At 36.0% G+C, this 57,959-nt stretch overlaps 2 protein-coding genes across 8 annotated transcripts; both read left to right on the top strand.

Annotated features, from left to right (window-relative positions):
- Window positions 1-15,248: 15,248 nt before the first annotated feature.
- LOC131927228 (uncharacterized) lies at window positions 15,249-34,349 on the top strand. 5 transcript variants are annotated; one of them, XM_059282984.1, is made up of 5 exons: window positions 15,249-15,369; window positions 19,068-19,163; window positions 28,740-28,950; window positions 30,138-30,230; window positions 33,749-34,349. In XM_059282984.1, the coding sequence occupies exons 2-5, from the start codon at window positions 19,093-19,095 to the stop codon at window positions 34,328-34,330; spliced, it is 957 nt and encodes a 318-aa protein (XP_059138967.1). In that variant the 5' UTR covers window positions 15,249-15,369; window positions 19,068-19,092; the 3' UTR covers window positions 34,331-34,349. The 5 variants fall into 5 exon arrangements, with proteins under 5 accessions (XP_059138967.1, XP_059138969.1, XP_059138968.1 ...); XM_059282986.1 differs by having other exon boundaries at window positions 15,254-15,369; window positions 19,080-19,163; XM_059282985.1 differs by having other exon boundaries at window positions 15,261-15,413; window positions 19,080-19,163.
- Window positions 34,350-51,184: 16,835 nt separating this feature from the next.
- Window positions 51,185-57,300, top strand: LOC131927231 (uncharacterized; the record flags this gene model as incomplete). 3 transcript variants are annotated; one of them, XM_059282996.1, is given in 3 exon segments in its annotated part: window positions 51,185-51,514; window positions 51,911-52,059; window positions 57,084-57,300. In XM_059282996.1, coding segments are annotated over 2 exon segments (360 nt in total), but the record flags the coding sequence as incomplete, so codon positions are not given.
- Window positions 57,301-57,959: the final 659 nt, after the last annotated feature.

Raw genomic sequence — 57,959 nt, 5'->3', positions numbered from 1 at the left:
GCGAATGACGCAATCTGCATCATTGTTAACAGGATGCTATTTGGCACGTTGGTGCCTGTTATTTTTAAGGAGCCACGGGTCGTACGCCGCGCCTATGCGGTAGTGTAATTGGGGGGTGGGCGGCTCCTGAGAGCGCCCCTCTACGTCTCTGACACATGGGCGGTCACCAAAGTGTGTTCTACCATATTATTTCGGTGAGTGGTTAATGTACACTCAAGGTTTACATGCGGGAGTGTAGGTAAACCTGTGTCCCGATATTTATGACCCAAGGGCAGGAATTGTTTACATTTAAATAATTCACTTTTAGAAAAAAAGGTCACTTGTCTAAGAATATAGGATTGGTAACGCATGGATGAAACCCTTCTTATATATTTCGTCGGACTTTCTTCTATTCTCGCGGCAACGCACTGGAACGGGTACGCTAGTTTTCATATAAAAAGTTTTAAAATCATAAATAATAACTTTTTCTTACATCACATTAGGCCTATCATTTACAGCATTCATTTCTTAATGTAATTGTAAAAAATCCATTTAAAGTTAACTCATTATAAATAGAATTGTTCCTTAGCTTATTTGATAAGTTCATGTAATGTAAACCAAAGTAGATCCCTTCTGTTGTGATTTGCATACTTCGTGTCCTTTGCTGAGGCATAAAATAGGGCTACTATAAAATATTCCTCAAAAATATTGCCCACAAAGCATCTAAAGATATTGTTTTATCTATCAATATCAACAAAATCACCAATGTCTGGTTAAGAAGATTATAGTATAGGGGCCTAGGCCTAATATTTTTGTTATTTATTTATAAGACTGATCACTGTAAAACTGTGAGTAGTAGTCACTGACTGAGTAGTAGGTAAAACTCCATCTTAGCGTATTTTATTCTCCGCTTGTTGTTTACCTCCAGTTGAGCGTATTTTATTATAATAACCGAAACACACCAAAACATTAGGAAAACACGCATTTAATATTTGTATTGTTTTTGTATTGTTGTTTTTCATAAATGAATAAAAATGAATATTTAAAAAAACACGACTTGATTATTAATATTTGTATTGTATTTTTTTAAAGGCATTTGTCTCATGGTGAAACTGATACACTGTTAATTATTCTGTATGATATTTTTGTATTTATGCTATAAATGTACAAACTTTGTGTTTTTTAATTTGAAAATTTTGCCAAAACTGAAAAAAAATATTTTACTATAGAGTTGTATGTTATTTAAATTCTACCATCCTTCCCAATATTTTGATATAGATCTATGTATCAAGTATGATTTTTTGTATGAGTAAATTTCTGACTTTAAAAAAAAATAATGATGTGGGGTTGTCCATAAATGACGCCACACTCGTAGGGGAGAGGGGGGTCCGCAATTTTGTAACGGTAAGTGACGGAGGGGAGGGGGGGCAGAGGCGTAGCGACCCTTCCCGGGGACAAACTTTTCGATTTGCACCCCCCTCCCCCCTCAAACTTTCGATTTGCACCCTCCCCAACCTTTCAATTTATTCTTCCAACCCATTTTGGCGCCTCATAAGGTCGGCACCCGGGGACATATGTCCCCCCCTCCCTCGCTACGCTACTGGAGGGGGTAGGTAAAAATAGTTTTTAAAAAGCATGACGTCATTTATGGATGATCCCTGTAATAAATTTGTATTACTTACTTAGCTGTTCGTTTTACTATTTAAATCATGCATCACGATTGCATTTTTTTACAATATTAGTTATATTGGTCTATTTCTGTACAGCCTTAAAAATGCGAAATAACGTATGAAATTTAGTGTCTAACGCTATTTTTTCAAATGTTAACGTGAGTTGTCACACTTTCTCTAACACTCCAAGCCATCCCTCACCAAATTCCACCACCCCTCCCCTACTTTCGGCAGCATTATTAGGGGTCATCCATAAATGACGTCACGCTTTTTTGACGATTTTTACCTCCCCCTCCCCTCCGTCACACGTCGTCACAAAAACCCAGACACCCCCCCCTAAAATAACGTCACACCTCAGCCTCTGTCAAAATAGAGTATTTTAATCAACTCCTAATACAATTTATTAAAACCGTTTTCTGAAACGCAAAATAACGTCTTGAATTTGCTTTCTAACATTGCTTTTTTATAATGCAAAAGTGTGACTACGCACCATCTGAACCCCCCCTCCCCCTCATCACATACCGTCACAAAATTACGGACCCCCCCTCTACAGTGTAACGTAATTTATGGACGACCCCTTTTGCCTTTTAATACTTTTATTCTGTTAGTTGAAATTGGAACACTTATTTGTACAAAGTGTGCATCTCTATTTTTGCAACCAACAAACAAAGCATTTCAGTCAGTCTCTTTGTTGTTTTTATTCATTTGTTAAAACAAAAATACAAAACAAATAAATAAGTCGTGTTTTGAATAGGCCTATTCATTTTTATTCATTCATGAAAAACAACAATACTAATACAATACAAATATTAAATTTGTGTTTTCCTAATGTTTTGGTGTGTTTCGGTTATTATAATAAAATACGCTCAACTGGAGGTAAACAAGCAACGGAGAATAAAATACGCTAAAATGGAGTTTTACCGTGTGAGACTACTGTCACCTGTGAGCTTAACAACGTAGAATGTAGATTAATTTATAAGTAAGACTCACCCATTGATATAGTGAAACCTTAGTTTCTTTATCTAGAATCTAGATAGATCTATATCCCGGCTAAATCTATATTTAGGGCTAGACGTCTAGAAAATCTAGATCTAGATCTAGACAGTTGACTAATAAATATTATAAGTCTGTTTTTAGAAGCTTAAAACTTACTTCCGTATCGGAGCGATGAGCCAGATGTTTGCATGCGATCTCGGTTAAACAAATTGGCTAAAAATAAAAGTTTTTCAATATCATGTAGATCTAGATCTATTAATTAATTTAATACTCGGGACTTAGGCTAATTAAACATAATTAGATCTAGAACTCTACATTGAATTAATATGTCGCGTTGTTTAAATCGTCCTTACAAAAGTCGTAAATAAATAGATCGAAAATAATCCAGACTAGTAGTAATACTAGCCTAAATAGATTAGTTATTAAATTAACGTCACTTTTATTTTCTTGTTTTTTTCTCTCATTGTAATCAGTGCCATATTATTTAATACTACCGACTTACTTTATTTTGTAAATTTTGCAAATAGGCCTAATACGGATGGAGTAGGAATGGCTTCGAAGGTCGCCCGTAGCCGATTATTACTCCACCATTATCGCCATGCGTCGTCACATTAAAGCAGTAAACCCGCCCTAAAATAGTTTTAAAAGTTCCGTTCACCCCCTTAGATTAACTACATACAGTGGTGGATTAAGGGGGGTGCTGAAAGGGCTGCAGCCAGGGGCCCCCGAATTTTAGGGGCCCCCAAATTTTAATTTCTCAACTATAGCAAATATTACTTCATCATTGATTTTTTAATAGCTTAGTTAAATTATTTTTTTAATGTCAGAAGTATGAGTTAAAATTCCACCAAGTAATTAACAAGCATCACTTAAATAATAGCTTTATCAGTGAATGTGCCGAGACTAGCGAGATCTATCAGATACTCTCTGATCTTTAATGTTTAATTTTGCCTTATTTAACCAGCAGTCCCTCGACCTGACAGCGTTACCGATAGAAAATGTTTTGAAAACCATTTAAAAACACATAGTGTGTGTGTGTGGTGGGGTGGGAGTGGGGGTATTTGAATGAGGGTCTGTTTGCGTATTGTCATAGTGTAGATAGATACAAATAAGACTAGACTGGCAGAGACTAATAAGGACGGTGTAAACTTGACGGTAGACTATTTGTTTTGAGAGTATGTGTTACATTGGTGTTAAATTTGGGGAAAAACGTCCCAGTTGAATGTAGGGAGGGACTGACATATCGAAGTGGATGGTTAGACACGGACCGATGTAGCAGTATTTTTTTTAAAGTATTGACCTTTTGACCGAGTGGCTTAGAGATAAAAAATGTGAAACATCTCTAGTTCAAGGCACATTCTCACCCGTATTAATTGCACTATAGGAATAGCAAAACAGGCCAAGAGAGGAAAAGCCTATAAATAAAGGCGTTACCGCTGTCGCTCACGGTAATACAAAACCGGATGAGACTCTATTGCAGGGCATGGCATCTACCCCCCCCCCCTCCCCTCCCCTCCACACCCGACATGTACCCCAACCGTCTCCCCGCCCCGAAGTTTCACGCATTAAAACATTTGAGTTGTGAATTCCTTGGAATTTAGCCGTAGTCAATGTTTTCGTCTTGATAAGTAACATTTGTTTTTAGGGGTGAGGCTCCGGTAAAGAAAAACCTTGTTAATATAATACTCGTTAGAAAACAGTTATTTCTTTTCAGCTTTATTAAAATACATCCACATATGCATTTCCACTAAAAAAAATGGTGGAAAAATCTTGGTAACTATGACAACGGCGGCCATTTTGAAAAATTAACCCCGTCGTAGGTTTTCCACCATTCATAAAATATTATATTTTATGCCCAATAAATAATAAATTCATAATCTTCGTCCATATTTTGGGGTACTCAGCTAAAAATGTTAAGTGTATATCTTCAAAATAATTTATTATTAATATATTCAAGTGCATTCAGAGGTTTCCAAATGTACACATTGCTCTTCGAATTTTTCAGTGGAGAGCGCTCATTTTCCAAAATGAAAAAGATTAAAAGCGATCTTAGAAGCACTATGGGACAGCAGAGGCTCTCACTTATAGTTATTAGCATAGAAAATGACATTGAATTATACAGAACCAATAGAAGAGTTTGCTATCAGGAAATGTTCCCTATAAAAGTTACTTGGTCTTTAGTTCTAAGTAAAAAGAAATGTAATAAATGTATGTATTCATAATTTATTTTGCAATAGTAAATAAACAATGGTTACTTTAAATGCTCTCATTTCTCAATGTAATTTAACATTACATTAAATGTAACATTTTTTGTCTATGCTATAACTTCTGTTAACCTTTAGTTTATTTTTTATTCCATTCGACCTTTATTTCTGGGAAGGCCTCTATTTTGTGACATGTCATTATATCAACTACATGTAAATATATATATATATATATATATATATATATATATACTAGCTGCATCCCGTGCTCCGCCACGGTAAATCTTTTTTAAATGTACCAACAGAACAAAACTAAACACAACACAAACGAACGCAAAAAAAAAAAAAAAAAAAAAAAAAAAAAAAAAAAAAAAAAAAAAACGAAAAAACAAACACAACACTCATAACATAAACACAATTTAAATGCAATCATAAAGGCATATTGCTCATAGTCTAGCCCGTAGCGCCAAATCGCGCCATTTCCGGTGATTTGCACCCCCCTCAAACTTTCGATTTTGCACCCCTTCCCCCCCCCCCCCCCCGCCCTAAAACTTTAGATTTCCACCACTACCCCCTTCGCAAATTTTTTCCAACCCACTTTGGCGCCCCCTAAGGTCGGCACTCGGGGACATATGCCCCCCCCCCCCTCGCTATGCCTCTCCTATAAAACCCGAAAGATAGAATAATAATTAGAAAACAGTATAAATAATAGGCAGTATCTATAATATACACAATATTTCACTTTATCCATTCACGCATTTTTTTTTCCAGTACTTTAAATTTTAAAAATTTACAATAGAGTTTCATAACTAAAACCATTGCGCACCTAATGAACGTGATGACGCGTCTATAATAGTGCTGAATAGTTGATTAAAAATTATAAGTAATAAACAGTAGGGCCTACATTCAGTGAATAAAATAAATAAAAGATTGCCTTTTATCAATCCATGCTAATTATAATTTTCTAACAATAATTTCCTCTTACACATCCACATTAATTTGCATTCACATTTTGCTAATTATATTATTGCAACACTAATTCCTTCTATGACGAACGTATATTTGCATTTACATTTTTTATTAGCGTGAGTTTAATGTATTTTTAAATTACCTCCTTTGTCAAAAGTAGAAAAGAGTTAAATTCATTTGATTTTTCTAGCCTACAGTTATTATGTTATTAAAATGTATCCACTTTTTCTAGGAATATTAACGAAAACTATATTTGACATTGATCCTTTTAATATGTTTTAGCAATGTGCGTGTATTTAATATTCTCTTTACGTTATGCAAAATTGTACAAACAGTGGAAATTATAAAATAGCTCTATGCCGCTATATAAACAAACCCTACTCTAATACTTATAATAAGACACTGCGGTGCACTGAAAAGCACTTCATGGCGCGATGTTTACTTTTATGGTTCCAAAAGCTATAGCGATGACGGAAGGAAGGAAGGAAGGAAGGACTGACACACTACTTGCCCGCTTATATTATATATATATATATATATATATATATATATATATATATATATATATATATATATATATATTTGAGGGGGGCCCCGGAAAAAGTTTCAGTCAGGGGCCCCGTTGAAGCTTAATCCGCCCCTGACTACACACACATATATATATATATATATATATATATATATATATATATATATATATATATATATATATATATATATATATATATATATATATATTTAAATTAATTCGTTTCTCGTCGTTTTTCTTCTTAAAATATAGGCTGCAAAATGTTACATTTCGTATTCCCGTCTCTTTCACGTTACTAAATTCTCAACCACTTAGGCTAGCACCCACTTCCTAGTTCTAGGCTCAGAGGCGTAGCTGGGGGGGTGAGGGAGGCCGCCCCGGGCGCCGACCCTAGAGGCGAAGCGAGGGGGGGGGGACATATGTCCCCGGGCGCCGACCTTAGGGGGGCGCCAAATTGAAAGTTCGAGGGGGGGTGCAAATCGAAAGTTTGTGGGGGGGGGGGGGTGCAAATGAAAAGTTCGAGGGGAGGGGAGTGCAAATCGAAAATTTGCTCCCGAGAGGGGCGCCAAATTAAAAGTATGTCCCCGGCGCCGGGAAGGGTCGCTACGCCTCTGGCCGACCCCAGGGGGGCGTCAAAAGGGGTAGAAAAAAGTTTAAAAAGCTCATTTTAAGCTGCAGTTTTGATAAATAAACAGTTGAAGGTTAGAAATTTAACAGCTAAGAGCCTTTGCATACTAATTTACCTGTTTTCTACCTTGATTTTGTAACTGTAAAACATATACCCTGACGCAGAGGCGTATCCAGGTTTTCGTTGTAGGGGGAGCGAAATGAGCAAAATAAGGCGCCGGATTTTTAACACGTTCTATATACGTATATATATATATATATATATATATATATATATATATATATATATATATATATATATATATATATATATATATATATATATATATATATATATATATATATATATATATATATATATATAAAATTACTAGCTGTATGTCATTACTTCGCTATGATGTAAAATAAATTGAAAGTAGCACTCTGAAGAAATAAGAAAAAAACACACAATGTAGGCCGACAAAACAAAAATGTATCAATGTAAACAATATATATATATATATATATATATATATATATATATATATATATATATATATATATATATATATATATATATATCACAACAGTTGGGTGACGCTTACCGTGTAATGTTAAAATAAATAGCATGTAATTGAGTTAGTTCGAAGTGAGTTTTCATACAAGCCCAACGCACTAATTAAGGTTGTCGCAAAATGTAACATATATGTAACATATGTCAATGATGTCAATGAATTTTCATTAAAAAAAAGATGTCTAGTACAGTTTACGAAACTTACGAACTTCGCCGATACTTTTTTGGTGGGTAGTTTGGTAAGTATGTAGGCGGGTAGGTGGGTAAGTGGGTAAGTGGGTAGGTGGGTAGTTAGGTAGGTAGGTAGGTGGGTAATAGGTAGGTAGGTAGGTGCGTCATGATGTGAAAAAATATTAAATACAAAATTGTTATTTTGGTGTGAATGAATGTTGTTACGAGAGATATGACGAATGCATGTTTGATGACGCGGATGAAAGAGAGTGAAGTTTTGCCATAGGAACGGGTTGTTATAGTATGCAAGCTAGGTAGTTCGGACAAGGGAGAATGTGAAAGATACTTCGTGTAATGTCGATAGTTTTATGTTTATACGAGAATAGTAGTTGAATAATTATTGACCAAGAAAATAATAGGCATTGTGTAAAGTGATTATCGCCTGTATCGTGGTGATGGGAATGCAGATGGTAGTGGTACGCTTTAAATGGTAGTAGATCACGTGATCAAACACGACATTCTCACAGCAGCACTAACAGTCATGTATAAATGTGTCATCTAGTCCATATGGTCTTTGTGCTAAATTTCTCTTTTGCACATTTTTCGTTGTGTTTTTTCTGGTTGCGCATTTTTCTGTTTCTGTTTGCGCTTTTTTCCGTTTGCGCTTTTTTCTGTGTGCGCTTTTTTCTGTTTGCGCTTTTTTCCGTTTGCGCTCTTTTCTGTTTGCGCTTTTTTCTGTGTGCGCTTTTTTCTGTTTGCGCTTTTTTCCGTTTGCGCTTTTTTCTGTTTGCGCTTTTTTCCGTTTGCGCTTTTTTCCGTTTGCGCTTTTTTCCGTGTGCGCTTTTTTCTGTTTGCGCTTTTTTCCGTTTGCGCTTTTTTCTCTTTGCGCTTTTTTCCGTTTGCGCTTTTTTCTGTTTGCGCTTTTTTCTGTGTGCGCTTTTTTCTCTTTGCGCTTTTTTCTGTTTGCGCTTCTTTCTCTTTGCGCTTTTTCCGTGTGCGCTTTTTTCTCTTTGAGCTTTTTTCCGTTGGCGCTTTTTTCTGTTTGCGCTTTTTTCTGTGTGCGCTTTTTTCTCTTTGCGCTTTTTTCCGTTTGCGCTTTTTTCTCTTTGCGCTTTTTTCTGTGTGCGCTTTTTTCTCTTTGCCCTTTTTCCGTGTGCGCTTTTTTCTCTTTGCCCTTTTTCCGTGTGCGCTTTTTTCCGTTGCGCTTTTTGTTTTGCGCTTTTTTCCGTTGCGCTTTTTTCCGTTGCGGTTCTTTCCGGCCACCCTTAAAATCACTAAATATATTGTAACATGAACATTATATAATTTGAATCATTTGGTAGATTACATACTTACAAACAAATGCAAAATATGCTACAACATAATTACAATACAAAACAATGATGTCAAAGTCCTCTTAACCTTTACAATCAAAGGTCTAACTTATCTGGGACTTTGATTTTCCTGTTTGACCTTCTCAGTGGCTGTTGATTTGGTGACTCAAGATTCTGACCATCTGAACTCTCTAGCTCCGGAAGTCCAGGATCTAAATCATTCATTCCAGAATTTACATTTTCTGACTCTAGAGTACTTGGTTCACTCATATCAACAGAACTTGGTTGTGGAACAAACTGAGTTGGTGTGAACTGGTCAGATCTGGTGGGATTGACAGATTCACACTTATTATCTGCACAAGTTATTTTTAACTGGTCTGCATGTCTACGGATAATAAGTCCATTATTTGTTTTTACTTTATAAGACACAGGTCCTGTACATTGAACTATTTGACCTGGCATCCATTTTTCCCCTCTCCCATAATTTCTCAGATGCACATTATCATTAACCCCAAATTCTCTCTCTGGATGTTTTGTCATGATTTACTTTTTGTGTAAGTTGATGATGGGAAACAGACCTTTGAACAGTTGGATGTAGTAGGTCAAGGTGAGTTTTAATTTTCCTACCACACAGCAATTCGCATGGTGCAACACCTGTTGTTATATGAGGAGTTGTGCGGTATTTGGCTAAGAACCTGTTTACTCTTTCCCTGAGAGAAAATTTGTTACCGGTACTCATTTTTACCATAGCGGTTTTGAATATGCCTACCGCTCTTTCAGCCAAACAATTCCCAGCAGGGTGATAGGGTGATGTGGTTATATGCTCAATACCATTTGCTACACAAAACAGTTTAAACTCATGAGCAGTGAAACTAGGCCCATTATCTGAAACAATTTGATCAGGTAATCCATGAGTTGAAAATATTTCCTTAAGTTCAATAATGGTATCACTTGCAGTGATTGTGTTCATGATTTTTACTTCTAACCACTTAGAATGTGAATCAATAACAATTAACAACATTTTGTTCATGAAGGGTCCTGCAAAGTCTATATGGATACGTTTCCATGGTTCGATTGGCCAATCCCAGTTTTGCAAGGGTGCTGTAGCTGGTTGATTTGAATGTTGTGCACAGCTTGAACAAAGCTTTACATATTTTTCAATATCAGCATCCATATGTGGCCATCAGAACCACGATCGTGCAAGGTCCTTCATTTTGGAGGAACCAAGATGAGTATCATGTAAAGTTCTTAAAACTTCTTTTTGTAACATGTTGGGGATAATAACCCTTGACCTCCATAGTACACATCCATCTTCTAGACTTAACTCTATTTTTCTTATTTTATATGGCCTTAAATCATCATTCACTGACTCTTCAGGCCAACCATTCTTACAGTACTCATATACTTTTATCAAGCACTCATCTTTTTGTGTTTCTCTCTTAACATCATTCACATTTATATTGGAGTTATCCATGATAGTGAAAAGAACAAATACATCTTCTGGTACATAACTAAGGCTTTGGTTTTTTAAAGGTAAACGACTAAGACTATCTGCACTATTCTCAGATCCAGGTTTGTATTTCAATTCATAATTGTATGCGGCTAGTGTGATAGCCCACCTTTGAACCCTTGGTGAGGCGTGCTCAGGCAGGGGTTTGTTTTCCCCAAACAAGCCCAGCAATGGCTTATGATCTGTAAAGATGGTGAACTCCCTACCAAACAGAAACTTGTGAAATTTCTTAACACCAAAAATGATGCCTAAGCCTTCCCTATCTAACTGAGAATAATTTTTCTCAGCCTGGTTCAAAGATCTACTGGCAAAAGCAATGGGTCTGTCACCATTTTCATCTATGTGGGATAAAACTGCTCCTACATCATCTGGTGAAGCATCACATGTTAAGATAAGTCTTTTCCCTGGATCATAGTGAGTTAGTAAGGTGTCAGAAGACAAAGCTTCTTTTGCTGTATTAAAAGCAGCATCTTGTTGTTTACCCCAGTGCCAAGTTGCATTTTTCTGCAGCAGCTTGTACAGTGGTGATAGTTTACCAGACAGATTCGCTATGAGCTTCGCATAGTAATTTATCAAGCCCAAAAAAGCTCTTAGCTGTTGGGTATTTTCAGGTTTCAGGGTGCTTCTTTATTTTTTAATGGCTTTTGTTTTCTCAGGTTGAGGTCTGAGACCCTGTCTGCTCAAATTATAACCCAGAAAACTAATATCTGTCAGCATGAATTGACATTTATCTTTGTTTATCTTTAAACCTTTTTCACCAACTATTTTCAAGACTTTATCAAGTGTTTTAAGATGTTCAGTGTCATTCAGTTATGTATACATTGTCAAAGTAAACACAAACATTTGGAATGTCCTGAATAATACTGTCCATGACAGCCTGGAAGATTCCAGGGCAAGATGATATACCAAAACATAGTCTTTCATATTGGTAGAGTCCCTTATGTGTGTTTATTGTCGTATAGACTTTTGAATCTGGATGAAGTTCTAGTTGAGTGTAAGCATGACTGAAGTCTAATTCAGTGAATTTGTCTCCTCCTGCCAAATTCAAAGCAATTTCCTCAATGTTAGGAATAGGGTACCTATTTAGCTCTATTTGCTTATTCAGTGTAGCTTTATAGTCTCCACAAATTCTTACAGAACCATCCTTCTTTAACACTGGCACAATGGGCGTTGCCCAATCGGAATAGTCTACCTTCTTTATGATGCCACTAGATTCCAATCTACTTAGCTCATTTTCAATTTTATCCCTCATTGCATAAGGTGGAACTCTAGCTTTGCAGTATCTTGGATTTGTGTCTTTAATGCTTATCTTCACTGTCCTATCATTTAGTAACCCTGAACTACCAAAGACACCTTCATTTTCAGATACAACTTTATCTATTGAAGTAAAACTAGATTCTCTTGCATTGTTCACTGAAAATATACTCCCCCAGTCTAACTTAAGATCAACTAACCAGTTCCTACCTAGTAATGGTGGTCCATTTCCTTCAACCACAAGAAGAGGAAGTTTAACACTTTGACCATTATAGCTTACATGAACCATGCACTCTCCTATCACCGGAACATTGTCACCCGTGTATGTTGTTAGGCACTTGTGACATAGTTCTAGAGGCACTGATCCTCCTGTGACAGCGTCAAAGTCCTTCTTTGTGATGACGGTTAGAGATGCTCCCGTGTCAAGTTGGAAGATGATGCTCTTACCGTTGATACAAACTGGTACATTGATGGGAGCATGACTTGTTGATTTCACAGAGAACAGGTTGAACTCCGGCTGTGGATCAGTTTGAGCATTTTCACTGGTAGAGTGGTTCATTGGTTGGGTTAGGCTGTCTTGGTGAGAGTTAACATAGTGCTGCCTTTGGTTGCGGTACTGTCTTGACTGGCTAGATCTAGCAACAGACGAAGACTTTGCAAAGCAGGCCTTGGCAATGTGACCTTGCCTACTGCACTTATAGCAAGTTGCTGACTTGAACTTGTATCGATGAGATGCATGGGGACCGTTGCATCGATGGCATTTTTGATAATTATTACTAGATTTAGATCTAGGATTTGAACTTGCAGGCTGTTTAGCATAAGTTGAACTGCTCTGATAGGGTTGGTGTTTGTTGACTAACCTGCTGTCTACTGCATGGATCCCTGAAGGCGCTAGAGATCTGGCCGCCTCGGATGACTGCTGGTATGAAGTTGCAAGTTGTATTGCTTTTTCCAATGTTAGATCTGACTCGAGAAGCAACTTTCTTTGAACATCAGGGCTGTTTACACCTGTCACAAACTTTTCACATAGTCTGTCAGACAGCGTGTCCCCGAATTCACAGAATTCACTTAGATGACGTAAAGCAGCAACATATTCTGATATTGATTCGTTTGGTTGACGAGACCTACCGTCAAATCTGGCTCTACACAGGAACTTGGGTGGTGCGGGCGCATGGTGGTCTGTTAGCAGTTTGCTCAGCTCGTTAAAGCTCTTGGTAGCTAGACTAGCTGGTGCGCATAAGTCCTTTAATAACCTAAATTGTTGAGGCCCTAAGACTGTCAACAAAACAGCTCTCTTTTTGGCTTCTATCGTCACGTCGTTAGCTTCAAGGTAAAAGCTTAACCTATCTAGATAATCATGAATGGTTTCTTCATTCGAATTACATTCTTTTATCTGGCCATACAGCGCCATTATCTTGCAAATACTTAGCCAATATGCTCTAGCAAGCTTCTTTTTAAGTAAGCATGTGCTCTTTTTAGTGGATGATTTATCCTCGTCGCCAATGTAATAGATTGTGGTTTTATTATAACACAATAGACGATGAAGCCATGTTTTATGCGCACCTTGTGTTTATTCTCAATCAACAACCGGAAGACACATGACATGCAAGGGACATCACCCAAAAACATTATAAATATAAGACTAATACAAGAAGAGTGAGTTCCCTTGAATTCACAAAGCTCAATATATTACATATATATATATATATATATATATATATATATATATATATATATATATATATATATATATATATATATATATATATATATATATATATATATATATATATAACAACCAAAAACAATAAACGCAGCACAATCTGTTTTGTATGTAATTCTTGTAAAAAAAAATTTACATAATAATTCCTGGGTCATTAATTAAGACAAGCGAAATAGGGGAAATAATCACGCTCTTGATATTAATATGTATATATCTATATATTTAATTATAGGGCCTAAATGTCAAAACAAATCAGTAATTACTTAAGAATGTACTATAATTGTTTAACAGTATTCGTGTTTTCAAATATTTTTTTTGTCTACACTCAAAATTAAATACATCGTCATCATAAATGCTAAAGTGTTAGAGCAGGGGTCTCCAAACTTTTCAGCCCGAGGGCCGCATTAACTATAAAATATCAGTCCGGGGGCCAGAGTTTCTTCTATTAATTTTTTCGAGTTGGCGAATCTCAACCCCCCCCCCCCCCACACACACACATCGATTTATAATTTATATAGAAATATATACAAATTTCTGAAAGAAACACTGTCGGGGGCCGACAACACACTCGAGGTCCAAGTTTGTTCTCAAATTGTTGTTCACGTATTTCATTCTTGAAAATGTTCCGAAATTTGAAAGGTACTTTGATGCAAAAGTTTTAATATTAGAAAAGTCTTCCTTTGGCAAAAACGTATTAAAAAACATTGTAAAAACCAACCCGCCCTTCTTTGAACTTGTCTCAATTCAATGACCTCCAGCTGCAGTTCATCTAGGAAACATGCCACATTTGCTTCAAATGGGTTTTGAAACAGTCTCACTTCTTCTGCCTTTAAATCCAAGTCAGAAAACCACTACTGAAACTGCAACTAGAGGTCCTTGATGATCTCGCATGCAAATGACTCACCTGTTGCTTTAGCCATGAAGACCTTGCACTGCTGAAAGTGCGTCAAGTTTTGGACCGTATTTGTTTAAAAAACAAGACCCGTTTGGATCTGAAGGCCTTTATGTGGGTGTATAGAACAGAAACTAGATTTTACTTTCCTTGTAGTTTTAGTTTTAGAAAATTTAAATGACTAGTTATGACTGCAGCAAAGGTCAATTTCCATACCCATTTATCAGACATTAATGGCTGTAGCTTGCCTTAACTTTCCAGTAAGTCACCTATTTCCTTGATTAACTTAAATACTCTGCTCAGAACTTTAAGCCACAATTTAGCCATCTTATCGTTGAATAATATGGTAAATGCTGCGTTTTTTCCCTCCATCAACATTCAGCTACGGTTAGTCCAGTCCAAGTTATAATCATCATTTTTTAAAACTCATTGAATATATCCTCTTAAGGTAAAAGCGGTATACATGCTATGTAGGAAAGCCAGCTCTTCTTCAAATCGTTTTGAATTTTCTTGGCAAAGTTCCTCAGCCACCTAACAAAAATCTTTTCCGTGGACAAAAAGATCTCCGCGGGCCGGATGAGAGGACCTCGCGGGCCGAATCCGGCCCGCGGGCCGTAGTTTGGAGACCCCTGTGTTAGAGCATAATGAAAGTTTTTAAAATCAGAGTTAGTATAAAAAACGCTTTAAATGTTACAGAATAACATCCGGAATAATAGTTTACATTTAACTAAACTAAAATTTGTAATGTATATTTTTCCTTTACCAATTTAATAACTAACTAGATCTAGATCTAGTTTTATTATCAACCTGTTGTTTTTTGTTATTTTCCGGTGAGTAAATAACCTAAGTTGACACACCCCTTAAAAAATGTGTTCACACACGTTCACGACGTCCTGTCATGCTGGGGCAAAAACGTGCTTTTGCCTTTCATTTTCCATTCTAAGATAATTTTAAAATTCTCTCTTTTCTCGGCCACTGAGTAAGCTAGATATTTAAATGTGGTGTCAAATGTTCTCTTATGGGGTAAGGAACTTAATAGTGTATTTGAAATAACAGAATATTTTATTTTTAAAAATCCATAATTATTAGGCCTAATTAAACCTTAAAGATATAGGCCTAGGCCTACATTAATATACAACAAGACAGTCAGTCATATTTAAATACATTTTCATACGAATAGAAATTAAAGGGAAGCTACTCTAAATAACATTTTCTTAAGATGGAAGCTGTTTTTAATAGCAAATTTGCGATCTCGAACAGGGTTGATACATATTAATTTCAGGATATTTAAATTGATTTAACCATCAATCTCAATGGTGATCTATTAATCCTATTATTCAATTATCTATAATATTTTATTAAAATATACGAAAATAAACTCATATTTAAAGAAATATACATTAATTCACTCTCTCCCCCATGGCCATGCATAGGGAGGGTACTACTAGTAACTAGATCTAGATCTTAGTACTAGTTTTGACCGAATTTATTTACGAAGTAAGATTTTACCCACCTTTTTTCACATTACTATTCTCAGCGGATTTTACGTACCAAAATTCTTTGGTAATCTTTAGGTTTAAGAAAATTTATGTCAAAAGTCTACAGAGCAAAGTTCAGTAGTAATGAATAGATCTAAATCAACACTACACACACTTCAACTTAACATTTAGATTAGATCTAGATTCTAACTACTAGATCTAGATCTAGATCTAGATCCATATCTCTAGATCTAGATCTAGATTTAGGGTAATCTATCGTTTTAGGTACGTAAAATCGCCCGCGACTAGTAATGTGAAAAGCAGGTGACTCCTTAAATTTTAATAATTATTTCACATTTTGAGGAGGATTAATGTTTTGAAAAATACAAAAATGTTTCCTTCTTTCATTTATGTGCCTGATTTTTTTAAAATTGAATTAAAACTTTACAATAATAAATGAAGACTAGCGATGTTTCCAACAGATGCAACCATGCTCATTTACTATAGCAGCCATCTTGTTTATTTTTTTTTTATTGTAAATAGCGCAAGATTCAGGGAAAGCCACTCTAACTTACAGATGGTCGCTTTTTATATAGCAAATCCTGCTCGCAAACACTGCTGTTTAAAGTTAATTTCTTGCCTATATTTACATATTTAGCTATTGATTTAGGTTTATTATTCATTTATCTATAATATTTGACACAAATATATCACAATATACTTCTATTAAAGCCTTGACAATGAGGTAACTTTTTCGTACATTACTAGCCGCGGGCGATTTTACGTACCCAAAACGATAGATTACCAGATTTAGATCTAGATCTAACTAGACTAGTTAGATAACTAGTCTAGTTAGATAACTGTGGGTTTCGGGGGTAATCCATAAATGACATCACGTCTGTCAGCACTTATCATCCCAAAATAACCAGACCCCACATTCAAAAAGACGTTTTTTATATTTTAAAAACTCTACTAAACTCTACTTCACCTGCCCAGTGTCCCACCAAGTCTCAGACATGTTTGATTTAAAAAAAAAAGATTCCGGCCGAGCATGGCTCTGACCACACTATCCCTTCATATGCTGAGAACATAGAAACAGGTGAACTCTACTTCACCTCTGTGCCCCGCGAGGTCCTGATAGTCAACCTTATCATTCACATGTAGATCTAGGCGTTAAGAAAAAAATAATTCAAAACATTGTTGTAAAAAAAAAAACCACCTTTTACTATTACTAAATTTATTGTTCTAAACTTTTATAATTAATGTGTTTAATCTACCAATGAATATATCAATAAATTAATTAACGGCTTTAAATTAGTTTGTAATAAACAGTGTGTTTAAGAAAGAACAATATTTACCACCCAAAACCTATTTTACAGCTCTACACATAATGCAGATTCTCCCCAATAACAGATAAAAAAAAAAAGGAGTTATCAAGCGTCACTATTCAGTCAAAGTTTAGCCATTGTTCTAAAACTTTAAAATTAATGTGGTTAATCTTCCTATGAATAAATCAATAAATTAATTAACTTCTTTAAATAAATGTGTGATTAACAGTCTGTCTGCAATCAAAAATTATTCTCTACCTACATACTATTTTACAGCCCCCCATATAGAGCAGTTTCCTTACAGTACCAAATCAGACAAACAAACAAATATTGAAACATGTAAACAAACTTGAGTTTTAGTAGTATATAGATAGATAACTACACTAGAGACTAGACCTCTGACTACTCAGAGAGTTAGGCCTAACCAGTAGGCAAACGTCTTACATTGACTTACATCAGTGATTCAGTACATCTTATTCTTATCTTTAGGCCTATATCATATCTTAATTATTAAAGTTTAAAGTCCAGAAAGACTTGGTGACTTTAGATCGTACCACTAGTAAGCTTCTTATTGTAATTAAATTAATAAGTACTTAGGCCTAATAGTAATACTAATACTGTCATAGTCTTAGTTCAAAACTAAGTTAAAATAATTAATAAGGCTTAGGGCCTAAATGTAGTACTTACTAAATCTAGTACAGTTAATTAAGTAGCTTACTTCTACTACTTACTACTTTTTTGTGAGATCTAATTGTAACTAACTAGGCCTACTACTTACTTATTTGGTAAACGGAAAAAAAGTCACAGGAAAAAAAACACAGAAAAAAAGTCACAGTTTTTGCTAGGAAAAAAAGTCACAGAAAAAAAGTCACAGTGGAAAAATTTTATCGGAAAAAAAGTCACAGAAATAAAGTCACAGAAAAAAAGTCACAAAAATATTTTTAGAAATATTTTTATTTTTTTTGTTTAGAATTGTAAAATTTTGTATGTTTATTGTTGTGGGTTGTATTTTTTATAGCATAAATTATTTATAGACGTTAAAAGCATTATGGTTTATAACAATTGTAAGTAAAAAATATTCTAATATAATTTACACAACAACCTCAACATTTGTTACGTATTTAGTTAAAAACGCGGTAGAAAATTTAATTATAAAAGAAATTTAGGCAAATTTTGCCGTAGGCTATTCTCTGGTCGGCCTCTCCTCAGTAGGCATTGTCCGAACATATTTTGTGTTGTTGTCGTCATGCGTCAATGACAGCCTTTCAACCTTGTCGGCTTTCTGTTTTGATCCTAAGTTTTGTTATGTAATGAGTGTGATAAATGTGGGCAGTAAAGGTGGTTGAACTAAACATCTAAACATAACTATTGTTGCCATGAGTTGAGGGCAGCAAGTCAGATGAACTTACCATTTCACGGTAATTTAATGTTGGTATTAAAAAAAAAAACAGGATTAAAACCGTGGACTTTCGAGCATTCTATTAAACACTACTAATCTTAGGTTTAACATAATTACAATCTAATTATAATCTTCATACTAAATATTTTTAGATGAATTATAAAAATTACTATGCGTATACAGCCTACACACATTACATTTAATTAATCCTAAGTTAATTTGCACTCTCTGAATATTTAATACATAAAAGTATTAACAAATCCCATGCAAATATATATTTGTGACTTTTTTTCCTGTGACTTTTTTTCCTGTGACTTTTTTTCCTGTGACTTTTTTTCCTGTGACTTTTTTTCTGTGTTTTTTTTTCCTGTGACTTTTTTTCCTACAATCACTTATTTACTAGTAACTAGATAGATAAGTAATTAATTTAGAGACTTTAGATTAGACTTGATTAATTTAATTTAGAGTCTAGATATAATTCCAGATAACTTCTCACCATGGGAGAGAGTTTGGATTCAAAGCCTAAGCCTATAGAAATTGAAACAACTGCTGCTAACCTTGAAGAAAAGTATGTATGTAATTTAGATCTAAATCTAAATAGAATACCCTCATCCATTATTCTAAAGATATTTTATTATTAAAATAATAGGCCTACACACAGTGGTACCTCGATGTACACAATGGCCCCAACATCACATTTCTGAAAGACGAATTGTTAAATGAGCCAAAATTCACTTTGATAAATGAGCAATGTTTGAGGTCAGAGTATTCAATGGTTCCCAAACTTTTTCAAGTGGCGACCCCCCCCCCTTATAAAAAGTAAGTGACCCGCGACCCTCATAGAATTTGAAGGTTTTAAAGGCTCATGACTGAGAACAACTTTGAACATTACGCGTTGTTTTTCTCTATTCCATTTCCAGTGATGTTAGTGAAGCCAAATTCCAGATATTCTTTGAAATATTTATGTTTTGTTTTGCTAAGGTTTAGTCTACCAGTTGGCGATTCCCCAGAAAGAACTTCGATATCCCCCTGCGGTCGCTACCCAGAGTTTAAGAACCCATGTTATACAGTTTATGGAAAAGAAACACAAAAAAAAGTGGCTATTAATTTAGGTGCAATTAAATTTGGTAAAACTTTTGGTAAAAGTTCAGAGATAAAGTGTAGCATTAAAAGTATAACAATGTATGTGAATTAAAGTTTCAGAGAGAGCTTAGCATTAATAGTGAGTAAGTTAATGAAGTAAAGCTCCTCTGCTCTACGCTGTGCCTCCACCAGTATCTTCCATAAGCGCAACTCTGCTGATTCTTTCTTTGTATTTTCCTTTATTATGGTATTAAACAATATTTGTTTAGTATAAATACGCTTTTCTAATTTAAAAAAAAATAATAGGTAACAAAAACAACAGGGATGGCATTTTTGAGGTTGGAACTGATTTATGGGATTTCAGTTATTTTCATTTGAGAAAGTTGTTTTGATATAATATGTTTATGAGCAATTTGACATACGAGCAATGTTACTGAACAAATTAAAATTTTATCTCAAGGGACCGCTGTATTTTAATTTAATGATATAGGATTAATATATAATAGAATCAGTGGCGTAGCTACCGTGAAGCTAGCGTAAGCAAGGCATAGGGGCCCGAGGCACATAGAGACCCTTTACCCTCTTAAAAAAAATTAAAATCTTTTCATTGGAATTTTAAAATTTGTTATATATATATATATATATATATATATATATATATATATATATATATATATATATATATATATATATATATATATATATATATATATATATATATATATATACATCTATATATATACGTATATATATATGTATATTATGTATATATATATATATATATAAATATATATATATATATATATATATATATATATATATATATATATATATATATATATATATATATATATATATATATATATATATATATATATATATATATCTCTCTCTCTCTCTCTCTCTCTCTCTCTATATATATATATATATATATATATATATATATATATATATATATATATATACACATATATATATATGTATACACATATACATCTATATATATACACATATACATCTATATATATATATATACATATAAATATATATATATATATACATCTATATATTTGTAAATATATATATATATATATATATATATATATATATATATATATATATATATATATATATATATATATATATACATATATATATATATATATATACACATACATATACATCTATATATATACATATACATATACATATATATATACATATATATATATATACATATATATATATATATATATATATACATATATATATATATATATATATATATATATATATATATATATATATATATATATATATATATATATATATATATATATATATATATATATATATATATATATATATATATATATATATATTACTGTCGAAGCCCTAAGTGCGGCCAAAGAGCGGATTGGCCGGCTCTCTTGGCCAAAGCCCGAAGAACTTAGCACTAAGATCGTACTTCGTACATTGGCCGGCCAATGCGCACAATGGCCGGGATGTACTGGCCAAAGTCCGAAGCGCTTAAACTTGACAGCGTATTTTGTACATTGGCCGGCCAATGCGCGCACTGGCCAGAATGTCCCGGCCAATGTTCTATCTAGACTAAGTTGTGATCGCGTTTTTATTATTCTGGGTGCGGTTTCATTGTGAGTAACGTATTGTTTAACTCTTGTTTGCATATCATTCTATATTGACTAGGGGCCAAGGCTAAACTTGCTGCAATTGCACAACCGGGGACAAACTTTCAAATTTTGCAATTTGCCCCCCCCCCCTCAAACTTTCGATTTGCACCCCCTCTCAAACTTTTGATTTGCACCCCCCTACCTCAAGTTTTTCTCTATATATTTTGCTATTTTTTGCCTTGGTGTCACCCCCCTAAATGGTGTCACCCGGTGCGGTCCGCACCCCTGCCCCCCCCCCCCCCCCCTCGCTACGCCTCTGCAACCCAGTGCACAACAAAACGCTGCAAGTGTAAAAATAACAAGCTACTATGTAATTCTAAATGCCATAAAAGTTCAACTTGTTGTAACAAATGATAATATTGATTGATTGAGACTATAGTACACACAAATTTTGAATGTTTCTGTCATTTACTTTAATTAATAATCAATAAAAACTTAATTTAGTGATCCTTACGGCATAAAAAAAACCCAAAATCTGCTCATGATCTTCTAATTCGGACTTTGGCCGGTCGTCCCTAGCCAGATGATCTTCTAATTAATACTTTGGCCGGTCTACCATGGCCAGTCCGCGGACAGGCCGGACAAAGGCCGAAATCAAGCAAAGTTTCGAACTTTGACTGGTCTATGGTAGGCGATATTGGCCAATGCGCGCATTGGCCGGCCGACTTCGGGCTTTAATATATATATATATATATATATATATATATATATATATATATATATATATATATATATATATATATATATATATATATATATATATATATATATATATATATATATATATATATGTATATATATATATATATATATGTATATATATATATCGATGGTCTCGGTCGCAAACCGTCTAACTCAAAAAAATTCGATTTTCTTTTTTTTACATAAATCAAAAGCCAATATGATTCCCCATAATGCCTGAAAATATTAGAGAAATCTGTAGAATGATTATTGAGATATAATCATTTGAACAAACCGCCTATTATTTCTAGCGCTAAAAATCTCGGCGCAAAACGAATATCGCTATATTTGTCAGTACACTTTTGATCGGGAACGCAGTCGCACGCCGTATTATCACACAATTTTACAGCACAGCAGTCACAGTACTTATAGGTAAGGACATTTGATTAATTATGTTCAACTATTCTATTACATTTTATCATTTTAAAGAATTATAAACAAATAGTATTTGTTTAATATAGCCTATTTCCAGATTGTCAATAACCAAACTGATTTGTTTACAATTTTTTAGGCTAACACAATACTTTGAAACTAGATCTTCGTTCTAGAATCTAAATATAAATCAAAACAACATTATTCGAATTATATTTCCATTAGAATGTGCAATAAATTTAATTATTGTTAATTCACTACTAGCTATAGATTGAGGGTTTAGATACGTATTAAGAAATGTTTATATGGTAGGTTACAAAATGTTTGGCGTACATGTTCAACGACATGGTTAGTTGTCTTTGGTAAATACCTTTATGATTAATTTTAGAACAGACAAACCTATCACACCAGCCTGTCTCAACATACCAGCCTCTCTCAACAGACCAGCCTCTCTCAGCATACCAGCCTCTCACAACAGACCAGTCTTACCACATAGCAGACCAGCCTCTCTCGACAGACCAGCCTCTCTCAATAGACCAGCCTCTCTTAACAGATCAGCCTCTCTTAACAGACCAGCCTCTCTCAACATACCAGCCTCACTCGACAGACCAGCCTATCTTAAGAGATCAGCCTCTCTCAACAGACCAGCCTCTATCAACAGACCAGCCTCTCTCAACAGACCAGCCTCTCTCAACAGATCAGCCTCTCTCAACAAACCAGCCTCTCTCAACATACCAGTCTTACCACATAACAGACCAGCCTCTCTCAACAGACCAGCCTCTAAACATATCAGCCTCTCTCAACAGACCAGCCTCTCTCAACAGACCAGCCTCTCTCAACATACCAGCCTCTCTCAACAGACCAGCCTCTCTCAACAGACCAGCCTCTCTCAACACACCAGTCTTACCATATAACAGACCAGCCTCTCTCAACATACCAGCCTCTCTCGACCAGCCTCTCTCAACAGACCAGCCTCTCTCAACAGACCAGCCTCTCTCAACATACCAGTCTTACCACATAACAGACCAGCTTTCTCAACAGACCAGCCTCTCAACATATCAGCCTCTCTCAACAGACCAGCCTTTCTCAACATACCAGCCTCTCTCAACAGACCAGCCTCTCTCAACACACAAGTCTTACCACATAACAGACCAGCCTCTCTCAACAGATCAGCCTCTCTTAACAGACCAGCCTCTCTCGACAGATCAGCTTCTCTCAACAGACCAGCCTCTCTCAACAGATCAGACTCTCTCCACAGACCAGCCTCTATTGACATTCCAGCCTCTTTCAACAGATCAGCCTCTCTCAACAGACCAGCATCTCAACATATCAGTCTCTCTCAACAGACCAGCCTCTCAACATATCAGTCTCTCTCAACAGACCAGTCTTACCATACAAGACACCAGCATCTGTCAACTGATAAATCGTAAAGGCACCAGCATCTCTCAACAGATCAGCCTCTCTCAACAGACCAGCATCTCAACATATCAGTCTCTCTCAACAGACCAGCCTCTCAACATACCAGTCTCTCTCAACAGACCAGTCTTACCATACAAGACACCAGCATCTGTCAACTGACCAATCTTAAAGACACCAGCATCTCTCAACAGATCAGCCTTTCACAACAGACCAGTCGTAATATACAAAAGACCAAACTCTCTCTGAAATGATCAATCTTACCATACAGGACACCAGAATATATCAACAAACTTGTCTAACCCTTTACGACACCAGTAACTCTCAACAGACCATTCTTACCATACAAGAGACCAGCCGCTCTCAAAAGACCAGTCAGACCTATCAAGAATTCAAAGCGACAGATATTCGTGCACTGCAGTACAAGCCTGATGCTACTGTCTACTTCAAAGTGAATTAGCAGATAGCTTGCAATTGCTAAGCTAGGGTCGTAAGATTATGATCTCATCTGTAGCCCCTGTCAAGTTGTACAAGAGCAGAAAAAAAAGATAAAAGCTGTCATATTTGAGCACCTAAAAGCAAGTCATAAACACACCTTTTTATGATGATTTCCCTGATTTTAAAAATATGTTGCCATTTTGATGTTTCTTTATGTGACGTTTATTCAAAGAATACATTTTAAAAATAATGACATTTTTTGTGTTACATTTTTGTAAAATAAGTAAACATTAAGTCAGTATTAATGTGATTAGTGTGTTATGTCTCATTCATAATACATCTGACAATACGGTTTCTGTTTTTACTATTATCATTCTACAAACCCAGCACCCTTCAGATTAAGTAAAATAAACTGTGAGAATAGAAAGATGTAATAAATAAAGCATAACCTTTAACAGTTAACAAGTCTAGTGCTAAATACAGACATAATGAATACAGTCGAAAGCGATAAAGCCATACTAAAACATCTCTACTAAAAATTAAACTGACCCCATTATATAAAATCAACTCAAATAATTAAAATATGAGCTCAAAACTATAATCTAAATATTATGAAGTGTTAATTATAACTTAAAAACATAAACATAAGTAAATCACGTTCATTGGACAAAACGAACGAACTCTGCTAAGACCGAAATTCTCGGCTCAAAACAGCTAAGTCTGCGCGCGCACAGATAGACGGTTTGCACCGAGAATTTTAGACCAAGCAAACCGTCTATCTTTTTAAACCTGCTATAATTTTGTAAATATTAACAAAACTCATTTTAAAACGCTACAGTATAGTCGGTAGAGAGTTTCTTCGGAGATATCATTTTAAAAAATTTGTATTAGAGCGATCGAGAAGGAAATAATCAGTTTTTTGTCTCTCCTGTAAAATTTACATTTTCGGAGTTAGACGGTTTGCGACCGAGACCATCGATATATGTATATATATGTATATATGTATATATATATATGTATATATGTATATATGTATATATATATGTATATATGTATATATATATGTATATATGTATATATGTATATATGTATATATGTATGTATATTTATGTATGTATATTTATGTATGTATATATGTATGTATATATGTATGTATATATATATATATATAATATATATATATATATATATATATATATATATATATATATATATATATATATATATATATATATATATATAAGAAAAAGGTTATAAGTCCTTTCTAACTGTACAGGCAGTTTGATTCAGTGGGAGGGGGGGGGGGGGGTCCGTAATTTTAACACTACAGGTATTGCCGCTTTGTCATGCAAGACATTAAGAGAATTAGCCTACTATAAATGAACTAAAACCCTTGACTGGTAAGTTTAAATGCATCGCTAAAAACATCAACTGACTTGGAAATGCCTCCCCACCCCCATACACACACCTGCACCTCCCTGCTAACTGTCTGCCCTCCCTGAAATTCCATTCTACTAAACATCAGTGATAACAAGTGAACCACTTTTAAAAAAAATGACATTAACAACCATCGACAGTGTTTTCACAACAAGCAAAGTCCAACATTTATCAATGTTTTTTATTTAAATTTTTACATTAATGACATTTCATTTTTAAAAATCTAATTTATCTTTAATCAACGTGACAGTACTAACACCATCAGTTTTTTGTTTTCATCCAATCGCCAAGAAACTTCGGAAAGTCTTTGAGAATACTCCAGGCAATGTTTTTATTCTAGACATTTTTCTGAAAAGGTGCATGAAAGAAACTCAGACTTTTGGGAAGGTTTCTGCCATTACATTTTTATTTTATTTCGGAGGGCGATGTCGGCAGTAAGGCGCTGTGGTTTGCTGCCCAGAGTTTCTAGCCGCTGTCTTTGCACCTGAGGTCATTTGATTGGTGTCCGGCGCAGCGGGTCAGCATAATTACTTGATCCAGCGGTAAAACAGCACAGGCTCATTAGCCGGCGCCCCGGCGGTCGTGTACCCCGGTACTCGTTTTAATGAGCGCCATACACTAATGACAACATTTAGGCGTGACACAATGATAAAACAATGTAAAATTTACGTTCAATAAACTGCAAAATTCTAAGGGGTCATGAGGTGACACCATTAGTTAACGCACAGGGTGACACCTTTAGTTAACGCACAGGGTGACACCTTTAGTTAACGCACAGGGTGACACCTGAATTTATGACGCCACTAACCAAACACACTTTTTAAAAATGATTTTTTAAGATCTGTTTTTTTTATGGTTTTAATTTTGCAAAATTTTAATTAGTAATAATTTCTCTGATATCCATTTTAGCTGCCTCTGTATGTACTATACTTTGGATGGCCAAGTTACTGACCCATTGGGCATATATGGATGGCCAAGTTACTGACCCATTGGGCATATATGGATGGCCAAGTTACTGACCCATTGGGCATACATGGATGGCCAAGTTACTGACCCATTGGGCATATATGGATGGCCAAGTTACTGACCCATTGGGCATATATGGATGGCCAAGTTACTGACTCATTGGGCATATATGCAATTTGTTTCATTGCTGCGATGTAGGCCCACATACTAGGGTAACGAAACATTTTGTAAGGGTTTCATCGACGCGTTACCAATTGTGTATTTTTGTCGCGTGACTTTGTTTTCTAAAACTGAGATAGCTGAAATGTAAACAACGCCACTATTTTTTCGGATCTTTGTTGCTGGGGCGTAGGTTGGTCCACATTACCGCTCAGATGCGGTTTAAATGATCGAACGTAGAGGTCCACAGTGTCCCTACTGTGGAATACTCGTCATTTGTGTCATCCGTACGCCGGCGGCGTCAAAAGCCGGCTCTGATACAGTTTAACCGTTGAATCAAGTAGTGCCCCTGACTCTGCAGGACGTGCAATAATCGGATCCTTTGCACTCAGGTAGTCGCTGGGTAACTCGGGGCGCTCAATAGTCACTACTGCTGATCCGTATCCCTAGTGTATGGCGCCCATTTAAACGAATATAGGCGCCGTAGTGCCCGGGGCACATCGCTTTACACGACCGCCGGGGCGTCGGCTGATACGCCTGTGCAATTTGACAGCTGAATCAAGTAGTAACACTAACACGCTATGCAGGCCCCAAATCAAATGGACCCCAGGTGCAAAGATAGCCGTTGGGAAACTCTGGGTGGCAAACTGCACCACCTTACGACCGGGGCACCGCCCTCCGAAATAAAATAAACGTTTAATGGCAGAAACCTTCCCAAAAGTCAGAGTTTCTTTCAGGTACTTTTTCAAAACAATGTTTGGAGAAAAAACCTCTGCCTGGAGTATTCTCAACGACTTCCCAACGTTTCTTGGCGATTTGATGAAAACCAAAAACGGTTAGTGTTGATAGCGCCATCTTGATTAAAGATTAATTGTATCAACAAATGAGATGTCATTAAGGTAAAAATGAGAACATCATTGATAAATGTTGGACTTAGCTTGTTGTGAAAACACTGTCCATGGTTGTTATTTTTTAAAATTGCCTCAATTGTTATCATGGCATTTTAGTAGGATGAAATTTCGAGGAGGGCAGACAGTTGGGAGGGAGGTGCAGGTCTGCGGGAAGGGGTAGAGAATTTCCTCGTCATTTGAGGTTCATAGCGATGCATGTACATATACCGGTGACAGATGCTTATCTCACAAAAAAGTCAAAGTTCAAGATGATTTATAGGCTATTTTTTTCTATAGTGTTATTACTACGGATGGGCCCTGCCCGACGCAACACCGCCCCCCCCCCCCCCAACCACACTCACTGAATGCCACTGCCTGTACAGTAAGAAACGACTGGGGGTCCTTTTATTTCTACAGTAGAAAAGAAACTGGATTTCCATTTTCTTTTTAAACTTATTTATAATTATATGAAACAAATATTAAAATCCCAATCTAAAAGTTTTAATTTTTTTAAAGAAGGAAAAGGGCCCCTATAAGCCTTGTGCCCCTATGCCTTGCTTACGCTAGCTTTACGGTGGCTACGCCACTGGGTGTTTTGTTACTTACAAAAACAACAAATTAACTGTAAACCTGTAACATTTTTTTTACAAAACTACGGGGTAGTAGCAGTAGTAGACTAACATAATAATATAGTATAAATACATAATCAGGACGTATACATTCACGTACAGAATGGATATTATTTAAAACTACCCATCGTAAGTAGCAAGTTATCTCTTCGTATAATAACTTCATAGTTGCCTAATGGCTGATGAAGGGGCCCTCTGATAATTTTTGCATAAGGGCCCGATAGTAAAGTTTACATTAGTTTAATATAGATTCTGCTGTTCTTACATGTTTTCAACTTAAACTAATAAGGCACTTTATTAAAAAAAAAAACGAACTATCCAGATCATCTCATTCTGACAATTTGGACTACTTAATTAATGTAGTCTATGCACCGTTTATTAAAAAACATGTTAAAGTCAAGAATTTGCTGTCGTACATGCCTGAGTATATGAAGGTGATTGGACCACAGATCTATAACTCAAGCAGTGCTGAGATGAGTACAGAAATATTTTTTAATCATCTCAAGGCTGTGAATGATGTTGGCAAATATCAGGTAATGCCTTCTTTTCTTCATGTAAATGTTAAATATCTAAATAATTTTTTTCAACGTATTGGTTGATTTATGATCGAAGTTTTTTTTATGTGACATGGTATGCTGTCTAAAATATATGTTCCATGCGTTCCCTAAATTCCAAACATAACATGGTCATCTCTTTAGACAGTGTCTTGTTCAATTACCTCTAATTTTATAGCCTGTAAGTGTACTGTAGTAGACATTTTTTTTTAAAATCTAGCAACACACCAGTGCACCACATTCACAAGAGCACACCATATTACAAGTAATACAAGAGTGCACTCATTACATCGGTGCTATATATTTCATCAATGCACCTCATTACTGCAATGCATCAGTAAACCACATCAGTACACCTACACTACAAGTAGTGCACCACATTACTGCACAACACAATGTCAGTGCATCTCATGACCACATCAGTACATAATAAAGCCAAATTGTTGCATCTAAGCGTTTGGTTTAGACAAATGAAGGTTTAACAGCTACAATTATCAACCTAAATCAATCACTATTAAACTTTAGTATGGGACCTAACATACGGTTGAAAGGAGAAAGCCCACCAATATTCCATCGTCATCGATTTATTAACCATCATTCTTTTACTTCAATGAACAAGATGAGACGTCTTCTACATTAACTGGCAGAAATGGCAGGGACACTTCACACACCTAGATGATCAGACCAAGACTCCTTACGACCTCAAGACATAGACTACAATGACAAGGCGAAAACTCCTGAACCCTGCATAAGACCAACAGACTAAATTTGACCTGTGTACATTTCAGTCGACCTGATATGCATTCACCGCATCATCAAATGCTACACAAACTTCTCTCATTTTAATCTTTTACTATTACACCCAAAAACACAGGATGACTTTTACTTTCTAAAAAGCATTAGTGCACTGCGCCATATAATCAGTGCTCCACTTCACTGTATTATCACATCACATTTCAACAGTACACCATTCACCACTCCATATCAGCACTTTACACTGGATCGGTGCACCTCACCAGACACTTTACAGCACCTTATTACATTAGTGCACCACATCAATGCTCCACACCACATCAGTGCCCCACTTGACATTAAATTAATGCACTAAGTACAGTTTTGTTAGTGCAAATCCAATAGATTATTTACATATGTTTTGTTCTGTGTAGGCTTTCAAAGATGCCTTACACAGTGCTAATTATGAGGTCATTGTTAAAGTCCTTGAGGGTGAAAAAATTGAAGATGATTCTGAGCATAAAGAGGTAATGTTTATTATAATATTAACAAATTTGGCATACTAAAAAGCATTATCTACCTGTGTTCACATTTCGCCTAAATTGGAGAAAAGATCACATGTATTTATTTATTTCAGTTTACAAAAGCAGCATTTTAAATATAACACTACGGGGGATGGCAACTCGGGATATAGACATGATTTTTAACCAATGTTTAAGTACTAATTAAACTTTCTAAAATAGAATAGAATCTCGTAGAAAAAAAATTGCCCACAAAGTGAATGGTAATCAATATGTGTATAATAGTGCGGAATATTACTAGTATTTTATAAATACATTTTCGTTTTATTGAGAAACGGGAAATAGCGTAAATTAATACTTAAGGTCAACTCAAATTAATCAAAATTTGAAAGAATGCAGAAAATGAGATCTTTTACTTATATGTGTTATTTCGTTTATCTGAAACAATACTCAAGTTATAGGCTTTTGAAAAACTAAAAGTAGAATAAGTCCCACTTCCGGTTATCGGAATTCGCAGAAAAATTGATACAGAACTACAAATTTGATATAATACTTATATATGAAATTTCACCAACCTAGGCGTAACGGTACTCAAGTTATCGTGTTCACAGACATACGGACAGAATTGCAAAACCCAGTTTTTCCGACTCGAATGCGCATAAAACGCCGAAATATTGATAAATATGGATTTATAATTTTAGCCCGATTAAAATAAGTCCCTTAACTTCGTAGGTGATGAAGTACTGTGGTGTAAACCGGTGAAAACGGTCAAAATTTCATGTAATATTGTGCACGATTACAATACTTTTCTATACGCTGTATACGAGAAAGTAAAAGAATCCAGCTTCTAGGATTAATTTTAGAATAAGAAAGTGACCTTCTGAACCCTCTTCCACATCATCACAAAATTTCAAATCCTCCCACCCCCTTCCTCCCCAAGGAGTGTGACGAGTTTATGACTCGTTGGAACGTTTGCCCAGCGTTTCTCATACCAAGCGGCATGCGTTTATACCTGTAGAACCCATTTGGAGTTACAAATGCAGAAATTTCTTTGGCACGATCTGACAAAGGAATTTGCCAGTAACCTAACAATAAGTCGATTTTGGAAATAACCCTTGATTGACCGATTTTATCAATTACATCCTCTATTCTAGGCAATGGGTAAGAGTCATATTTGGTTAGTGCATTGACTTTTCTGAAGTCAGTCACAAATCTGAAAGAGCTATCACGTTTTCGTGACAGTCCTTGCTATGTTTGCAGTAACGAGAGACATCGTTTCGCATTTTCGGCCAAAAAAACTTCTTTGATTTTTGCCATAGTTTTCTTGACCCCAGGATGCGCTGACATCTGGTGTCATGGGCCAATTTCAGAATCTCTAGCCGGTATGGTGGAGGTATCCACAGTTGGTTTTTCATCAACAGTGGTTCGGCAGGCGAGGCAGTTGAAGGAAAGAAGCGTCGGAAGACCAGGTCATTTGCGGTGAAATACTCCCCATCGTCGGCCGAGAGTGATTTCCCGACCACCGATTGGAGTTCTGCGTCTTCATTCTGTGCTTTTACTATGTCATCATGAGATATTCTCAGAGGCAATTCCATGAATGTACCCTCTAGAGGCACCTGTTCCGGTATGGGAACTGGATTTCTCGATGACGATGATTTAAGTGGATCAGGACTTGCATCAGCTAACTGCTTGGTTTGACTCCGTGTTACTACACAAGCCGGATACAGTTCATTTTCTTCGTCAGCTGTTCTGGACTTTCTGGGGGTACCAGCTTACCGAATTTGGCAATAACCTGAGCAACTGATAGCTGTGTAGGTTCCACTTCACACTTCACACTATCACTAACCCTACCGAACTCATATTCCAACCTCTTCAACTGTGTCTCTTTATCTAAGGCAATCTTAGCTTCTAACTCTTTTTCTTGTAAAGCAATTTTAGCCTCTAACTCTCTACCAATAGGTTTGACTTCACGTGACATGACATCTGTTAAAAGATTCTCATCAAACAAACCTTCATTGATGAAGTGAACAATAATCTTATCTTTTAAAACTCGTGACTTTTGTGTAACAGAATACTCTAATTTCAACTACCTAACAACACCAAACAAATCTTTCCTACTTAAACTTTCAACCTCCTCAACTGTAGGTTTCGATAGAAACGACTCCATCTAATCAACTACACAGTATCAATAATCAAAACCAAAAAGAGCTCTCTAAAATCAACACACAACAAGGAGACTGCTACACTCGCCCTACACAGGACACGAGCTGACCTCCTGACCTAGATAACACGACTCTAGCTTTAGGCGGTTTGCAATGGCCTCAAGACGGGGAGATAAATTACCTCTAGATTTACAACTAGTGTCACAACCTGTACAACAAATTAAATCCCGGACGGGCCCCCACTTATTACGAGCGCTACTCTAACAGATGACAACAACTAAAGAGTATCAGACACAAAAACTCAACGTGGACTCGTAAATAAGTTCTAGGGGAAAGACACGAAAAACTCTGTGACTAATAACAACTTTAATCCATAAATAACCTTTTAAAATGAGTACAAGTATACAATGTGATTCTAGTTTTATACAAAAAGAGTATAAATATACAAAATAAACCAAAACCTAACTTACGAGTTAATGAAAAATCACTAGGTTACAAATATCACAGATATGGCACTAGGAAATCAACACAGCTTATAGAAAATTAACTTAAAGCACTGAATGATACTAAAATCACAAATGATAAGGGAAAAAACTGCTTTAAACTATAGAATACAATAAGGCATCACGCACGGTACTCTCTCCCGGGATGTCTGGTAAAAAAACTTCCTCGAGAGACCGTGGTTCGGGTATATATATCTGACCTCAGAATCAGGGGAGGTCACTCTCAAAGTCATAAGACCATTGGTTGGGAAATCGCCGAATTTCGAAATAACCAATTAAAATTATTGGAAAATTTCATCACATAACGTGATGGAAATGTACTGGCGATTGCACCACAGCTCATCCAAGATCGATTACATAAATGAAAAACTAAATTACATAAAAAAATAAGACCTAAGTAGGTCACAATACTTAGTCTTTTATACATTTTGTTTTGTTTAGTATCCCACAAAAAGCTATTTAGTTCAGCATAGTTTACAGTTATTTTTAAAGAAATACTTAAAATGGACTAAAAGGAAATCTGTTGCGCGACTGCTGTTGAGAAGTCATCCCGGTGATAGTTTTCAATCGATAACAGATATATTATGTAATATGAATAATTATAAAAAAGGCAGAATTAGAGGGCTTAAAATGTACTTTTTTAAATAGTACTTAGCTCAGTACTATACGAACCATTTTTATTATAGAAAATGTGAAAGTGAAAGCTACTACTTTTGGGCGACGCGGTCGAAAGCCACATTATTCCCGGCCTTTGACTTACCTACTTAAATGGCATTTGATTGTTCTATAAGTTGTCTAGATTAGAAATTATATTTTAAAAGTTGTGAGTGAAAAGATGTAATTATTCTTCTTCTTTCAGTTGATGCAACTTTTTGAAAGCACCATCATTGATAGCATTGATCCTAGTGCCCTTGCACAACGACTGCTGGAGCGTGATGTCATCGACCCTTCAGAAAGGGAATACATAGAGAACTTACAAACAAAACAGTGCGCAGCAGATGCAGCTTTCTATTTGTTAGACTGTGTTCCCAGGCGAAAAGATGGCTGGTTTAAAATATTTCTAGAAGTTCTAGATCAATTAGAACACAAGGATCTTGTCAAGATTTTGGATGAAAAGTTTTATCAACAGAGCGGCGATTTTCAGCCGGGAGAACTAAGTTTACAAGTGGACACTGAAATGACCAATGAGATGGCCAGCGATACGACCCATGAAACGTGCAATGAAATTACACAGCAGACGAGTGAGATGACCGTTGAAAGGTCCAGATATGAAGCAACAGTTGGTGGAGGATCCGGGTCTGATGAGATTTGCAGCATTAGCATTTTCATGCAACAAGTGTTACGCAGTTTAAACAGTTTACAAGAGCAAGTTAACAGGATTGAAACCAATCTCTGTGATCTACATGTTAAACTTGATAGTTTGAACAAAATTGATCCTTAAATTTTACGGAGATTCTAAACACGTCTTTTTATATGGTTAAAAAAATAAAGAAATTATTCCACCAAATGATTCAGATTTCAGCTCCTTTCGTGTAGTGCACCCAGTGAAACACTCCCCTCGACCCCCTTTTCACCGAGTTATCATTCCTCTACAATGTCCATTTAGTTTCTTGATCTCCCCTCTCACTTTACCATACAAGGTTCACTACCATCATCTTTACATAACAAGAGAATTACTTTTCCCTCATCGCGCAACAAATAATTGCTATTAGAAAATATATTTAAAAAAAACATGCTGAACCTTTGAACCTTTTTGTAAGGATAAGCTTTGTTCAACAAAAAACTTTTGTTTAAATAAGAAACACAAAGTTTTATGTTTACATTGAATTACATACCATACCATACCTTATCTGTAAAACACCATCAGAGATGCAACTGCACATTACAGGCTAAAATAAGCTCATATATGAGATGCAGTTCTGTTCTTTGCTATGGTGCGAAAATTTTAAAATTTTCATGACATAAAAGAAAGGTATAAAACAAAATGATAAAAATGAAGATGGTACTATTGCTTCTCAAAGTTGGAGGATCCTGATGAAAATGATGGAAATATTAATTTTATATTTTTTTTTACGATAGTGTACATGTGTTACTTGTTACAAAACAATACCTAATACAAAGATAAGTTACTCGATGGCACCCACGAGTTTTTTATTGTCACCAGCCACCAATACTTTACACGCACGCACTTACACACACACATATATATATATATATATATATACACAAATATATATATATATATATGACACCCCCCAGGAGATGATCCTGGCTACGCCACTGTAAAATGGTACACCACGACGACTGCTAATGCTTTGTTACTTTGTTCAACCTAACTGGTAATTTAAAACTGTAATATACTATTATCAAAATTGTTCTAAAGACAAGACCAAAAGTAGACCAAATAAGCTTGCATCTTTTATAAACTACACTCTAATAAAGCAGTGGTTTTTAACCTTTTTGATGGTACCGAACTCTACCAGTTTCATATGCGGCTTCACCGAACCCTTCCTAATAGTTGTATCGTCCACACTGACAAAATCTGATCGTGAATCCTATGAGTCGGGAGTGCGCCATGACCTCAGCCAAAGCACTGGGACAGACTTTCCGTACCTCTTGGGTTCGATCGAACACGTATTAGCTATAGATCCTGATTGAATTTTTTTGACAATGCATTTGAATTCCAAATTGGCTTAGAATGTTAAAACGCGTTTTTTTTCTGCTGATACTAATCAGAACGTCATGGGCTGTGACACTGTTAATAAACTGGTTATTACGATTGTAGGAAAAAAAAGTCACAGGAAAAAAAAAACACAGGAAAAAAAAACACAGAAAAAAAGTCACAGGAAAAAAGTCACAAATATATATTTGCATGATACTTGTTTTATGTATATTAAATATTTAGAGAGTGCAAATTAACTTAGGATTAATTAAATGTAATGTGTGTAGGCTGTATACGCATAGTGATTTTTATAATTCATCTAAAATATTTAGTATGAAGATTATAATTAGCAGTGGCGTAGCGAGGTCGGGTGTTACCCGGTGCGGCACTTAATGGTGTCACCCCCCCCCCCCCCAGAGGCATAGAGACCCTTCCCAGGGACAAACTTTCAAATTTTCGATTTGCACCCCCCCTCAAACTTTCGATTTGCACCCCCCCCCTCGAGTTTTTTTTCGATTTGCACCCCCCCTTCAAACTTTCGATTTGCACCCCCCCTCAAGTTTTTCTCTATATATTTTGCTATTTTTTGCCTTGGTGTCACCCCCCTAAATGGTGTCACCCGGTGCGGTCCGCACCCCCCCCCTCGCTACGCCCCTGATAATTAGATTGTAATTATGTTAAACCTAAGATTAGTAGCGTTTGATAGAATGCTCTAAAGTCCACGGTTTTAATCCTGTTTTTTTTTTTTAAATACCAACATTAAATTACCGTGAAATGGTAAGTTCATCTGACTTGCTGCCCTCAACTCATGGCAACAATAGTTATGTTTAGATGTTTAGTTCAACCACCTTTACTGCCCACATTTATCACGCTCATTACATAACAAAACTTAGGATCAAAACAGAAAGCCGACAAGGTTGAAAGGCTGTCATTGACGCATGACGACAACAACACAAAATATGTTCGGACAATGCCTACTGAGGAGAGGCCGACCAGAGAATAGCCTACGGCAAAATTTGCCTAAATTTCTTTTATAATTAAATTTTCTACCGCGTTTTTAACTAAATACGTAACAAATGTTGAGATTGTTGTGTAAATTATATTAGAATATTTTTACTTACAATTGTTATAAACCATAATGCCTTTAACGTCTATAAATAATTTATGCTATAAAAAATACAACCCACAACAATAAACATACAAAATTTTACAATTCTTAACAAATTAATAAAAATATTTCTAAAAAGATTTTTGTGACTTTTTTTTCTGTGACTTTATTTGACCCCCCCTCCCGGACATATCAAGTGCCCCCCCCCCCCCCCCGGATAAAATAATCTGGAAGAAACACTGAGCGAAAATCTGCGAAATCCAAGACTTCGAGCTGTTTTATACGTTGAATTCCAGTTTGCTTCCTCTAGCTTGTTTCGTTATGCAATCAACCAATGAACGAAAATCCAATGCGTACAATAAATGTTTCTGATAAGGGGGTCATCCATAAATGATGTCACGCTTTTTTGACGATTTTTACCTCTCCCCTCCGTCACACATCGTCACAAAAAGCCAGAACCCCCCCCTCTAAAATGGTCACACCTCAGCCTACAACCCCCCCCCTCAAAATTGCAGTTGAATTTTTCTTAAAACATCGATATTTTTCTAAAATATTGTCTGAACCCTGTCAAAATAGAGTATTTTAATCAATTCCTATTGCAATATATTAAAACAGCTTTCTAAAGCGTGAAATAACGTCTAAAAATCTTTTTCTAACACTGCTTTTTTTATAACTGACCCCCCCCCCCACTCCCCCTCATCACACACCGTCACAAAATTACGGACCCCTCCCCCCCCCCCAACGAGTGTGTAGTCATTTATGGACGACCCCTAAGTTGATCTCGTATGTCACTTGTATGACCTTATTCTACGCCTCTGAACTGGGGTCAAGTATACATAAACAAAACCTATCCCGGGCTTAACTAGCCCAAGGGACACAACTAACCAGTAATTCAATGCTGTGAATTATTTCCTCCCCCAATTGAAGCTCATAAGAATTGACTAGATAAATTTATAACACATTAATTAAAAAAAAAATGACTAACAAAAGTATAGCACAGTTGGTCTACCAAGTGGTCCAAAACTATCACAGTTGTGACCCATTGAATGTCTAAATTGACATGGACAGGAAAAGTTAGCCCATGACAAAAAAAAAATGCACACAATTAATGTAATGTAAAAAAATTTACTACTTACCAGAATCAAAGAAACATATAACAGATATAACACAAAAATACTTTCTTTTCAATGCTTCGGATGATATCGTCTCACACTGAGAACTTTTCTCATCCCCAACAGGACTGCTGAGACATGAACAGCTAAAACGTCGGCGGCATAATTTTGGACTACTTAATAAAAAAAAAAAACCAACAGGTTTCTACAGGAAACGAAATGGTACATTAATTTTTTAACAAAATAATAATAATCAACATCATCAGGCACACACCTGCCACTCACATATTATATAGTTTACTTTTAATGCTCCAATATATCAAACTTGAGGGAAGTAAAATATATGGAATCATGGTTTGAAAACTGCATCCCCCCCATAGCAGTTATCAATCTGACAAGTTTGTAAGGAAAATAAAATGTGTTGCATCAGCCCCTGCTTAACTTTAGGGGGCAAAGTCTTTATTGGACTACATTGTCCAATAATCTAATTTTGATTTCCACCAATTTAAAAAAAAAAAAAAAATTTATACATCATCTACCTATTCTGAATAATATATGAGGTTGATTTCAGTTTGTCATTTGTAAATGAATCTCAAAATTACATACTATCAAATTCACCCTATAAGTAAACATGTTTGGCAAAGGTTAATTTACTACTTGTAACTATGTTGTAAAGAGCATAGCGCCGTGGTAATTTCTGAAGTGTAGGCCTACCTAGAAATTAAAATTAGACAAAAAATGTCATAACTTTTCTTTTGACTGGATATAGGCCTACTTGAGCTTTTTATGTTATATGTTGCTTAAACTTAAATTATTTTTCATTTGAAAAAATTATTCATGTTTTACAAATAAATTGTTGTCATGTCTAACCTTTTTGGGAATATTTACTAACATTCAATATGCAAATTTATCAACTATTTTTATTGTTTAACATGACAATTTATTTTTATACAATTAAATTGCCATTTTCATTTTAAGTCATGCATTTTAAAATCATTATTTTAAAAAAATATCATTTAATAGAGCTCTTGTGCCAGTGTTCCTACTTGAGTATAAAAATGGTGCAGTGGCGTAGATCGTCTCATGGAGCCCTCTGTAAAAAAAATTATTGTCATAATACCACTGTAACTTATTTAACTCTATTTCTGAAACACTAGATATGTAGGCCTATAATTTTATATGTATGTTTAGAACAGTCATCTCAAAACTGACGCTATGTTCACTCTGAGTTGGTTATTCCCCCTCCCCCACCTCACCACCTGAACGGGACATGCCGAAATTGATGTCACACCTAGGTATACGCTGGGTAAGATAATTGATCTAAAGTGGCCGGACAGTGGGGAATGAAGTTGGGCCCCCAACCCACCCTGTACACACACGCATATACACACTCGAGGTCCAAGCTTTAAAAAGTTTGTTTTATTATTAGGAAAACCCACACACCCTTTTTTGAAGTTGTCTTTAAGGGGGTAATTTGCTGGGTAACTGGCCACATTTGCTTCAATAGTATTTGCACCCAATGCTACATTTTCGATTGGTGTTGAATGTTTCTTCAGCCACATCAAATAAACATTTTTTTCCGTTGACTAAACAACCACCGCGGGCCGGATGAGAGGACATCGTGGGCCGCATCCGGTCCGCGGTTTGGATAGCCGAACAAGAGGTTTTAACCCTGCAGTAGTTAACTCGTGTCTACTACCCCCCCCCCCTCCTCCCCAGGGACGGATTAAGCTTGAGCGGGGCCTCCGGCTGAAATTTTTCTGGGGGAGGCCCCTATATATATATATATATATATATATATATATATATGTGTGTGTGTGTGTGTGTGTGTGTGTAAGCCCTGCTAGGGGGGGGGATACCTTAAAAATCTATCTATCCCTTCCCTAGGCTTATCTACTACTGTCCGGTCAGTGCATGCCCGGCTGAACCCAGACTGGTTAATAATCTAACCTTAGTCTAAATCAGGGGTCTCCAAACTTTTCAGCCCGAGGGCCGCATTAACTATCAAGTATCAGTTCGGGGGCCAGAGTTTCTTTAAGGCATCTCTTCGGGGTCGTGGCGCCCCCTCCTCCCGAAGAACGTCTACAAATTTCCCTCTCTTGCCGTTTTAGGTTCAGAAAATTTAAATGACTAGTTATGTCTGCAGCAGATGCCAATTTCTATACCCACTCTTCATCAGACATTAATGGCTGTGGCTTGCTTTTACTTTTAAGGAAGTCACCTATTTCCTTTCTTAACTTAAATACTCTGCTCAGAGCTTTCTCGCAAAATTAGCCATCTTACTGATGTGAAATATGGTAAATTGTGCGATTTTGTGTTTGTCTCTGAACTATCTATGGTTAGATATCCTCTTCGGTAACAGTGTCATACATTCTCTGTAGGGAAGCCAGCTCTTGTGTTATGTTCATGTCTTCATCCACATCTCTAATGAACACAAGAAGTTGAGGTGGAACAACTGTCCAGCGACTCATCCATTGCAATTGAAAAATGGCGAAGCTTGCTCACATATTTCGCTATTTGAGTCAGGATGTTTTCACCAATGTCTGCAACACGGCGGGCTATGGTATTTGCACCCAAAGCTACATTTTCAAATTGTTTTGAATTTTCTGGGGAAAGTTCCTCAGTCACCTCTAACAAACATTTATTCAGTGGACAAAAAGATCGTCGCGGGCCGGATGAAATGACCTCGCGGGCCGCATCCGGCCCGCGGGCCGTAGTTTGGAGACCCCTGGTCTAAATGATAAAAACAAAAAACTTTAACAATATAATAACATTTATTTAACAAAAATATGGAACCAAAACTTACATAAAAAACTACAATCTAGATTCAGATCTAGACAAAACAAAACACTCAAGACATACAAAACAGAACTCAACGAAACAAAACAATTTATATATAACAAAACACCCGATTTCGGACTACGACCTAGAAAAGGAAAAAAATGACACATTAATTACCATAAAAAAGGTTATATACAAAGTATTAAACACAGGCTGACTGGATTACATCTCAACAGCCTGCAGGTAGTTCACACAGAACACACTCCAAAAATTACCTGGAATATTACCAGGAAACTGAGCTCTAAACTACTAGCTCAACAGACAGTTACCAGCCTAACAAAAGGCACACGTAATATACAATCTATTAATGTCATGTGCACATCCCTAGGGACTTAGAATAAACCAAACACTCTCCTGGGGATCAACAAAGATCACCACAGGAAGTGTAAGTCCACTATAATGGCTTTAAAATAGTATAAACAGCTACAAGTAACATAACCAAACCCGACAGTCAGGAATGAACCGTAACTGTGAGTCAGGCAACAATAACTCCACTACTTAACCCAACAGCCAGGAGTAAACCATAACTGCGGGTCAAGTATAAATAAGCATTATCCCTGGCTTAACACAATCCCAAGGGATACAACAAAGTAACAAAATAACATAATAATATAATAAAACTCAGAATCTGAGTCCACATGGTCTGACAAAACCACAATGGCGGTAAGAAAACAGCCACAGAAAAAGCTTATGGCCAGCGACCAAAAATAAACAGCAAAATACATAAAAATAAATATGTTTCTAACTAGATGGACGTTCTTCTGACTTGATGGTAAAAGGAACGCCTTCGTCCTTACCTCTTCACTTCAGCACACCCAAAAAGAACAGAACTCCAATCCGGAAATCGACTTTCGCACACCTCACACACTACACTTAAACAAATAGTCCCTAATTCACAGATAACAAACCAAACGCCACGGAAAATGTAACAGAATTATATAAAAAGACACTTAATTTAACCATTGACAACAATATAAACAAAATATATACAAACTAGCTGTAAACAGGGACATAAACAAATAGACAGCGGCGCCATAATACGGGACTACACAACAAAAAACTACGACAATTTACGACATGAAACGAAACGATACATTCGCCTTCTAAGTTACAAATAATAATAATACACTCCAGCCACGCATATATATATATATATATATATATATATATATATATATATATATATATATATATATATATATATATCCATATAAAAAATATGCGTGTGTGCATGTGTGTTTGTATGTTAAATGAAAAGCAATAAGTAAACAAATGCTAATAATATATGTTGGTGTTCTGAGATAGGAAAAAAATCAACTTATGGGGATTAAGCAAAATAAATTATACACGACTAGCGTCTCTCTAAGTATTATCTAAGCGACTGAAGCTTGGATGTCCGCATCCATCATGAAACGAAGAAATAACTAGATCTCTTTGGCACATGCATTTAATTAAATGACTTAAAAAAAAGCTCTTCTACAGAAAACAAACAATATCTCAAACCACTCTACTAGGAACAATCATGAATATTTACAGGATATTTAAATACTAGTGTCACATTGCGTTGACTAACAATAGCTCAATTAGTCTAGCGTCGCTTTTGGCCAACATGTTTTAAGTAAGAGTATGTTTAAAATTGTTTAATGAAAATAAAAATATTAGGCTTAAAGTTAAATTGCGAATAATATTCATTTACAACTTCTATTACTTGAGGAATATAAACCCAGGATACATATGCTACATCCCTGATATTACAACTACATAGCTTTTTAAATCGTGCTTGATTATAATTTATCGTTTAAAAATCGTAACTATACAAACATTTGATTCAGTTAACAAAATTTGGAATCATCTCTCACTACCTTTTTTAACTGTAGAGTTTTAGTGCTTCTTGTCTAGATCCATTAGAAGACACAACGTGATTATAATAATAAATATATCACTTTATATTATTTTAGTATGTTTGATCAGTCCACTATACATTTGCAGATCTGACAAAGTAAGCTAGCTTGTTGTAATATGCTTACTTTTCGTATTTTATAGGCTAAGAAAAATCAATTAGAAACATTTATTATTTTAGGGAGAGCTCACGTTAAATAAACATTGTTTGACATGCAGCGATGACAAACATATATTTTCATGGGAGAAAAAAATCTCGTACTTTCGTATTTAAAAAAAATCTTATGGCCTTGTTCGGTAAATAAAATGAATTTTCATTTTAACACAATTTAAAGACGGTCAGGAATTTTCCCATTGATTGCTAGGGTTAGCCTATAGTGCTGGTTGTCTGTATGTTTGCGAGTGAGACCTAATTCATATTGTAGACCCTATACAGTAATATTTTATATACTTTTTGTTACCACCACGTAACACGATCTAATGAAATAACTTAATATAGGCTACATGAGTTGTAGTGTGAAAGATAGACAAACGTTCAAACCACTTCCATAACTTATTTCCCATTTTTAAATAGTCAAATATGTGTGTTCCTAAGAAACTTTTAATAGATTTACACTTAACAAATTAAAAAGCAATTACTTCTCTTAATTATGTTTTTAAATACATAATTAAGAATGACATAGTATAAAAAGGAAATGTATTAAAACTAATAATATAAATTTAAAAAACATAAAAATAAACATTAGGCGAGAAACCATTACACATATAAAGCTTTTATGATTTATATTCTTTTGACCGACTTGTAGTTTTTGGAAGCATTGGAGAATTTCAGAGAGTCGGGTTTCCTTGGCTTGATAAGATGGACTTGAGATCGCCATTGTCTTGTTGTCTTTGATGTCGCACAAAAGAAACCGAGAGAGGAAAGAAGATGGCCGAAACCAGACAGACAAGACTTTCAAAAAACATTAGCTGGCCTTCGCTCTGTCCTGAGGATAATACGGACACCGCGCAAATCACCAGCTGGCATGTGTCAACACCCGTTTCAAATTAAACTGCAAATGTTCTTCAAATTGGGAGAAAAACCGAAGATGTGTCACAAAAGGAGAGACCTAACCCTGTACCTGTAAGTACACTCTTCCAAAAAATCATGCTTTCGGGGAACGCACCTGGGCGGCATCCCAAAAACACGTTACGTGTGTTGATTAAAGGAAAAAAAGAACGTCGAATCGACGAATTCATATTAGAGGACCTATTTACGTGTGAACTGAACGTAAATCTTTCTTAAATTCTGAATGTCTACTACTTGGGGAAACCAAGCGAATGGTTTATCTCTCTCAAATCAGATGAAATTTACAACTCTCTACATTTGGCAGTGATATGTGAACATTCGGATTATTGTAGCAGCATTTTGCTGCTGCATGTGGACAAAAACGGTCAGATGGGTCACCTAAAATGGGTACCATTACCCTACCATTACCCAGAATATGATCAACAAAATTATGATTGAAATATCAGAACCAGACACAATAGTTTCAACTCTTAAGATCGGGAAGAGTGATAAGTGGGCAGTCGATTTCTGCCCAAACGCTTCTTAAAGGATTTACCCCATTACATTGTTCTTGAGGTCGGTGGGGAAACTTACACCTTGTTATTACAACTTAACGGTAGAAGATCTATATGCCCCCTGTGTGGCACGACCAAACATGGACCGGCCGCCTGCCGAAGTTCGTATGTAAGGGAAAGGGACAATATTTCATTAGACAACGATGGTAACTATTTTGACAATGATCAACTTATAGACAACAGTGAATATGTGTCAGACGACGCCACAGAAATTGAACCAGCCCAAGAACCAGCCCAAGAACAAGCCACAGTCAGAGTCCCAACCACAGAAGTAGAATGGACAACAGTTCCGGGAAGAAAGAACAAGCCTCCACAGAGAAATAAAAAAGAAAATTTACGAAGCAATGAAAATGAACTCATTATAGAAATCAATACTATCCAGAGCCCTACACGGCCAACCCCAACCCCAACACGCCCAGCCCCAAAGGACAGAACCACGACAAAAAGTAAAAGGAAAACATTTACACCCCTCCAATGATCCCAAAACTAGACTAAGGCGGACCAGGTATTAAAAGCAGTGTAAGCAACCTTACAATTATATCCCCCAACATACAAAGTACAAGATACAAAGACAAGTACGTTAGACAATTAATCGACAAACATAAATCTGACTTCATTTTATTACAAGAAACTAACTTTAAAAATATAAATTCACAGCAGAAAAATTCACTCACAACATAGGGTTAACTCAAGCACACCACAGCTACAGTTCATAAATCGCGGGTAGCGGGTCAACAATTTTTAACACATCAAACAAGTTCAACAAAACAGATACGCACACCGATTCTAAAGGCAAATTAGCAATAGTTACAATCGAGGGACAAGGGGGAAAACTAAGCATAGTCAATATACACGGACCATATAGACCTAAAGACAGTAAATTTTATGAAAACCTGGAACAATTATTAACTAACATATACAAACAACATGACATTATTTTCGCCGGGGACTTCAATTTCGTGGAAGACAGATTAGACATTGTAGGACCAAAAGACATAATTCGAAACCGCTTAACCGCAGCCAAACCACACGCCGACTCAATCAACAACATTAAAACATATTTCAATTTAGTCGACACATACAGAGCGCAATATCTACACACCATACAAACCACCCACGGAAGTAACACATCTGGGAATAGATTCCGTTTAGACAGAATTTACGCCCCATCGAACATGAAAATAAACAAAGTAGAACACCTATTCTCAACACTACAGTTTAGCGACCATTCAACTTTAAAAAATGAGCAAACACAAAACAAACCAAAACACATCACATACTGGAAATTCAATAATACACTATTACTAGACGAGCGCTACATCAACACCGTAAAAGACATAATACAATTTTACACGAAGTCATCACCAAAATTTAACAAAATCCAACATTGGGAAGATTTAAAACAAGACATTAATCGGGTATCTATTCAGTATGCATGTAGCATCAATAGCGTAAGGGTCCACATAGAAACTAAACTAGAAAAACAACTAAGTATACTTAAAGGAATCAACAACAACAAAGGACAAATAGACTCAATAGAAACGGAACTTTCTAAAATACAAGAGCACAAATATAGAGGAGCGCAAATTAGAAGTAGAATAGAACAAATAGGCTCGGAAAATCCCACACACCGCACTTTAATTTTAGAACAAAGCTTTCAGAGGGCAAAACAAATCACACATCTCATAGACATCAATAATCAAGAGACGACTGACCCTGAAAAAATTCAATCAATATTTAGAGACTATTATACGCAACTATACAACTTCGATGAGACAAACACAGACGTACAAGACAAATACTTTAAGTTTATTAAACCCTTAAGTTGGACTTGTTGTCTGAATCCTCCACCATATTCTCAATTAAGAACGAAGAAGAAGATTAAACCCTTACATGACAGCGACAACATTAATATCGACACCCCCTTTCAGTAAGTCGACATAACCAAAGCCATACTCAAATTAAATTAAAACAAATCGCCAGGACCGGACGGCCTGACAAACGAATATTTTAAAGCCTTTTCAGCCGACCTAACTCCCCTTCTTTTAGCTACCTTTAGAGAAATGTTTCTGCTCGAACAATGCCACGAAAACTTCAACATATCGTAACATTAATACGCAAACCCAAGACCGATCCTAAACTAACCCTAAACTATAGACCTATTTCTCTCTTAAACACTGATTACAAAATCCTAACCAAAGCTCTAGTCTCCAAAATTGAACCACACTTGCATAAAATTATACATGTAGATCAACAATGCAACATCACAGGTAGAAACATACAAAATCACAATCACTTAATTAGAGACATCATCCACTACACACACGAGAAAAACACACAATCATGCTAACTCAGTTTAGACCAAGAAAAAGCCTTCGACCTAGTAGCTCACAAATACCTTCACAAAATCTTAGAAGCAAACATTTAAGGACAATACTTTACGACATGGATAAAAATAATCTATTTTAATGTACATAGTCACCTACCGATAAACCATAATATTTCCCAACCCTTTAGAATAAATAAATCAGTCAGACTAGGTTGCCCCCTATCTCCTATCCTTTATTACAAGCTTTTATTTAACTCACTTCCTCGTCAGTCTGTCGTCAGTCTAGACGGAAACGCAGGAGTGAAAATTCGGACAGTTCTACTTGACCGACACGATTCACAGTTGGCACGTGGGTCAAGACATGAAGACAATGAAATCTGAAACTAAATTTGACTTAATTGGATGCCTAATTGATTTTTTATGAATTAATTAAAATTTGGACCGAATTATTAGGCATGTCTAGCCAACCACACCACACGCGTCATCAATAGCTGCGCCATCACGACCACGTAATGGCTGCGTTCAAAAACCATTGCGCGCCTACTGAACGTGATATTCAGTAGGCGCGCAATGGTTTTTAGTCATGTAACTCTATTGTAGATAAAACATGTAAAGTACTGAAAAAAAAATTCATAAAAAACGTTTTAATAACAAGCTTTTATGTAATGATGCACTAAAAAGTAGAAAATAAATTATAGACTACTATTTAAATAACTATAAAGAAAAGCGTGGGTGTCTTCCTTAACATTAGTAAAGGTATCCAATAGATACTAAAGTGACCCACGCTTTTCTTTATAGTTATTTAAATAGTAGTCTATAATTTATTTTCTACTTTTTAGTGCATCATTACATAAAAGCTTGTTATTAAAACGTTTTTTATGAATTTTTTTTTATACTTACACTCGAACCACTGTTAAAATGCATTACACGCTAGTACAAAACAAACTCCATGGAGGAATAAACCTGCACTATATACAGACCAAAATCAATCTATTCAGACTAACACAAATTAGCAGAATAATTAGTCAACCAAACTTTCACCCTTTAGCTCACTACTATATAGGCATTCAGCTCAACAAACTTATAAAAATCAATAATACAACTCCACATTACATAGGAGGAAAACACAGTCCTTTTTACACAGAATGCTTACAAATATTAAAAAACAACGAAAAACTTGTTCACGAAAAATCACAAAACATCTACATAAAGTTAGTGCAAAACTCTCAACCCCATTATACAACAGAATTCGATGGTGTAGGAAATACGCTCTAACAGACACAACAGACACCTTCAGGAACCTAAACCTCAAAACCATCACACCCAAACCCAGGGAAATAACATACAGACCCATTTACAATTCAGCACCCCTAGCAAAACAACAGAAACCCTATTTCCCACTATGCAGACAAAACACAGCAGAAACCGAAACACACATCTATTTAGAATGCCCTACCATATAAAACATAAAAAAGACGCTAGAAACCAAAATAACAAAAAACGAGACCTTCAACATCGATATAGTTATAACTCTAAACAAAATTCAAGTCAATAGACCGTCCCTGAGTCCACCCAACTCTGATGGGTACCCAACTCAAGTTAGGGAAAGTAAAGGCGGCTGGGCATAGTGCTGACCACACTATCTCTTCATATGCCGAGGTCACAGAATCAAGTGAACTCTACTTCACTTGCCCCATAGACCGTCAGGTTTGAAAGGGAAACCTTACTTTTTTACTAAACAAAATCCCTAAACAAAGAGACAGGACGGACCTAGAGCAAAAAGCAAGGACGGTAGCTATCTATAGACAGACTAATTGGAACAGTAGAATAAAATCAAAACACGACAATGTACAGTTCACGGGACACATACTAGACTTGATTTATCGTAGACGACTCGACAATGACAGCACTCAAACACATAATACATAATTAGCAACACCCCAACGTAAAGAACATATTACACTGCATTGGTCACCTGGCCCGCCTAATCTAACCGACACCCCCCTTCCCCTTTCATCACACCCTCCCAGCCCCCCGCCCCCCCCCCCCGCCCCTAAACCTGGTGATCCCAATATCATATTGCCCCCATACTGCATCCCCTTCGTCCCCATGACCCCCACCCCTGTGTTGAAATACTATGTTAAATACTGAAGATGATGTATTATCCAAATAGATTTCTAACAACATTAATTTGACTCCAACCCCCACAACCCCCACCTTGTTTCGCATCATTTATCATTTGTCATTGAGTTTCCTATTGTTGCTTATTTGTGTATTGTTTTATTTATACAGCTTACAAACAAACACATCATTTGTCTCTATTTTACTACTATCATATATGTAATGTACTTGATCCACAACGAACAAAATGACCCCAATGACCCCTACTCCTTTTGTATTCATTTTATTATCCCCAAATTAATACTTACAGTTGTTTTGTTAACTTTACTCTTTTGAGTACTCTATGAGAACACTGTTAACCAATTTTTTACCTTTAAAACTCCGCTGTATCCCCACACCCCGTGATAGCTACACGCCAACCCACCCCCAACCTGTCGGTACTAAACATCCAAACAAACATAAACACCGACTTGAACATACCAAACTTTAACTCTCCCGCTAAATCGCTCACACAGCAATCTATTCGCCACCCCCCCTCCCCCCCCACACACACACTATAAATAGTTACACATCAGCAGTTAGATAACACAGCACAGAATTTGACGCTTGGCTTGCCTTAAACACACACAGACACTCTCTCCATGGCTCGTCAGATACTTTACCGCCACCCCCTGTGCCCACATCACCCTCAGAAATGATAACCCCACATCCCTTTTAACTGTTCCAACGACCCCACCACCCACCAAAACATCAGTTTCGAATATTTATTAATTAATTTATTTATCTATTTTTGTAATTCACTATTATACAAATGTAAACGAAATCTGTGTAAAACAACACTGTAAAAAATTAACCATTTTTTCTTGTAAATTACTGTTTTTTTTTTTACAGTAATTTACAATATTTTAAAAAAACGGTAGCATCTCGTGAATATGACTAGTCGAATCCCGTTTACCGTGACTAAAATTAGATAAGCCAGAAACGCCTCGCGTGATTTCAATTATTAACAACAAATAAATATTTTATCTTTAATTTTAAAATATCTGCAAATTATTTTACTGAACATCAAATTAAACAGTATTATTGAAGAGTTAAGAATATTTTATTTACATGAAAACAAAATTAAAAACCCCAAAAGTAAGTAAAAATTCTACGATATATATATATATATATATATATATATATATATATATATATATATATATATATATATATATATATATATATATATATATATATATATATGTATATATATATATATGTATATATATATATATATATACATATATATATATATATATATATATATATATATATATATATATATATATATATATATATATATATATATGTATTTGGGGCCCAAAAATTATTTTTGCAGGGTGGCCCTTTTTTATAGTTCCGCCACTCGTCATTAGCGATCGCTGGTATGCAGAGTTTCTTCCAGGCATTTCTCCCCCCCCCCCGAAGAAAGTCTACCGCCCCCCCCCCCCCCCCCCCCCGAAAATTTCCAGTGCCCCCCCCCCCCCGGAGAAAAAGGTCTTGAAGAAACACTGCTGGTACGGACTATGGTATTTTAAGAGTCGGCTTTATATAAATCAATATGTGGGTAGGAGGTGATGAAAGTTTGTATGTGTACTTAAGTTTGTGCACGTGTTAGATATTTTGTAAAAAAATTTGAAGCTTGTGATGCATAGATCAAATATTTAGTTTTTATAGTGAAAACCAACAACTAAGTAGTTCATTTGAGGTACCTAAAAACCTTAATCAGCTACTGTCTCTGCCGCCCCCCCCCCTTCCAAGAGCGCTCCGTTATACTCTTAACACCTGGTCTGTTGCTTTGGCGTTTTTTACCTTATCATTACGGAGGTGATCAACGTACACTCAATCAAAGTCTTTAAAGAACAAACCCTGGTGCGTCTGTCAAACCCGTGCCCCAACAACTAAGATCTAATAAAATATCTAAATAGCTGTGCGATGGCCTCAGATTACTCAATTAACCTTATTTTTCTCGTCTATCTAGTAAGTAGTATAGAGATATACCCATCTAGTCTGTAGGTAAAGTATAACATCTTTTAAAAAATATTTTAATAGCCTATTTAAATCTATTATTTCAGTTTTTATCATGTTAATCCCATCAGGACACTCAAGGGCCTGAACAACAAACATTTACATCAGAGGCGTAGCGACCCTTCCCGGCGCCCGGGGACAAACTTTCAATTTGGCGCCCCCCTCGGGAGCAAATTTTCAATCTGCACCCCCCTCAAACTTTCCATTTGCACCCCCCCCCCCCTCAAACTTTCGATTTGCAACCCCCCCCCCTCAAACTATTTATAATGCAAAAGTGCAGCTAAAATGACATTTTAATTAGTTTTTACAAACCATTTTGGCGCCCCCTAAGGTCGGCGCCCGGGGACATATGTACCCCCTGCCCCCCATCGCTACGCCTCTGATTTACATGACAAGAAAAATCGGGTCCCTGTAGCGCTGTTTAGTAAATATGCGCATGCGCATCTTCTTCCGGCTAGAATCGGCTCTACAAAACAAGGTCACTCTCCCCTCACCTCACACACATTGAGGGTTGTACAAGGAAAATAATTTTGTGTGCACATTTCAGCTTGATAGTTCAATCCTTCGATTATACCGTCACTTCGACGGGACTTTTTTCTTTTTGCTTCCCTTTGGTAGATCGATATATTGCTTTCTAATGATCGATATTGATTTCTAAGGCTATGATCAGCTGTCAGAATACACGTAGCAGCCTGGTTACCAATGGGTAAACACAGGGTGTGTCAATCAACACACTTGGTGTGTTGATAAACGCAGTTAGTGTGCAAGAATGAAGTTCATACACTCTTCGTTTGAAGTTAAATAACAAGGAATATGTTCACTGGATTATCTTTCATTATATTAAGTATTAAGCACACGAGGCGAGTCCTACCTTTTAATGTGACTATTATTCTAACATAATATTTATCCTTTAACTAAATCGTTTTAAAGTCTACTCCACTAAAAATATGCACGTTGAAGTTGAATATGTTATTGTGATAAGATTTTATGTCAAATTAATCATCAAACGAAAACAAGGTTGTTCATCGTTCGAAAATTAACTTGATTATTTTCTAAATACCTGTATTAAGTGAAAAAGCACTCAGGAACAGTAACCTTAAAATATTTTGTAAGTAACACTGTCACTCATCTGTTCATCAAATATAACTTTGTCATATAAATAAACGAAACAGACGATTAAAATAGCGATGATCTGGCATCGATTGTCTTAAGTATTGGAGCAATAATTAACTAGTGTTGCACGTGTATAATCTTAGAGAGCTATGGACCGCCAGGATGTAGAAGACAAGATGTCAAGAGGAAACAGAGAAGAGCTAAAGAAACCTGGAGCGTCACTTACACCCACTGAAGGCAAACAACATCGCCATGAGAACGAAACTACAAAAGATAAAATAATTCAACCAATGTAATTCTTTTTTTTTTACCGTTTGTTATTTGCTATATTTTTTCATTCATATTTTCAACGTTTTTAAAATCTATTCAATATAAACACGGTGTACAATCATATATATTTTCTAACGACGACTTAACAACTATTTAAACTTGCTATTTCTGGGGGATGTCGGTGCAGAGGCGTGACGATCCAGTTTGTCTGTGTGACTCTTTGTGTGTCCGTCTGTTGTACAGTCATCCGATAGCCTAAACTTTGGAGGATGTTGAGTACACTCCAGGAAAGGTTTCTGCCTTGAATAAAGCAGGATTGAGCTTCCCTATAAATTGTTGTACTATATTCGAATATACTAATATAATAGTAAAGAGAATAACATTTTTGTGTAATCGGGCAATAGAAATATAAAAATTTGTGACGAAACTGCGAAACAAAAAAAAAAAACAAAAAAAAAAACTAAACAAACAGCGCATAGAGGTGATCATTTCTTAAAATATGCTTCATTAGGATACGATAAACAAATTATCAACTTCTGTAGGTTTTTGTGAAATAGGAAATAAAGCGAAGTGCTTCATTATTAAGCACTAATATACCGATTATTTAACATACTTTAATTAAATTACATAGAATCGCATAAAAATAAACTGGGAGTGATCTCCCCTAAACTTTCTCGCATATTCTTATATAACACCACGGGGGATGGCAACTCGGGATCAGGGGCGGATTAAACTTGGGCGGGGCCCCAGGCTTAAAATTGGGCTTATTGGGGGCCCTTGATATATATATATATATATATATATATATATATATATATATATACTAATCAACATACTTATTTTAAAAATCATGAATTATTTTAACTTATAGGAACATTCGACACCGATATTTACAAAACTGCTAATTTAAAAAGCCGTCAATTATGTTCAATGAGCGATTAATTGGATACAAACATGTACCAAGTATGACTAATTTTTAGCAAGATTATATGTTGCTCCCCCCCCCTCCCATCCATCCACTACTACGGCGCACACACACTAACAAAACACATAGAGACGAGATCCATCCTCTAAGTCGGCAGTACTAAATATATGACTGTTTACTGTAGGCCTGTAGAAGTTTCCGACTGTCCCGCGATCTAGCCGGGCACCAGACGGTAGGACGATGTCTCGCGTCTGGTGGGTGGGGGAAGTAAAGCCTGGTCAGAGCTTACGGGTGAATAAGCGACCAACATATAGTGTTTCAAACCAACATCTTCGTGAGACTGATTCAGTCCACTATTTGCCAGTTAGTTTACCTCCCTTGCTAACGGGAGTCAAACTCCTGAGCCGGTAAATTCGTGTCACGATAGTTATTGAACTGTCATTCAAGAATTTATATTGGGCACGAGAAAGCTGGAAATGCAGACTAACATTAAATAAATATAAATATCTATGAGAATATTATAATATCGTTATAGAGCAGACGATAAAGGCTGTTGGCACGTGTTTGCTTGCAGACGCGAAGAGAAAAAAGAGAATTTCAAACCACTCTATGTAGGAAGTTATAAATAACATACAGAGGTTAAACTAGTAAAGTTTTCCTTTCAAACCTGACGGTCTATGGGGTAAGTGAAGTAGAGTTCACTTGTTTTTGTGACCTCGGCACATGAAGAGATAGTGTGGTCAGCACTATGCCCAGCCGCCTTTACTTTCCCTAACGTGAGTTAGTTACGCATCAGAGTTGGGTGGACTCAGGGACGGTCTACGAGGTTAACTAGGCCCAACTAAAAGAGTAAGCACGGTGTAAGCATAAAAAAAATACACCTCCATCCTCTTAGGTGTCATCCATTTATGAGGCCCACAAAAAGTTGGATTTCCACAGGCGTCAATTTAAAGAACGTCATCACTGGCCTGTACACCAGATATTAACGTTCACTAAAAGTAAAGGCCTATAAATGTTTTTAAAAGTTTAAATCATAGAGTGTTCACACCAGATGCATGTCATTTATGTGTCAGAATTCGACAGCTGATTTTGTTTTTAACTCTAAAATTAACCCAATTTATTGTTATAAGCAAACGCTGTCCGGGATGGTATTTATACTAAAGTGTGTGCTCGAGTTTGATATTTTGATAAAAAATTGAGATAAACTTGTGATTCAAATATTAAAACATTGGCTTTTATAGTAAAAAAAAAATTCACTTTAAAGGGAAATTTACTATGAATGAAAAAGGAAATTTGGGGGCCCCTAAAAATTGGGGGCCCCTGGCTGCAGCCCCCTCAGCACCCCCTTAATCCGTCACTGCTCGGGATATAGACATGATTTTTAATCCATTTTTTAATTACTTAAACTTTTAAAAACAGAATAGAATCTCGTAGAAAAAAATATTGCGCGCCAAGTGAACGCCAAATAATCTGTGTATAATAATGCGGTTTTATTATTAGTACTTTATAAATTAACTTGCGGTTTTATTTTTGAGAAATCTGAAATCGCATAAATTATTACTTCTGGTCAACCAAAATTACTCAAAATGTGACAGTAGGGAGAGAATTAAATAATGTACTTATTTTTGAAATTTCGTTCATCTATCTGTAATATTAGCCAAGTGATAGGCTTTTGAAACACCAAAATTAGAATAAGTTCCACTTCCGGTTGCCGGAAATCGCTGAAAAGTTGATACAGAACTATAAATTTGATATAATACTTGTATATGAAATTTCATCTACCTAGTTGTAACTGTACTCAACGCATAGAACGCTGAAATTTTGATAAATATGTATTTATTATTTTTGCCCGTTTAAAATAAGTCCCCTATACTCCGTATATGATAAAGGACTGAGATGTAAAACGATGAAACTGTAAAAATTTTCATGTGAATTTTTTTTGCACGATTACAATACTTCCTCTATACTCTGTATACGAGAAAGTTATAAAGAGGGAATTACTTAAGCTTTCACAAATATTCTTATACGAGATAAATGGCCCGTTGAGGAAGGATACAACGGGCGCTAGGTTGACAGTGCTGTCTCTTTTCTCTAAACTAAAACCAAAACCAAAATCACCACCTAAATTAAATTTAACCGGAAACGAAAAATTTCATTGAAAACGGATTTTAATCCAGAATCGGTGCTTTAATCGGATTTAAGCTTGATCTACACGTAGTTACTGCACATTGATACTAAATATAGTCGAAGACATACCCCTAAACCTTGCACCTAATCTCAATCATGACAAAGACGCATTTAGAGTTTCTTTTAGGCGACTCTAGAGCCTACTTCTATAATTTAGACTCGTTACCTCGTTTCATACTTTTAGCCGATAAACCTCACTCTCACAGACACTGTTTCTTTCAGATATTTTTCCGGAGGTGGGGCACTTGAATTTTTGCAGGGGCGAATAAAATGATCCGGTGCGGGGGAGCCCGACACTTGTAAAAGTATAATATATTTTCTTTATAAACTATATTTCGAGGTTGTTTTTTTTTGGGGGGGGGGGATTAGACGTTCAACCGGGGTTGGGGCACACGGGCATCCAATGGCTTGAATGAACAGGTATCTTTCACCTAACCAACCCCCCTCCGGCATAACCACGCCCCAACCCCACCCCTATACGGTCTCCAAGCGTCCTTTTCACCCGTCTCTTCTTTTGGATACCGTGGCTTGTAGACAAGTCGTGTTTTCACTGTCGAGCTAAGTCAAAAATTGTGTTGCTGTTTGTCTTTATTTGTCTAATCTGTAACCACACTTTTGTGTGCTGACGAAGACCTTGGGTTGAAACGTCCATAGTACTTGTAACTGTCTTTAACTTGTGAGGTAACTAACACTAACTTTTTATTACTAATTGAATTAACCTCACTGCAGCCATCATTTGTATTTATCTTAAAATGTGAAAGATTAGTTTGCCTTTCGGACGTGGCGGAAGACTGGGCTGGTGAAGTAGAGTTCACCCTTTTCTGTAAACTTAGAATATGAAGGGATAATTTGGTCAGACCCATGATCAGCCGAAATCGGTGGCTTTAAAAGACAAAAACTTGTTGGCTAAACTGTGAATTCTTTTCAGATATGAATGATAAAGTTGCCTTTCGGACTTGGCGGGATACGGACCACGCAAAGTAGAGTTCACCTGTTTCTGTGACCTCAGCATATGAAAGAATAGTGTGATAGAACCCATGCTCACCCGAAATCCGTGACAGTGAAGTGGGGGGAGAAGAAAGAAAAAAAAATCGTCTAACGAGAGTTACGTCATTTGCGAAAGACCATCGAAACCCATAGTTATCCAATGATAACGGGTAACCTAGTACTTATATAAAAGCTTGTCTTTAAAAACTATTTGTGCATTTTTATAGCATTTTAATACAATAGAGTCACATGACTAAATCTACTGCGCACCAAATGATAAGAAAATGAATGCATAATAGCGCGGTATACAGTAGGCTACTTTATATAAGAAATTTTAATTAATTCACGAAAAATTAATTAGGTATCCAATCAAGTCAATGTTGGTGCAATGTCATACAGTCTTGACCCACGTGCCAAGTTTGAAACGAATCGGTCAGTTAGAACTGATCGAAGTTCGTTCGGCAGTTTAATTTTTGGCGACAGATAGTAGGAAGGTAAAAAAAAAACCGACGAAACCCGTCAAATTCTAATTAAAATAGTGTGTGCACGTTTAAAATACTCCCATAATACTCTGTATTCAAGAAACTAAACATTAAAATATTAGAGGGGCGTCGGTTGGCGCTCCGAGTATCATTGTGGCTTTCTTAGATTCTTAGCATTACGGCGCGTACTGTAGTTTCAAAGAGCGCCCTACACTTTGGATTCGGTGGGCTACTTCTTCCTTGTACTATTTCTTCCTTGTACTATTTCTCACCACTCTCCCTTATCTGTACATTGACTTAGGAATTTTAAATACATTTTCTTATTTTTAAATTTGATACTGGTTTTAGAAAATGATAGTTCTTTTAGCAAATAAATATTTCAACTAGTACATGTTTAAATTCAATTAAACCATTGCAAATCCAATAAACGATTGCACCTGATTAATTTTTTTATGTATTTGTTAGAAAAGTTGGAGCTGCCACTGTGGTCAGGGCAGGAGATTTTATTGGACGTCTCGGTACGCTAATTGTGATGATAGTGACGACCATTAACACGGCCACCGTCTGCGTCACCAGTTTTATCGATGGCATCTACTGGATTGGCGGCGTTCACGCTTTTCTTCTGGTCTTTATCCACATCCCAGTCATAGCCGTCATGATATGGCTCATGGTCAAGGCACGGGTAAGTTAATAATTTGGCAGTTCATTAATATCCCAGTCATAGAGGTCATGATATGCAATGAAATGCATGATGTGGTATTACACATTATTTGATGTTCAGTTATTTCCTTTTTGCAAGCTTTTATTTAACTCACAGCCTCTGTCGTCAGTCTAGATCGAAACGCCCGAGCGAAAATTTGGGCACAGATTCGGTTCATAGCTAGTACGTCGGTCGAGACATGAAGACAATGCAACATGACATTAAATTTGACGTAATGGGTTGCTTAATTAATTTTTATGAAATAATTTAAATTTTTACCAAATTAGTAGGCAGTCAACTGTTCCGCACTATTATACACTCGTCATCACGTTCATTAGGTGTGCAATGGTTTTTAGTCTTGTAACTCTATTTTAAATTTAAATTTTTTTTTTGTTTAAAGTACTGTACAAAAATTCATAAAAAACGTTTTATAAGCTTTTATGTAAAAATGCACTAAAAATTATAAAAATTAGAAAAATACAGAAAAGCGTATGTCGCTTACTAAATATTAGTAAAAGTATCCAATAGTTATATAAATAGTAGTGTGTTAGTATAAATTTTAAGAATTTTATTTATTTTCTAATTTTTAGTGCATTATTACATAAAAGCTTGTTATTAAAACGTTTTTGATGAATTTTTAC

Source organism: Physella acuta, unplaced genomic scaffold, assembly GCF_028476545.2.
Source record: "Physella acuta isolate Inbredline_101_S28 unplaced genomic scaffold, ASM2847654v3 ptg001384l, whole genome shotgun sequence".
Classification (NCBI taxonomy): domain Eukaryota; kingdom Metazoa; phylum Mollusca; class Gastropoda; family Physidae; genus Physella; species Physella acuta.
This window is presented reverse-complemented; position numbering and strand designations above follow the sequence as displayed.

Bases quoted from the DNA above. Each gene is read 5' to 3' on its own strand.
- LOC131927228 (XM_059282984.1), top strand. From the start codon at position 19,093: ATGGGAGAGAGTTTGGATTCAAAGCCTAAGCCTATAGAAATTGAAACA. The intron at 19,164-28,739 runs GTATGTATGTAA...CGAACTATCCAG, and splicing joins GCTGCTAACCTTGAAGAAAA to ATCATCTCATTCTGACAATT. The intron at 28,951-30,137 runs GTAATGCCTTCT...TGTTCTGTGTAG, and splicing joins ATGATGTTGGCAAATATCAG to GCTTTCAAAGATGCCTTACA.